At 42.6% G+C, this 70,910-nt stretch overlaps 3 protein-coding genes and 1 long non-coding RNA gene across 5 annotated transcripts in view; 1 reads left to right on the forward strand and 3 right to left on the reverse strand.

The window, feature by feature from the left end:
• Positions 1-596: 596 nt before the first annotated feature.
• Positions 597-25,207, reverse strand: LOC103184504 (probable E3 ubiquitin-protein ligase HERC3). Its single transcript, XM_007902536.2, has 23 exons — positions 24,954-25,207; positions 22,357-22,513; positions 20,933-21,009; positions 19,654-19,875; positions 19,206-19,297; positions 18,762-18,892; positions 17,358-17,512; positions 16,851-16,927; positions 16,123-16,247; positions 15,187-15,246; positions 14,640-14,745; positions 13,366-13,558; positions 12,001-12,158; positions 11,149-11,235; positions 9,651-9,731; positions 9,343-9,471; positions 7,812-7,952; positions 6,538-6,704; positions 5,373-5,439; positions 4,576-4,661; positions 3,574-3,757; positions 2,873-2,972; positions 597-1,582 (listed from the first exon to the last, which is right to left on the reverse strand). The coding sequence occupies exons 1-23, from the start codon at positions 25,156-25,158 to the stop codon at positions 1,368-1,370; spliced, it is 3,015 nt and encodes a 1,004-aa protein (XP_007900727.1). The 5' UTR covers positions 25,159-25,207; the 3' UTR covers positions 597-1,367.
• Positions 25,208-26,916: 1,709 nt separating this feature from the next.
• LOC103184503 (probable E3 ubiquitin-protein ligase HERC3) lies at positions 26,917-48,021 on the reverse strand. Of its 2 annotated transcripts, none has more exons than XM_007902535.2 (24): positions 47,768-48,021; positions 45,831-45,984; positions 44,830-44,906; positions 43,946-44,167; positions 43,346-43,437; positions 42,622-42,752; positions 41,772-41,926; positions 41,413-41,489; positions 40,632-40,747; positions 39,819-39,878; positions 38,648-38,753; positions 37,681-37,876; positions 36,941-37,089; positions 35,867-35,947; positions 35,022-35,084; positions 34,743-34,832; positions 34,133-34,252; positions 32,697-32,834; positions 32,183-32,349; positions 31,070-31,136; positions 30,363-30,448; positions 29,806-29,989; positions 28,779-28,878; positions 26,917-28,046 (listed from the first exon to the last, which is right to left on the reverse strand). In XM_007902535.2, the coding sequence occupies exons 1-24, from the start codon at positions 47,970-47,972 to the stop codon at positions 27,826-27,828; spliced, it is 3,057 nt and encodes a 1,018-aa protein (XP_007900726.2). In that variant the 5' UTR covers positions 47,973-48,021; the 3' UTR covers positions 26,917-27,825. The 2 variants fall into 2 exon arrangements, with proteins under 2 accessions (XP_007900726.2, XP_042192342.1); XM_042336408.1 differs by having other exon boundaries at positions 41,401-41,489.
• Positions 48,022-53,901: 5,880 nt separating this feature from the next.
• The window catches only part of LOC103184502 (probable E3 ubiquitin-protein ligase HERC4), a 23,554-nt gene continuing 6,545 nt past the window's right edge, over positions 53,902-70,910 (reverse strand). The window contains exons 6-23 of the mRNA XM_042336403.1: positions 70,639-70,766; positions 69,809-69,954; positions 68,572-68,645; positions 67,480-67,595; positions 66,628-66,693; positions 65,272-65,377; positions 64,808-64,997; positions 64,138-64,292; positions 63,917-64,030; positions 63,200-63,313; positions 61,065-61,226; positions 60,200-60,343; positions 59,114-59,280; positions 57,958-58,021; positions 57,037-57,107; positions 56,329-56,512; positions 55,806-55,908; positions 53,902-54,334 (exon numbers count right to left, since the gene is read on the reverse strand). Coding sequence (XP_042192337.1) covers positions 54,123-54,334; positions 55,806-55,908; positions 56,329-56,512; positions 57,037-57,107; positions 57,958-58,021; positions 59,114-59,280; positions 60,200-60,343; positions 61,065-61,226; positions 63,200-63,313; positions 63,917-64,030; positions 64,138-64,292; positions 64,808-64,997; positions 65,272-65,377; positions 66,628-66,693; positions 67,480-67,595; positions 68,572-68,645; positions 69,809-69,954; positions 70,639-70,766 — 2,316 coding nt within the window. The 3' untranslated portion in view covers positions 53,902-54,122. The remainder of the gene's footprint in view (positions 54,335-55,805; positions 55,909-56,328; positions 56,513-57,036; positions 57,108-57,957; positions 58,022-59,113; positions 59,281-60,199; positions 60,344-61,064; positions 61,227-63,199; positions 63,314-63,916; positions 64,031-64,137; positions 64,293-64,807; positions 64,998-65,271; positions 65,378-66,627; positions 66,694-67,479; positions 67,596-68,571; positions 68,646-69,808; positions 69,955-70,638; positions 70,767-70,910) is intronic.
• LOC121849412 lies at positions 66,002-69,815 on the forward strand. Its single transcript, XR_006085216.1, has 3 exons — positions 66,002-66,169; positions 66,639-66,718; positions 69,484-69,815. It is a non-coding gene; the product is annotated as an uncharacterized LOC121849412 (long non-coding RNA).

Genomic DNA, 70,910 nt, shown 5'->3' on the forward strand with positions numbered 1-70,910 from the left:
ATACGAGACCTATCTTCTGGACGTCTGAACATCTAAATACAGCTAAACGCTTGAATACAATTAAGTACTTCTGAATACAATTATCAGCAGTCTTGAGTATGACTTCAGGTACTGTTCTTGGTTCCAATGTCCCCTTCTAATGTCTTCGACCGTGTCGTTAACCCCACAAGTCAAAGCCCTGAGGGGTAGAGTGATCCTAGCTGGACAAACAGTGATATCAATGGCAAGCTGTGTGGTTTTAGCTGGTCAGACTCCAGCAGTTACCCCAACGCACACTCTGGAGTCCCCAAGCCTTGAGTCTTGCCTAATGCTTTCAGGAATTAGGTCAGCAGGATGCGTCCCTCCGGGGAGAGAGAGAGGGGGCTCATTGCATTCCGACAATCTATCTCTGCAATTTCCATGTGTAGGTGGGAGGCCTGGAAGTCTCAGCTTGGCTTGGATACCCTTAAGCACGGTGATGGGTTTCCGCATGTGTCAGACACCCGGCTGTCGATTTTTTTTTTTTACAGGATCTACCATGTAATCCTCAATATTTCATTGCGTAATCTCCAATATGCGGTTTATTTCTATTGGAAGATATTACAATCTAACACAGGTTTACCAATTAACTGCAAATAAGTTTATTTACAGACAGAAAAGTAATATAATAATCAGGCACACAGGGCCACATTCTCAACACCTCCTGTGCAAACGTCCTTTTTAGATTTATTACTAACTAATCCGGTATTTATGGAGTCAGCGGTGAGCAATCCAGTACCATAACCTTGCACAATTTCCAAAAGTAAAACAAAAAAAGGTGGCTCATGTGTAGCCATTGAGCACATTGCACTTATCCCACTCGGCTTTATGCTTCAAAGCAGAGGGTTCAGAAAAATACAGCAATTGTCAGGAATCATTACGGCATTACTATAGAGACTAGAAGAATACAAATTACTACCACAGTCATCAGCCCACACAAGTAAGATAGAAGAAAAACAGCAGTTTTTGTCCATTGACCAGGTGCCTCCCGACATGAAAGGCGTTATACAAATGTAATTTTGTTGGTGATGGTGGTGTTGTTGTTGTTGCAGAATTAACAAGAGGTGAGTAGGAAGAGTCCTGTGCATAAGTCATATGTCTTTATATCAATTCCCATTTATGCTTTGCAGTAGTGTGGGCAATTGATCACAAAATTCACTCTGCCTTAGCCAAGTGTGTTAGCATTGAAAATTGATAACTAACTGAGAATCATTCCTTTGTAAATGTATATACAACAGTTTGTGTGCTAAAAAGAAATGAGGCTTGTGCCGGCTCCTCTACATAATATTTCGATTGCAAATTCTTCGAATGGTTTAAATGTTTGAAGAAACAATCTCCGGTTACAGGTATTACTGAATACCAAATACTTCGTATGACTCAATTGCACGAAGGAACCTTTTTCTTAGTTTCCGAATATTGCTGTATCTGGGCAGATCCAAGGTCTTGTTGCAGGTGTGGCCAATAGGATAGTATAAATCCGGGTTAAATATTCTTAACTCGTTAATGACGATTTTGAGGGTTCCCATTCCTCCTACTGGAATCCTATCGCATCCCGTCAGGAAGGCTAAGGATGAGAAAGAGACATAGACATTAATAATCCAAGATATGAATGTATCCAAGGTAAAGTATTGTTCGGTTATGCATCTATTCACTATTCTTTTTTCTTGGCGTAATTCCCCCCCGTTTTCCTTCCCCCCCACTGACTGTGTTGATAGTTACCAGGCTGTAGTTCCATTGACACAAACAGCCTTTGCTGACAGTGGGAGAGAGGGGCTATCAAATTCCATTTTGCTTCTTAAATAATTATTTCTGTACAACTAGATTCCACAGTACAAAGACGTCGCGCAAAGACTGCATTGCTTATTGATTGACGTATAAGGTCCCAGCGAATGTTGCCAAGCTATTTGACCGTAAAGTGGGACTGTATAATTCTGTCCCCGCCCAACAGTCACACTCAGAAACTTACATTTCTATGGCTTGCATTTCCTTCATATGAAAGGAACATCTCGCAGTACTTTCCAAAATGTGATTGATTTGAAATAGAGCGAGTGCTGTAATTGAGGCAAACGCTACAGTTCAGCGATCAGTCTCGAGAGAAGATGACTCAAAGGGGGAACCTCATAAAAGTGCATCAAATTTCAAATGGGATTAAAAGAGTAAACCCATATCAATACTTTAGGATGTATCAAGACAGGAGAATAAGTGAACATGGGTTTAGAGATGTAAAAGGGAATTTCAGGACGGACACAGGATGTTTTTCTTTATGAATAAGGGTAAGCAACAACTGGAACTCATTTCTTGGAAAGGTGGTAGAGACCAGACCACTGGACTCATTTCAAAAGCAGCTTGACACAGTGATGGGGATTGTGAGGATAAGGCTTCTGAGGGATGAGATCAGTTGGGCCAAACAGCCTTCGAAGAACAAAATGTGTAGCTGATTCATTTGATTGCGGTGAGTTTAGATTGGGACTGAATGTAAAACTGAACAACCGGGTGAAGGACTCCACATTTCTTTCAAATAGCAGCAGGACATCCCTTAAGGTGCACCTGATTTACAAGGCAGACAGCACCAAAATTACTGATGCAAACAAAATAAAATCCTGATAAACTTGTGTTCATGGCTATATTTATCTGTGTGGTGATTCTACATAGGTGAACGTTAAGTAAAAAATTCCACAAAAATATACTTTACGGAGCATCAGAAATTTCACTCAAATATTTATTTTTTTTGTTGACAACACAGCTGTATTCCTGCCACTTTCAAATGAAATATGCATCTGAGAATAAACAGCTCTCCATGAAAGCACTACATACATATCAGCTCTACATAGTTCAAAAATGTAAGACAACTTACCAAGAAAATTCTTCTTCTTTTTCTTTGGCAGCTGATGAAACATGGTCCAAAAATCCACGATGTATTGGTCACTTTTTGTGTACCCTGTGTAACTTGCTTGCTGTTAGCAAACAATAATTTATAATTGACATGAAATACAAATGTCTTATGTTGAAATATCTCAGTTTTAAAATTAAAACAAATGTTGTCAAAACAAATCTAAACCAGATTTGAGGACTAACTACGGTATGTGTGTTTTGGGATCCTCGTTAAGCCACACTTGAAGTGTGCTGTGTTTTGTCCTTACAGCTTCTTACTCTCAGAGTTTAGTCTCTGGATCCAACTCACTTTCACCAATTTAGCTTTTATGATGAGTGGCTGCTTCCCATTTGCAGTGACTCCAATTATAACATGGCAGTTTGGTGTCTATAGAACCCCAACCAGGGTTATAACGGATGCGAGTCAACATTTGTACGCAGAAAGACAGAATGTGAAAATGGTCAACTTCTGGTTCATCAGGTTGCCACTGTCATTGACGTAATGGTTCAGAAATTAGCCACTTTGCTATCACCGCACCAACATATTATGGAAAGATTGCCAAGGTTGGTAAATCAGTGTCTCAGAAAACCCACTGCGTGCAATTACTGTGTATACAACAAAGCAATAGTCAAAAACATGAACACCAGTAATTATGGAGAACCACAAGAAACAGAGTGACTCACCTGTTCCAATAATTCCCACTCATATTTGGTGTTTCCATGGACAACGGCCATGAGTTCTTCAGGTAGGAATACGTCTAAAATGGGTTTTGGAAAACTACTCCGAAATCCTTCTGCGAAAGCTTTGAAATGTTTCTCGACAGACGTGTTAAAGATATAATCCACATAGGCATCGACAAACTGTTTTCTGAAACAGACATCAACCAAACTGGATATTCTCATGACCGTTCTGCAAATGCCTGAGCTTCCAAAATGTCAAGCCTCAAGATCATGTCCGATAGAGTTCAACGTGGAGATTGTGGGATCACCTGGGGCCAGGTGTATTTAAAATGATAAATTGGAATGGATTATTATGCTTAGCTTTCCATTTCCTAACACAGCAAGTGGCTAAAATATTGCCATGACTTAATCAGGTGACGTACCATAATTTGTGAGAGTGGGAATTAGTATTAGCACTAGAGAAATGGCTGTGGAAGATGGAAATGTGACGTTGGTGCAGTAAAGTGTGTTACATCCAGCTAAATTGTACAATAGCACGAAGTAAGAAAAGAAAACTCATCTAGATCAATTGCGCATTTTGCATTTGGAATCAGTTCAAGAAATCCTGGAATTGATTCCTCTGCTTGCATTTTGTACATCAAGCGTGCCTTGCTTTGATGTTCCCTTCACCGCATGAGTTAGATTTTGAGGAGGATAGATTCACGTGCTGGAGATCACAGCGAGCACCATGAGTGGACACTGTTTGTGCTTGTACAGCATTGTACTTGCCTGTTGTGTCCAGCATTTTTAGAAAAGGAGAGAAATAGTGAGAATTTGGGGGGAAGAAGACGGTATGTAAACCTAAACAGACCCGACACCTTCTCAAGGAGTTTTATCCCGAGGTCATTTTCAGACTAAAAGCTCCACTTCTCTCACAATCACACAACTTAAGGTGGAGTGCAATGCAAGACAAATGACCAGTCTGGGGATATTATTTTTTTTTACATAAAATAACCTTGAAATTACCTGTTGTGCTTTTCCACTGGGATATTTTGACCATTTGGAATAAGTTCATGCTGAATTTTGAAATGATCATCTGTTTCTTTGCATATCTTGAATAAGGTAAAGAATGGCAATAAAGCAATAGTCAGTATACCTCTGATTAAAACAACGAGTACGCTATATTACAAAGGTGCTTGGGTGGCAATATTGTGGAAGAATTTGACAGTAAATAGCGATGACCCAAACTGTATTGGTTTCCGAATTTATTATTTGCATTTCCCAATGCCCTTCTCTTTTCAAACAACACCATGGGGATTTTTAACATCCACCTGAACAAGCAGGTGATGGGCTCTCGGTTTAATTTCTCATCTGAAGGACGGCACCTCCAACAATGCACCACACTCCTCGCACTGCATTGGAGCTTCAGCCTAGAGCCCGAGACTCATATGAGTTTCAAGTCCAGGTATGATGAGACTTGAACCCACAACCTTCTGACTCAGAAGTGAGAGGGCTATTAGTTGGGTGTCATCTTTACACGTTGGAAATGTGCCTGAGGACGATATATCACCAAGTTGGAGCGTGTAGATGGTGGAAAGGAGAGGGCAAAGGATGGAGCAGGAGAAACATTGCATGTGATTGTGTGGGTATGGAACGAGAAGCCATTACAGATTTTCTCTCTTCTGTTAGGCAGAAAATGTGGTAATCGGTGAAATGAATTGCAGCGAGGAGAAAATATTACAGTAGATATGAGGAAAGGAAGCAAGTGGCAATGCGATTTTGAAAACAAGTGAATAATAGGATCGTTACATAGGTAAACATACTACGAAATATTGACCGTAGACTTCTTCGACATTACTGGACTCATCATGTAAAAGGTCATCGAGATTCCTGGAACAAAATGAGAAGATTATGAAATTATGAAAATGTGTCCAGAATATTTTTGTTTAAAAAGTTGCATTTAACTGCATGCTTTTGAAAGCGCAAACAATGCAAATACCAGTGATTTATTATTATTTGTTGATTAGAATAAGAATAAAATGGTAATGGCTTGACAAAATACCTGATGAACAAAATAAAAACCTCCTGCAAAATGTAGCTATTTTAGGAAGCTCAAACATACTAAATAACATCCATTCATTCATATGTAACTTGGCAGTGTTATTGGTCTGACTGACCCATCACTGAAAGCCACTTAGAAATTACCTTTACAGAGTGATTTAAACTGTAATAACCTAATAATAATCATAATAATAATAATCCTTGCCTTTCAAATTGAGAGCATGTCTCAAAGTGCTTCACAGGGTTTTATTGTAAAGTGTATTTTATGGCAATTGTAAATACTGGGGTCAAATGTGTGGTGCGTGTGTTGTTTAGTGAACAGAAAACTCAAAAAGAGAGTATTCCATTATTTAGTTATAATAATCCTTGCATTTGATATAACGCCTTATTTCGTCTTCGAGACGTCTCAAAGCGCTTCACAGAATATACTGTAAAGCGAATTGACTGTATATTTTGTGGGCAAAATGAAGCAGCCAATTACGCACAGCAGCGTCCCACAAACAGTCACGGATTGAGCGACAAAATTATTATCGCTATTACATTTTAAAGGGTTTGTTAGCCCCCAGAAAAGCGATCCGTCAATCGGCTTACAGCCTGGTTTCTAGTTACTGTTGGGTAAACACAGGAGTGTGGTGTAAGGAAACATTCTGCCCTGCCGGTAATCAAACCCAGGTCCTCTCACTTGCGAGGCGAGTGCTCTAACCACTGAGCTACAGGACTCCAGTATTGACATCGGATGAGGACCGATTGGATTTTTCAAAGAGCTTGGCAGCATTCAGTTTCACACGTGGATAATGACTTTGCGATATACTGAAAGGGACTCAGCACCTGCGGAACTATACCCTAACAGAGGGAAAATTGAGAGGGGGAATTTATGTGAAAGACTAGTTCTGTTTTGTTCTTTCTTTTGTTTTTATTTCCACTCACCTCCCTTCTGTTTTGGACAATTCCTTCAGGTCTTTTATTGTTGGTTGCACATTGAGTAGTTTTTTGTACAGGGCCAATGGGAAGTGAAAGTTTGCCACAAAACCGTGGTGCAGAGCGATTCCGCAGAGAATTCCCACCAGGCGAAACACTCCTGGTAACTTGGGCTCCTGTTTTAAAACAGAGAGTGTAAATCCTCCTCCACAAAATCTCAGCAGAAATTTGTACAGCGCTTTCCTTTCATTATATCTTGATGATGAGGTTTCCCAGTGTTAGCGACTGGCACACACCTCCTCGACATCCCCCCTCTCCCTTGCTTGGCAAACAACCGCATCCCTGTAAAGCGATGCGAGTTATCCTCTGTGAAGTGCACTATATAAGTACAAGTACAATGTGACACATTGCAATGGCCTCGTTCACATGAATCTATGACGTGTGGTGGTTTATATGTGCTGGCACACGGTGTTTATGTTTTTCTCCAATCAAATGGCAACAAGTCATTCATGAATAAGTGAGAAACAAGGGCAGAAACACTACGAGGGTTGAGCCAAATACAAGAGGACTCTTGCAATTAGCAACTTGGGCAATACTGTAGGAGCTACATAGAATGTATACAGCGCAGGAGGAATGCCATTCAGCCCGTCGTGTCTGTGCTGAGGCTAGCTCCTGCACCAGAACACTTGTCTCTAAGTTAGAAAGCTTTGGTTATGAGTGAAGCCCAATTTCAAGACTTGATCTTATTGCCTCGGCTGGCTTTGGGTCACAGGTGGATTGTTGGAGGTTCTATTGTGCGGATGAGACATTAAAATCAAAGTCTGCATATTCAGATGGACAGTGAGAATAAATACCGTGACACTGTAGAAAGAGACATAAATTGTTCATAATGTGCCGGTAACAATCCTCCAGATTAATTGTTCATTCGCTCTTCATTGTTTGTGTCTACTCCAACAACAGCTTATATTTATGAAGCAACCTTCACACAGGCTCACATCTCGGAGCGCTTAACAACGGTGTACTTTGATTTTGAGCTGGGGAGAAACAAGAGGTGACCCTAGGCAAGGTTGAAGAGGAAAATCTTCATATTAAATCTGAAGATAGGCTTCCAAGGCAGAAGGACAGAGATTCGGTGCATAGTGGCTGAAAGCACAGCAGCTGATGGTGGAGCAGATGGGATCAAGGAATAATAATAATCCTTGCATTTGATATAGCGCCTCATCACATCATTGAGACGTCACACAGGTGAGAGACAATGTTGTGCTCCTCTCATCTTCACCTACCCACTCAGGGAACCAAATTAGCCTGGAGTCTTCATAGTGCTTGAATATGTTCTGATGGACACAAAGTTCCTTGGTAATGACAGAGAAAAATTCCTGGGAAACCCCACCATAATCCTCGGCAAATTCACCTTCAAATATGACCTGAAACAACAGCAATGAATAGATCAGGATCAGAAGTCCAATCTTTTATATGTGCTTATTTATTTCCTGTTAAACCCTTCGATCACTCATTGAAAGTGAAGAAGTCAGATTGAAGTGTATGTTGCTGATTTTATATATGAGATGATTGTGTGTGTTTGTTGGGGGGATGGGGAGAGCTGAGTGAATTGGGACCTTACTACTGATGAGTATTCCTCTCTTTAATAATAATGATAATAATCCTTGCACTTGATATAGCACCTTATCAAGTTGTTCAAACGTCTCAAAGCGCTTCACAGTAAAGTGGATTAGACTGTGTGTTTTGTGGGCCAAACGTGGCAGCCAATTGCACACAGCAGTGCCCCAAAACAGTTGTGGATTGAGTAACCAAAATGTTTGTGAGGGGAGGGATTATTACCCCCAGAAAGCCAATCTGCCAATCTAACAACTGGGTTCTTACTTACTGCTAAGTAATCAAAGGCATAAGAAAACTTGCCTAGGTTTTACCCAGCCGGGAATTAAAAGCACATCTTCTCACTTGCAAGGCTTGTATATATATATAAAAAAAATATACTAGCTGTACCCATTGCAGCTTTGCTTCAACCAAAGGATTCAATATGGAATGGAGATTGACAAGCAGACACACATTTTATCCTTATCTATATTCATCTGGGGGGACTCCTGTGGGAGGACTCCTTTTGCGAGGATTCATTGGGAGGACTCGGCACTTTAAAAATGTAATTTTGATACTGTTGCCGTGGTTTAACTTCGTCTGTGTTCTTTAGTTTGTTCCCGCCGCCGCTTGGCTGCGTGCGTGCTCTGTGACACAAGATGCCACAGCGCCACAGTTATCACTTTCTGATGTTCTTGTGGGTCCACGTCTCAAACTTACAAATCTGTGCACAACCTTGGGGTCCATTTTGATTCACTGGTCTCCTTCCTACCACACATTCGGTCCCTGACCAGGACCGCTTTCCTCCACCTCTGCCACATTGCCCACCTCTGATCCTACCTCACCCCAAATATGTTTTCCCACAAAAACACAGTTCCTGCACTTTACAATATGTTCTGTGAAGTGTTTTTGAGACATCCTCCTGACATGAAAGGTGTTTGATCAAATGCAAGAATCATTATTATGTAAATGAATCATCTTTTTGAAGGTTTAAGACAACTATCTTCTCAATCTTCAAAGTTGCAACAAATGGAAAAACCAACAAACACACTAACTATCAATCTAAGTCCATCAGTTAATATGGAAATCAATACAGATTCAGTGCAACTCAAAATAATTGTAAATTCAAACAATTATTTTGAGCGTTCAAGTAATGCAGCATTCTTATTTTTATGAACCGACTGCAAATCTGCATACACAGGCAAAGGAATAGCTTTCTACCTGAAGTTGCTGTTGAAGTGTTGTTTTATCAAACATCATTAATTGTTTCAAAGTGTCTTGAATAATCATCGACCTTCTAACCACCAACAAGCATTGATTAGGCTCGTTCTCAGGCAAATTCCTTATGAACTGGAATAAATATTGCAATAGTGTTAGACAATAAGATCATATAATAATAACAATAATGATGATAACAATGATACTACATATTACTAATAATAATAATATGTGGGAAGAGAGTAGTTCTTCCAACTATCATCATGCGGCAAATCAGTGCTGATCAAATTCATTTATTGAGCGATACTTACCGCGCAGAGATTGTTGAAAGTTTCAACTTTCGTTTCCATGTTAATGATGCAAGGATACTTAATTAAATCCAGAACTGAGTCCTGAGGACACAAAAGATATTTTAAAATTCTAATGGGCAGTCGTTGATTGGCATCTTTGATTTTCAGTCTCACTAAAATGATCACATGAAAAACTCCCATGAAAATAGTCCAATCCATATTAATACAGTAGAGCAAATCTGCTGTACATCAGGACACCAGATTGCCACATGCGTTTCTTCCACAAAATATGCAGTCAATTCACTTTATAGTATATTCCGTGAAGCGCTTTGAGAAATCTCGAAGACGTGATAAGCCGCTATATCAAATGGTAGGATTATTATTTATACATTACTATATGCAAGTTTACCTGCACCTGAGCTGAAATCACAGAATAAAAACAGTGCTGAAATGTCAGAGAAAATCTTTAATTGTGGTTGTATCTTAACCCTTGGCATGATTTTCCCCGAGTGCGCTTTTAGACCAGCAGCCCAAGGTAGAGAGATCTGATGAAAGTACAGGGTAGAGGGAAAGAAAGGTGGAGAGACACCATCTGAGAAAGAGAGGCACAGAAAGAGAGAAAAAATTTCAGCGAGAGAGAGAGAGAGAGAGAGACCCAAGGCTTCTGCTCTGAAATATTGTAAATCAAGACTGGGAAAAGTGGGAATTTCACATTTCTTTGCTGAATAAGCTGCCATAAGGTAATTATAAAACTGAAACTTTGAAGATTTAAAGCAGATCTAATGGCTGCAATTCAAACAACTAAATCTATTGCCTCGATCAAACGTAAAGAAAGAGGCTGATCGGAAAAGCAAAGAGGCGTGAGAAAACAGTTCTGGAGGTGGGACGGTTGTTCGGCCTCACAGACGCACGTACAATTGCAAACTTTGCCCTTGTTCTCGGTGTCACCAGCGATGTGCTTAACCAGAGATAGTTATCACTGTCGCAAGTTGCCCACTCTTAGTACAAAATGAGTACATTACAATTTTAAGCGCAGAAAATGCACTTGGATGTGCGTGCTGCCAAACACCCACTCTCTCTGTCACCATCCTCACTGTCAACGTTCATGAACTCAGGCCCTTAGAGTGGGACTGCTGCATGTCAGATCATCAACCTTCCTCTGTTGGATGGAAAAGATGGCACCTCTGACAACGCAGCACTCTCGGAGTCCTGCCCTCGAGTGTCAACCCAGTCGAGCAGCTGAATTCCTGATGTGGGGCTTGAACCCACAACCTGCCAGAGGCCAGAGCCCTACCAACTGAGCTAAACTGACACCTTAATAAGCGTATAGATACGTTAATTTTTTTCCCAGTTTTAATTGACACGAATTTAGGCGCGACATCAAATGCAAGGATCGTTATTATTGTTATTAAAATCAACTCTCGCCTCAGTCTAGCTCCAGTTATGGGATGACACAGTAATGAATTTCAAAGGAAATAGTATAACCCTAAAACTAAGAATCGTATCAGAATTTTCTTACAATGTGAAGAGTTGAGATTCCGAAGACTTCTGCGAGAGCAATGTAGAAATTGCTCTCTGCAACTTTAAGATCAGCAAAACAATTCACCTGTGGACAGAATTTATAAATGTTTCACCATGCTGTTTGTTAAATCAATGTCTAAAAATAAAGTAGGTTAATGTTTCAGGGTTAGCTATTTATCAAAGGATTCGACATGTGCCTTTTGCCTTTTTGTATAGGGATGAGCCTATGTATAACATTGGCCACTCGCAACAGGGCTGTTTGTGGAACATTACTGTGTGTAAATTGGCTGCTGCGTTCGCCTACAAATGAGCCTCAGTGAAATCTGTAGTACGCAGTAAGAATGAGCAGATTGGTCCAGTACAGGTGCCAGTCACTTTGTGAACTGCAAAGATGCTGTTTAAAGGGACGTTGCATTCCCCTGAAAACTGAGGAGGGAAAGTTTGTGAACACTACTTTGACAATACTTTGCATTGCCAAAGAATCTTCAGTCACATGAATGAATCATTTCATTCTTAAAGAATACAAACGCTGGTGTCTTCCCATTGCAACGTTAAGCTATTTTTTTTTAAAACAACCCTTAAAGCATCCTGACTTCAACTTCCCATTAATGTATTCTAGCTCTGTCTGCTTTGGCCCACAAAATACGCAGTCTATTCACTTTACAATATATTCTGTAAAGCGCTTTGAGACACTTCAACGACTTGATAAGGCGCTATATTAAATGCAAGGATTATTTTTATTATTATTGTTTTCCTTCAACATAAATACATTTCTGGTGTATGTCCTATAATTGCTCTTCGCAAAACGTTTCGGCTTTCTGTCCTCAAGAGGTGTTTATTCCGAACCTACCTCATAGAGTTTCTGCAGAATCCTTAAACAATTGTGCAGATCTTCAGAAAATTTTGTTTGCTTCTGAAATGTCTTTTGGAGCAAGTGTTGACACACAGTTTTGAACAACATCACGAGTTTCTTGAAGAAATAATTATTGAGGTTATTCCACAGAGATTCTGAAGAACAGATAGTGAAGGAGAGATTGGAATAGGTGAATAGACGTGTTTAGATCCACCTGGCTAACACAAAATATTTTCCAAACTTCTGAGGGTTTCATTTATCATTTGGTTGAAGTTTTTCGTGAACGCTGAGGTGAATGAAGTAGATATGGCAGCCAATAACCTACAGTAAGACTCACATAAGTCATATCAGTTCGGACCAGAAGATTTAATATGACTTACGCAAAGTATACGTTAAGGCAAACTTGCATAAATCGTATCATATTAAAAGTCAGATTTTAGTTTGTATTCAGTACTGTATACTGGTTGGTGATATCAAGGCAAGGTTTCTGTGCCATGTTTAACCCATGCATATTAAAGTAACGGTAACTCATTCTTTTTTCCATATACCAGTACCTCACAATCAAATTCAGAGGCAATAACCCTTCTTTTCCATTTCAGGATATGCCTTGCAAAATTGGAGGATCTGGTGATAGGCCCTTGTCACTAATTTGTGTTTATTTGGGGTGATCTGCATTGCCTGATGGCATGATGGCTGCTCAAAACCTCATCTTCCCCAGCTGTTTAGTGTTCTGTCCTGCACGTGTGGTCCTTCAGCATCGCAACAGTAATCGGGTACCGCCGTGATGGGTCAGGACTTAGGTTCCCGTGATTATCTCACATGCAAGTGCAAGTACTGCAAGTGCTACTTCAAGGCCAGTAAGTGCGCGTGCAGTGATGGGTCCCCTTAACTTCTCCTTGAGATCAGGCATCCCCGACCCCTCGCTCACCACATGATCAAGTCACGCTCTTTTCTCTCTCTATGCCCCCCCCCACCACCCCACATCCCCCTCTCCACTACCACCCACGGTCGGTGATGTTGATGTCACATTCCCAGGAGGGAGGACGCAGAAAGCATTGGGGGTGCAGATGTCCTGTGATCCGTTTGAAGCTGGGGTGGGAATCAAAGTTTTGACCCAGCAGCCGTTAGGAAGCGTGAAAGCTATATACGCGTTTTTGCCTCAGTCATACACGAGGTAAACAAAGATCACAAGTGACATTAGGTTCCTCTGTTCTCAGGTTCCCGACTTTACATTTTGGCATTTAACTTTGGTAAAGGCAAAGTTGCAGAAATCCAAACTAACACGAGTTCTGACCCCTGCTCAGAGTAGAATGATCAGGACTATGGATGGAGTTAGCGTCTTGAAATATCTACAAATCTTACCAAGGATTTTCAGTTTGCTTTTCTCGAGTGACAGAATAGTTCTGCTCAGAAGGCTTGTCAGTTTCACAACATCCTTCTGCTCTTTCACCACCTCTATGAGCTCTGGCAGAATAAGGTAGACTCGGAGAGTTTCCACACAAACATGGGACTCAAGTAATGAAGGCATCAGGTTTTTCTTTACTGTATCAGTGACCTGAAAAGTAAAATTACAAACAAAAAAGCGGAATTAAGTGTAGATCCGATTTATAACGCAAATAACCATCAGAACAAAATCAACGAGCAATCTGGAAATACATGTAATCTCAGAATCTAATGGCAGAAAGTGAAGCTCCCAAGCATTTACTATAGTTTGAGTTCCCAATCTCAAGCAGGCTGACTGGTGAGTTACACAGCAGAGGGGAAACACTTGCGCAGAGAGAAGAGCAAATCAAGATCAGTGGCCAGAGTCAACATCATGTTGTGAACCTATTATTGCCTGTTGCAAAACACAGAGGCTCATTCACCTTCTTGATCAAACAGGGCAGAGTAGATTGGATGGGGGGGTGATGGGGACGGGCGGGGGGATGACTAAAAAAGAGGAAGTGACTTACACAATGGTGTGTGTTTGGGTGGGTGGGAATCTAATACAATTATAAGATGGTGTATAAAGCAGGTCTATCAAATGCCAACCAATATTACAACAGGGTATGATCATTCCTCAACACTTACACATTCACTCTCATGCGCACAGAAAGCCAAAACATCAGTTCGTGCAGGAAGCCAAAATGTCTGACTTCCAGGGCGTTAAATTCATGCCCAGCCTGCGGGAAGTGATGTCAGCAGCAACAACCAAATCACTGGCAAACATGGCCCATCAATGTCCCACAAACAGCTATCAAATAAATGAGCGATTTTATGAGGTGGTATTTGGCCAGGACACCGGGAGAAACTCCGTGCACCTTTCAAACCGTGCCTTGGGATCTCAGTTTAATATCTCATCCGAAGGACAACAACTCCAGAGATACAGCGTTCCCCAGAACCGCACTGGAGTTGTGGGGCTTACCAGCTGGCCGGTGAGGGTCCATGGGTCGATGTGTCAGGGCGTCATTTCCCGTGCTTCGGTGTGGTAAGTGTGGGAGGCTAGTCGAGTGGCGTTAAGAGTTAGGAGGTGATTAATATGTACAAAGAAATCCTAAGTTTGATTGGAAAGTGATTGAGACTCGGGTGAATGTATGACTTAAGTAATTATATGATCTATAAAGATAAGAGTTATGCCAGATTCACTGTATGGTCACCTCTTGTAACACCGTGACGTTTCTCTGCAACTTCTCAAACCACAGATGCATGGCAGACATATCCACTCCTGACACTTCATTGCTCGTTTTGAAATGGTTGTCTTTTCTGTTTTAAAAGTGAAACATTTTCAAAAAAAAAAAAGTTAGCGTCCACAATAAACCTTCCTGGCTCCAGTTTATGTTTGTCAAGCACCTGGTACTAACACTGCTCTCACCGTAGGTAAACAGCAGGGTCAACACCATAGGTAAACAGCGTCAATCGCTAAACTTCTAGTGTAATGCAAATAACAACACCATTCAGGCAATCTAAGACTGTTAGGTTAGTGCTGAGTTGTTGGGATTTTTTGTGCTGTGTACTTGTGATCATGAGGAACTGGGTTGAGATTGCTTCATATCCTTATAGCCAGCAGACAGGTCATTTACATTTCATCATCCCAGATTTGGACCCAAACCCAAGAGGCAAAAGGATGCTATTTCAACCAAAGTCACCACACACTCTCCTCCACCATTCCCAATGCAACATCATCAGTATTGGGCTTGGGCTTACGTGGTTTCCAAGAAGCTTCCATTGAGAGATGCAGCAGAAGAGAAAACGTGATTGATTTCCCTGTAAATAATACAAGTGCAAGCCGTTAAACATCATCGTTGTTATTCTTCCGAAATAATTATGGATTTTGATTCACTTTGTTGCTTTAATTAAACGCAATAGTATTTCAAAATGCAAAACGCAAATTAAAAATCGGATTCAAATTTCTTCCTCAGGAATGGAATTCTTTATTCTCCAATGACAAAACCATGAGAAAAACTTCATCCAAATCAGTAATATACCTTCTGTGGTTTAAGGATCAATTTGGGGCAGTATTGGTTTGGGCTATTAAAAGCCAGAAGGAATTATTATTTCTGAGAGTGATGCTGATTCTAATCAAATAGAACAAAATAAATCCTCCATCATCTTCAGAGAACATGTTCTCTCCGCAAGATGTTAATAATCCTTAATAATCCTAGCATTTGATAAAGCGCCATATCACTTCTACGAGACGTCTCAAAGTGCTTCACAGGATATACTGTAAAGTGTAGTGACTATATTTTGTGGGCGAAATGCGGCAGCCAATTGCACACAGCAGTGTCCCACAAATAGTCGTAGATTGGGTGACCAAATTTTTTTTAATATATATATAGATACATATATATATATATATATACACAGGGAATACCAATACAGAAGACAACCATGTGTGCTTTTGGTCATCTAGGATTTCCCTTTTAGTTGGTTCACCTTAAACCACAGAAGGTTGATTTCTGATTTGGATGGTGTTTGGGGATTTTTTAATGTTTAGGTCAGGGGAGCCCCTGAAAGCCAATCGGAAACTGGAACATTGGCAGAAGCAGAAGCAGAATGTCCCGTGACGTGACCATTATTTCCAGTGATAAATATCACATCACACGCTCCATGTGTACCCCTATTGTTAATAGGCACACTTACGTTTTTATGCTTTTACACAGTTTCCCATCATCTATTCCACTCCATTTTTCCAAAAGCAAATCGTCAACTGTGGCAATTCCTTTCATGGATATAAATGAAGAGTGGTGTTTTAGAGCAATATCATCCTACAGTAAAAAAAGAGGTGTGAGAATACGACATACTACAAGATGACACCTGCTATATTTGGAATTATATTTAATAATCATATTAATCATTATTCTTGCAAATATACCACAAGCTATAGCCTTTGCTTTTCCGTGATTGTTACAAAAAGTACGATCAAAACAAGTGATATAAAGAAAATAATTGCTTTTCTCCATTTATATAAACGATCTAGACCAGTATAACGGGCCCAATTTCTAAGTTTGCAGACAACACATTAATTGTGTAGGCAGTTAGTACTTCCTATTATTCCACTTCCTCCAATTGTGAAGAAGACTGTAAGCAACTTTAGGGGACGTGAACAGACGAGAAGACATAAGACTCCACAGGGACATTGACCTTAGGTTGACGTTGGAACGGTAAGATGATAAGGTTGGCTAACTGGGTCAAAGTTTGTCTTTCATCCAAACCTCTTGTGATCTTGTGCGTTCTGTTTGTCAGTCAGTTACAGAAGGATACTGACTGAGTCCTGTGCAGAGGTACCTCCCTGTACCTCTACACTGGGCATTGGCTCATGGCATCCTGCACACTAAATGCATTCCTCAGTCTATAAACTAAAACCTTACCCTTTCCGCAAAGCATTCCGCAAAGCTTTGGTTCACTCCTGCAAATATTTTGCTAACGACCGGCTGGATTGTACAGCCTGTGAAAACAAATGACATTAATACACAATCAGGGATCAATGGCACAGAGCATCAGGAATATAGGTGTTCTGTAGTTCGTATGAGCAATAGTGGAAAGCTCCATAGTGCTTCAAAAACACAGAGTAATACTTTGCATTTTTCCCCAGTGAATTTCTTTGTGTATACCAAAGCAAGTTTCCTTTGCTGGGGGAAGGAATCCTTTTTCTGTTAAACAGCACCCAGAGTCAGCAATAAACACTCTTAGGAGCTTCATGCCTCAAACTGGAGAGCTTTCCTACGTCATCTCAGACAAACGTGATTTGGGGCGCAGAGAAAAAATAAAGAAAACATACTGATCAGTCAGTAAAATCTTATTTAAGCAGTTTTTAGGTGTATAGGAACAGTTTCTACCCAACGCACATCTATAGCAGATAATCTTGCGCTGCTTACCATTAGCAGGTCCTGTGTCAGACGTGTGTGATGCTAATTTAACAGGAAGAGGCACGAGCTGGTCACTGGTCTGTCCACTTCCCAGCTGCCCTTTCTCTCCTTGACCAAACGCATAGACCTTGCCAGATGATGGAACGAACACAAGCGTGTGATAACTGTGAAAAACACAATTTCACTTAAAGTTAACGATTACAATTCTGCAAGATGAAACTTTCTGTTTGCCGATTATGACTCCACATCTCGGCCCACCCCACCACACACACACACACATACACAACACACACCAACACACGCACACACACTGAATCTCATTTTAAAAATCAAGTGTTTTTCGGCTGGGTTTCTAGCACAGGGTGGGAATAGCTCTGGGCCCCCAGGGTTGGCTTCACTTCTGCAATGAACCAAAAGACGTCTGAACCAACAGATTCTGAGCTTGCGTGTCTGTTGTATTCAGTCAGCTCCTAATTGAAATGAGAAGGGCCGCAAACCAGGTTTGGCAGTTACAGCAATGAGGATTAGGGCAATCGTACTGCAATAGAAACAGAAATTTACAGCACAGGAAAAGATTGTTCGGTTAAGTCTGTCTCAATCAAACATAGTCATGGCTATTGACCCTCACTCAGACTAATCCCTGGCACTGGTCATCACTTAAGTTCACACCTGATCCTCAGCTCTACATTGTTTGCAAGGTGAGGGATAGGGCACACTGGTTTTGGCATCGATCATATTTATCAAAGATGGTTAATTAGTTCCAGTGACAATTAACATATCACACCACTCAATTTTCATTCCATGGTTTTGAACTCATTTCACCCAGGCCCTAGAACAACAACAACAAAATGACATTCACAGAACGCCTTTCATGTCAGGAGGACGTCCCAAAGCGCTGAGCAGTCAGGTGTCGGGGCCCGAGCCTGGGGGAGGGGTGTGTAGAGGTAAGGGAAGGCAGAGAAGTGGGAGGAAGACCAAAGCCATGGTCGAAGAGAAGGGTCTTGAGACCGGCCTTGAAGGAGGCGAGGGAGTAAGCGAGGCGAAGGGACCATGAGATGGAGTTCCAGAGTGTGGGGGCAGAGAGGTTGAAAGCCCGACCACTGATGGTAGGGTGGGTCGGTCGGGAGACATGGAGCAGCCCGGAGCCCGCTGAATGGAGGGAGCGGGCAGGTTGGTAGGGAGTCAGCAGGTCAGAGTGGTAGGAGGGGGCAAGGCCATGGATGGCTTTAAAGAGCCACACAACCATGGAAATTTATGGCACAGAACAAGGCTATTTGGCCCATTATGGGTGTGCAGGCTTCCTCAAGAGCCATCCTTCCAGTTCCATTTTCCTGCCCTTTCCCCATATCCTATTTGCTCTTCAAAAAAAAAACTTTCATTCAGCGACATTAGTTTGGCTCTGTGCCACCTCACCTCCCGCAAGCTATCTGAGAAACTTTGGCACCAAACAACTCAGCGACCAGGCGAGGTTTGATCTCATCCCTTGTCGTGTTGTGTCCAAGTTGCCCTAAACTCCCGGCTCCAAAGGTAAAAACTGATCCATCCTGGAATATAGTGAGAAACACAACAAAGTCACATATCCAATGGGAATTTACTGTGCCAAATTGTCTTCAACATTTAATAATAATAGTAATAATCCTTGCATTTGATACAGCGCCTTATCACGTCTTTGAGATATCGCAAAGCGCTTCACAGAATATACTGTAACGTGCAGTGACTGTATATTTTGTGGGCAAAACGCGACAGCCAATTGCGCACAACAGTGTCCCACAAACAGTCGTGGATTGAGTGATAAGATTATATTTGCCCACAAAATACATAAGCCAGAATTAGATTTAAAATATCCTGAGGACAGACCTTTGTCAGAGTAGCAGTGTGCTCCTCTCCACAAGAGATGTAGACAATCTTCTTGTGTTCTAATTGTTTTACATAGGTAGGAGAGTGTCGATCTTGAGGAGAGAGAGAGAGAGAGTGTGAGAATTATCCCATTACCAATGTGCTTTGCATAGGAATGTCTGTATATCAAGAGTCTGTTTGGGGAACCCTCCTGGTGCAAACTGGTGCTACATTTACGTACAAAAACAATCACTGCTCTTGGCAGAAATTGCTTGTGATCCATTTCAATGTGATAATATGCTATAGAAATACAAGCTCTTTTTCAATGGAACAAGTGTGAGTTGGGTGACAATGTTTCCTGAGCTGCTGAGTGAGACATGTGGAGTTGGACCTTGTACTGGAAGCAGAGTCAGCATGAAGCAAATGGAAAGAAGAGGATAAATAAAACAAAACACATTTATGTTCTTACCCTCTGTGTCACCGAGCCCCAGCTGTCCACGGTCATTCCTTCCCCAGCCAAACACAGCCCCCGAGACAGAGAGCGCAAAGCTGTGTGCTCCTCTTGCCGTGATTTGAGCTATTGGGATCCCAGCCATAGACTTCAAACACTGGGAGCTGGTGTGAGAGGCATCTTTTGTACCAAGACCCAACTGGCCATGAGCGTTCTGCCCCCAAGCGATAAGTCGACCATCTTGTAATCATCAAAGGAAATCAGTCCATCAAATAGAAAACTGAAGATACGTTAAACATTCATTCCGATTATTGAAGTCAATTGTAATGGGCTCTGTCACTAAGATCAAAGTAGCTCGGCACAGAGCAGCAAGCAAAGCTGCGTTCCTTTTGGCTCCGAACCACACATCTAAACCAGGCAAACAGGAAGCTGGGCTATATTGCTAAATCAGTTGAGTTTAGATCCCCAGATGATATAATCAGGCTGCGCTGTGTCCTCATAATAATAATAATAATAATAATAATCCTTGCATTTGATATAGCGCTTTTCACGTCGGGAGGACGTCCCAAAGCGCTTCACAGAACACACTGTAAAGTGAATTGACTGTATATTTGTGGGCGAACGCGGCAGCCAATTGCGCACAGCAATGTCCCACAAACAGTCGTGGATTGAAAATGACCAATTTATTATTGTTTTTTGGTTTTGGAGGGATTATTATTAGGCTCTGTGTGGAGTAAGGAAACTTGCCCAAGGTTTCGCCCTGCCTGGAATTGAACTCAGGTCTCTCGCTTGCAAAGCGAGTGCTCAACCACTGAGCTACAGGACTCCATCTGACCACACCGTCAATATCGCATACAATTGGTTCACTGCGACATAAGGGGACTGTCCAGGCCTAAGAGGTAGTGGAGAGGAGAGCAATGAGGATGATCCCCAGTGTTGGAAGAATGAGGTATGAGCATTGACTTGACAAACAAGGACTCATCAGTCTTGAGAGAAAATGACTTAGATGTATCCTAGACAGTAGAAGAGGAGGACATAGGTTTAGCGTCATAAAAGGCATTCAAGGCATTGTAAAAGGCAGATACCAGAATGCTTTTCTTTATACAGAGGGTAATCAACTACTGGAAAGCTGTTTAAAAAGCAGCTTGATACAGTGCTTGTGGGGAATGATAAGGGTGGGTTTTCTGGAGGGATGAGGTTGAATAGGTTGAAAGGCGGTCTTCATCCAAACTAATCTTGCGACCTTGTGAACCAGTGAATTTATCTCTCAAGCCATATATTAGATATTTTGTTTTACCTTTGAATAGAGCCATGGAATGATTCCTTCCACAGGCAACTTGAACTACGCACTTCCCACTCAGGTGCTTTAACAATCTGTAGTTGCACAAATACCAATAATTAACACAAAGTCTTTATAGTAATAAAAACTTTTGATATATTATGCATTTCATCACATCAATATCACGTCGTAACACTTGCATTTTGACATAGCATCTCATTACATCATCGAGACAAGACACACTGTAAAGTGGTGTGACTGTATTTTGCAGGTAAAGCAGCAACCAATTTGCACACAGCAGGGTCCCACAAACAACCACAAAGTGAATGGTAAATGCTATTGTTAGACAGGACACAAGGATAGACGTTCTTCTCTTCTCGAATAGTGCCATGAGATCTTTAACGTCCACTTGGAAAAGCAGACGGGACCTCCAGTGTTGCATTGGAGTGTCAGCTTAGACTGCATGAGTCCCAAGTCCTGATGTGGAGCTTTATTCTTTTGCATAGGTGGCACACAGATAGAACTCCCAATGCGGTTAGGATGCTCTTAACTATTGCGATGGGTATTATTCCACTGAACCCTGCACCCCAGATTTCAGAACTATACAAACATGACTGATCATCACCTGTAAAATAGTATAACTCTTACCGTGGCAAGCTTCTGACTCAGAGGCAAGAGTAGCTTCCAGCTGAGCAGGCTGACACACATATTTGAAAAGCATAATAATATATCCATCGCAAATAGTGCAGTGAACAGAACAAATTCTCGACAACCATCAAAATACACCTTTATCTCAATGTAAAGACCTTTAACATGTAAAGTCATAGTCCTCTAATTACAAGTACACAATCATTATATTTTGCGCTCCTGTGAAGCACTTTGAGACGTCTAGAAGACGTGAAAAGCGCTATACCAAATGCAGGGATTGTTATTATTATTATTTTATCAAATGCAAGGATGGTTATTTACATGTAGAGGAAGCTGTGGTGTTTTTGGTGGTACCCAACCCAAAGAGGCACGAAATCAGGAAGAAGAAAGATCCGATTTTCTACGAGAATGGGATCTTGTACCAAAATTATTTTAGACAATTTAGATGATTGAGAAATTCATCAATTGTATGACGGTGAGACATGCAATGTATGAGGATCCCAGGTCCGTGCTGTTAGTCGGTGACAGCTGCCCTGCCTGAGATCAGCTAACTCCACTCAAACCAGAGATGTGCACCCCATTCCTGATACCGGAAAATGTCTATGCATAGGTTGCCTGCAGAGATGGCCAGAACTCTGAATGTGGTTAAGATGCGCTTAAGAGTGGCGATGGGTTTCCGCGTGTGTTGGAAACCCGAGTGACCAAGTGTATGGTCGTTACTCAACCCTGCACCCCGGATTTCAGAACTATGCAAACATGACTAACCATCACCTGTAAAATAATATAATTCTTACTGTGGCTTAATTTCGGAGTACGTCTTCGAAGTCAGCCCAGGTTGCGTGCTTTGCAATTTGAAGGAGAACACACTTCCTTCTTCCAAAACAAACAAGATGTGCGAGGCTCCACTGTCCACAAAGCAAACCCTTTCTGCACTGAATTCATCAAGCCGTGCTATACGGTGGCAAAAACACAACATTATCAGAATCAAATTCATGTCATTGGAAATATCATGATAAACTACCTGCTGTTTGCAAACAACCTTTTGTGTTAGACCAACATGGTACATGGATAACAAATTGGATTCATTTAAAATAATAATAACCTTTGCATTTGGTATACTATCATTTCCTATTATATCCAAACGAGTTTTATTTAAAGTGTAGTAAATGTTTATTTGTAGGCGAATGCAACAGTTAAAGTCACACCCAACTTTTCGAAAATTGAGTACCATGGAATCCTTAATGTCCACTTGACCAGGGAGACAGGACCTCACTTCAACATCTCACCCAAAGGACGGCAGCTTTGACAATGCAGTACACTCCCAGCACCAGTTAAGAAAGCCTTTTCTTGAGTTCCCCGCATTTCAGTCTAAGACTAGAATGATTTTATAAAAAGTTCCATAAAAATTGAGAGCCTTGGTTCGATTCCTGGCAGGGCGAAATGTTGGACAAGTTTCCTTACTCCACACGCCTCTGTTTACCTAACAGTAAGTAGGAACCCGGTTGTTAGTCAATTGGCGGATCGCTTTACTGGAGGTAATATTTCCTTAAAAAAAAAAAAAAATTGGTCACTCAATCCACGGCTGTTTGTGGGGACGCTGCTGTGCGCAATCGGCTGCCGCGTTTCGCCCACAAATATACAGTCAATTCACTTTACGGTATATTCTGTGAAACGGTTGAGACGTCTCGAAGACGTGATGAGGCGCTATATCAAATGCAGGGATTATTATTTTTATATTCTTATGATTCACAGGAGAAACATGGTGAAATAATTATGCAAGATCAGTGTTTTTTTTGATGACTCCATCTGATGATGGTTCCATTTCTCTCTCACATGTATGACCGGGCTGAGCGATAGACTTAACGTCAACCTCAGGTCAATGGGCAGATAGAGACTAGACCAGAGGGTAAATAATAACAATAAATAGATATTCGCTACTAACGTCATAATATCTAGGCTCAGAATAATTTTGAACTTTCGATATTTCATTTGAAAAATAGAAGACCAAGCGGTTACAAAATAATTCTGGACTCACAAACTGCCTATTGAGTACAATACAAAACAAAGAGATCTCAGTCTCTCAACTGTGCGATGATTCTCCTCTCCCAGAACAGAACTTCCAGAACTTCCACATTGCTAAACTACACATTGATGACTCAATGCAAATGCATAGCAGTCAAATTAGGAGAATCCAAAACTGAATTGAATACTGCCTTCCAACACTGTGTTTAATTTACACATAAAACAAAACTGAGCGCTGTGGCTCTCGAGATAGTGCTTCAGGTAATCACTGAACTTGTAAAGGATTTACGTGGAGACCTGAAGTTTGATCAGGAAGGTATAGGCTACATTCTGTTTTTTGTGCTGAATGTGTGGGGTGGGTTTATGAGACTGTGGAAGTCCATAAGGCTCAGGGAACGCTCACCTTCATTTTGCGTTCATCAATATCTGCCAAAAGTACTTCTGTTTGCAGAAGATCATATGCTGTTGGCGAACGTAACTGGTGATTTCATACGCTGCATTCACCATCTTGAACACTGGGTCATTGATGGTGGAATTATGAGGGACCTCAAAGGTATTGATTGGAAGATACTAGGGGCATCAGTCCCACTTGTTGATTCTTATTGGTACCTGACACCAACTTCAGCCTGGACTCAGTCCTGCCAACCCGTGCTCAGAAGGGAGAAGGGAACTCTGGCTGTTCAGGTTCTAGGACGGCAAGCTTGCCTGACAGAGCCTTCAATGGCAGTTTATGTGGTTTTAGCTGGTTAATCTCCAGCAGTATCCTTACGCATACTCTGGGATGCCTGAGCTTTGGCTAACTCTAATTATTGAGCAGTGAGAGTACTTTCTTATCAAAAATCTTTGTTTTGAATGAATCTAAATGTTATTCTCAACGGCCGAGCATTGTTTTGACTCCCATTATTCATTTGCCGGGCTCTCTATAACATATTTCACTCTTGTAATCCTTGATGCCAATTAATACTTTATTCAATCTCCCCAGACAGACGAAATATTAAATTCTCTCAAGGAATTACAAGAAAAAATAAGCAAAAAATACAGTTATAAAAAACGTCTAGGTTCTGACAGGATTTCTATCTTCAATTCACTAATCACACTAAATGTAAATAAAGCCTATTGTTAAATGCAGTTTGTGTGTTTGCTTCAGTCAGGAAGCCAGACATTTTATACAAATTCACGCTTTCTTGCCGTATCTGACTTGCAGGTTTTTTTTTGGTCAGCCGGGTGTCTGAAACCCATCACCGTGCCTCAGGGTATCCCAAACAAGCTGAGAATTTCATGCTTCCCACCTCCACACGGAAATTGCAGAGAGAGATTGTAGAAATAGAACAGTTCCAACAATTGGAGGCGCGAAGTGTCATTTACTTACCAGGTTTCCTCTGCTTCTGGCCGTTCATTGTATAGAGAACCTTCCCATCCTCAAGCACGAACACAGTGAATCCGTCTCCGCAGCAAATGTGCCGAACCCTCCCGTGTTTGAGAAGCCTGTCGCTGTGAGTGGCTTCTGAACTCACCCCGTCCTGCCCAGGGGTTAGACCCAGCTGTTTGCAGCCCACCTGCCCCCAGCACAACATGCTGCCCTCTCCCTCTGTCTGCCTGGGTCCCTCTCCCTCCCTCTCTCTGTGTCTCTCCCTGTGTCTCTGTCCCTTTCTCTGTGTGTATCTCTGTCTCTCTCCCTTTCTCTGTGTCTGTGTCTCAGCTGATCTCTGTCTCCTGCTCTGTGCTGCTCCACTACTGAAGACTCTGATTGAAGCAGCCCAGACACATCAGTGCTCTGCTGAGCTGCCAACTCTCCTCCTCCTTCAAAACCAAGTGACGTGTAAGCTTGTGACTCATGCCTCCCCTCTATCTGGCCATCGTGTCAACACCGGCTCGCGTGGAGGAGGAAACAGAAACTGAAACTGTGGTAACCAGTTTCAAAGCTACTGCAGTATGTGATCAGGAAACAGAAACCACAACATGAATGAGACTGTCATTAACTCCACCTGCAGCTGATCCCTGAAACTAAAGAGCTGGGCCTGACTGTTACCTATGCACTTTCGGTACATAGAGCAAAGTGATAAAAGGGTGTCATGTACCTGACGGAATGTAAAATCGGGTTTATGAATCATTCAGACTTGTCATCCTTCCTAACAGTTCACTTTGTGACGGTTTTATTATGAAACACTATTAACCCTTGTGCTTGAAGCATCTCCTATCACGTCTCAAAGCGCTTCACAGGATTTATTGCGGAATGCTGTGACTGTATTTGTAGATGGATGCGGCGGCCAATCTGGGCACAGAAGTGTCCCACAAACAGCCACAAACAAATGGAGCGATTCACTAATTTTTTTCTGGAGGACTGTTGGCCAGGACATCGCGAGGAACTCCCTTCTCTTTCTAAATAGTGCCATGGGATCTTTAACGGCCACTTGAACCAGCACAGACGAGACCTCGGTTTAACATCTCTTCTGAAGGGCAGTACCTCTGACAATGCAACATACTCCCAGCGTTGGAGTGTCAGCCTTGACTGCAAGATTAAAGTCCAGGCTTGAGCCTACACCTTAAACAAAAACCGAGAGAGCTGGGAAAACTCAGGCAGCATCTATGGACGGTTGCCCCAGGTCTGACGAAGGGTCGTGGACCCGAAATGTTGACTCACTTTTCTTTCTCCGTAGATGCTGCCTGACCTGCTGAGGGTTCCCAGCTCTCTCTGTTTTTGTTTCAGATTTCCAGCATCTGCAGTATTTTGTGCTTTGAGTCTACACCTCTTTTGAATCAAGAGACAAATGCTGCCGAATGAGCCAGACCGACATTAAAGTGCAAATTTTATATCTGATTTACACGTTCATTAATTTGCATGATTACATAATTAGAAACAGTTTCATGCTGCAAGGGAGGGGGGTTAATTAACTCATCGTGTCAAAATCGTGTGAGATAGTTCAACAATAACAAATTGCATTTACACAGTAAACCTCACATAAGTGGTATCAGTTGGGACAATAAATTTAATACGACTTATGCAAAGTATGAGTTATGTGAAACTCTCATAAGTGGTATCATTTAAATAATAATCCTTGCGTTTGATATAGTGCCTTATTATGTCTTCGAGACATCTCACAGAATATATTGTAAAGTGGATTAACTCTGTATGATTTATGAAAAGTTATGTATAAGTCAGATTTTATATATACTGTACTGGCTGGTGATATTAAGGTAAGGTTTCTGTACCATGTTTAACCCATGCACAATAAAACTGTGGTCGCTCATTATTTCCGTATACAGTGCTGAACAATGCTATACCTCATGTGCAAAAAACATGTCCTGTACAATGAATGACACAACCAAATAGATTTCAAAACAGAACTGTTTTAATAGAATATAAACTGTTCGACGTCTCAAAGCGCTTCACAGAACATATTGTACAGTGAGTTGACTGTATACTTGTGGGCGAAACGCGCATTTTTTGGGGCGATCTGCATCGCCTGATGCCATGATGGCTGGTCAAAACCTCATCTTCCGTAGCTGTTGTGTGTTCTTACTGCGCGTATGGTCTTTCGGCATTGCAGGCAGTAAGTGGGCACGATGGGTCTGGACTTGGGTTCCCGGGAGTGTCTCACATAGAGCACTGCCTGTGCGGCTTCAAGGCTGACAACTGTGAAGGGTCCGTTCCACACTCCACAGGATCAGGTAACCTCTCGAAAAACACCATATCAAATCCAAGGATTTTAAATTTTTTTGCTGTAAACATTACCGCAATTTTTTTTTTTTTTACTTTTATTTTTATACAAAGAGGCAGGTGGCCATTATTTTTAATTTAATACATAATTATTACTTCATTGCAGGCATTCTTCATGTCTTTTTTTTAAGCAAACAAAGAAAATCAATATAAATCAGGTAAATATAAAGTTCAATTCTCCACCATCTCCCAGGATGCCAAATCAGCTTGAAATCACCAAGTGAAATGTTTGTCCCTCAATACGCCTCTTCATTGTCACTGCTAAATGGACAAATTTGGCATGAGCTCTGAAGCCCGACCTACTTGAGAAGAAATCACGGGAGCAGACCAGGCACGAATGCTTGTACTAAAACTCCACGAAAATTGGTATGTATTTTTTAAAAAATTATCTCAATCATTAATGCTTTCCCCAAATTCCATTATTTTCATATTATTTTGTCAATAAGGAATTGAATGGCAAATCAAGTTCAAGTCTTGGGCATTTCTCTGGTGAGTAGAGGAAGTGGTTTTGTGACTGCAGACATTAAGGTGGTATTGCATTGAACTCTTTGCCGAATTTGATTGCATGGAGAACCTTCTGTTTTAAAATTGACAGGCTGCTGTAGTTGGGAAGATCAAGAGTGTTGGTGCACGTGTAAGCACGGGGATAATGCAAATCCGGTTCATTACAAGTGGCACGAAGTATCCTAATCCTGAGAGCTCCAATTCCTTCCACTGGAATTCTGTCACTTCCCGTCAGAAAGGCTAAAGTTGGGAAAAGAGGAAACAGTAAAAGAAACATTAGCAATGAAGCCTTTTTTTAAAGATTATTTTCCACAATACCTAAATTGTTCCTGATTATTTTACGTGATACATTGTCAAATCAAACCCCAGGGGGTCTTACTCAAGCCACACTGGGATATTGGGTACAGTGTTGGTTGCTGTGGAAGAACAAGGACATGTAAGAAATAGCCTGATGCCATAATGGGGCTATACGGTTTCTATTCTGGAAGCAAGAAATAAATGGGCCTAGGGACCTTCTTTACCTGAACCTCTGTATCTGGGTATTTCTGTTACCATTCAACGTGGAGGAGATCAACAACGGAATTGTAAACCACGTCAACTTGCATTTGTATTGCATTTTTCATGCAGAAATTTGTCTCAAAGAGCTTCATAGAGAGTAGTGGGAGCCTTTGCAGGGTAGGCTCTCGTGGGTAAGATGAGAAGTGGAGACAAATCTCGCTGAAGAAAGTTTTCCTGGTGTTTTATTGTCAGTTTTGCTGACAGTAGCTTAGGCTGAGCTTCATTATTTGTACCTATGTATTCAGTGCATGCCACAGAATAAGCTTGGGAGGAGCGAAGCCAGGTACAGCTGAAAGTTGTCGCAACTGAGAATGGGCTCCTGAGAAGTCATTGGATAAACATAGGCTAAACAATTGTGAATTCCTGACAAACTTATACCAAACCATCCATTTATAATGCAGAAGGAATATTTACCAAGAAAGTTCTTCTTCTCCTCCTCTGGTAGCTGGTTAAAGACTGTCCAGAAATTTTTGATGGTCTGGTCATTGGGTTTATATTTGTTGTAGGTTGCTTTCTGTAAGCAAGTGCGGATGTAAAACATACATTGAAGGTGTCAAGACAACAGAACAAAAGCCAAAGTAACAATGCATTAAAGATTACTCATAGGTTACTCAGCCAGTGACAAATGTCGAGAGATCTTGGTGGCAAAATTGTCAGGACACATTGTCAGCAAAACTTATCGGCACTCCTCTAACGTAAAGGTATTCAGAACCACAAATCCAGACAAGAAATAACTGCGGTGGAGTGGAGGAAGGTTTGGAAATGGAAAGAAACGTAGAGTACCAAAAGCACATTTACGTTTATAGGTAAAGGAAACAAAGGAGGTGTGTGAGGCAATAAGCAAATAGCACAGGTTAATTTAGAACAGACATCAATCAATATTCCTTTACACATACATTTATTAACAGTTGGAATAATAGGTGATCAGAAATGGTGATAGAGGGCGGGATATTGAGACTCATTTAAGAAACCGCTTGATGCTGTCGTGACAGATGGATGAAAGGGTAAAATCAAATGGGTCAAAAGGTCACCTTCATCCGATTTACGGAAAGAAGTTCCACTGGAGTCTAGAGATTTACTCAATGCTGAATTTTTACAGAGTTTGGCAAAGTCTTAGACACAACTTTAATTCTGAAGCCCGTTTCCAGTAAGTTTATTTCAAGAACTACAGAAAACTTACTCCGAATTTACGTCAGAATTTAACAATTTGTCAATTTTTGGTTATTCTAAAATGCTACACAAATAAATGTGTTAATATAAGGAACAAAATTAATATTTTAAAAGCTGGACTTTCTCCCAAATACCACCTTATATATCACTGTACATTTCTCCTATGAGATGTCTCTTTCAAAGCCCCGTTTCTCTACTCGTTCTCATAACTCATGCCTCTAATACTGAACTAATAGTAAATGTGGAAGTCAACAGAACCAGTGTGACTTACCTCCTCCAGCATTTTCCACTCATACTCAGTGTTTCCATGGACAATGGCTCTAAGTTCAACCGGTTGGAATACATTTACAACATTCAGTGGAAAGCTGCTCCGAAATCCTGTTGCAAAAGCTGTGAAATGTTTCTGGACAGATGTGTTAAACACATAATCCACATAGGCATCGACAAACTGTTTTCTGTCCAAAACAAGACAAAAAGCAGATTTAGAAACTGCATAAATGACAACTGAAAACATCTGGGCGGGAGTGGATGGGGGTGGGAAGAATTTGCGGCATTGTATACGATAATTATCTCTGTACTTTATCATCGGGAAAATGGTTTCTCACAACAGCTCGTTCAAAGCAGTGACTTCCTTCTTGAAATTTACAGGGTTTTTGCATTATAATCATAATCCTTACATTTGGTCAGGAGTATGCTCGAAAGCACTTCACAGGATTTGCTGTAAAGTGCAGTGACTGTTTGTGTTAAAGGTCATTCTCTGGTCATTCTATCAGTGGAGTGAAGTCAGGCAAAATAAAATGAATGTTTTATTCAATATAAAAATATTACCTGTTATGCTTTTGAACAGGTGTCTCTTTGCCCTTAGGGATAAGTTCATGCAAAACTGGGGTTCCATCATTCATTTCCATCATTACCTGTAAAAACAAAACATAGGTGCTTTAGTTTTCAGGTTAGATTTCTACATATAGTAACTCCTTCCACATTCCTTGACTGCAGCTCCCTTTTCATATACAAATCAAAGATTTTCAGCCAAACAAGCCTTGGGACCTTGGGATGGAGTTCCAGAGGGTGGGGGCAGAGGGGCTGAAGCCCACCTGCCAATGGTGGGGCAGACGAGGTGGGGGACGTGAAGCAGGCCGGAGCTTACTGAGGTTGGTAGGGGGATAGGAGGTCGCAGAGATAGGGGGGGAGCAAGGCTTTGGGGAGTTTTAAAGGTGAGGACCAGGGTCTTGAACTGTATCCTCTGAGTGATGGGGAGCCAGTGGAGTCGGTTGTGGATGGGGGTCATAGGGTTGTGGATTGAATTAGGTCAAATATCAGGTCAAAGTCCCAAAATGGGGCTGGAACCAGCAATTGTCTGACACAGAGGCAAGAGAACTATCAATCCAGGTTGGTTTGGAGCTATTTTAGTATTATAAAAAAAAGTAATTTTTAATTTTTCCCCTTGTGACTATCCGCAATTATTAGCATATTCAGTTGATAATAATCTGAGGTAACAACAGGTGGTCAGTGATATGATACAAAATTGAACTTACCGTGAAATCCAGACAAAATACATCTTCTACATCATCATACTTATAGTCCAGGAGTTTCTGAAGAGAACTATAACGTTAAGAAAGAAAACAAAGTGAATACTTGTTAATAAAATTAGCAATATCTCAGAGATGTAAAAGCCATCAGTTTTGAATTTTTTTTTAAGTTGGTTTTCAAGATAAGCCGATACATTTCTGCTGTCAGAAATGTTAATTGAAACCATGTTAACTTAAATCAAGTTATTTTTGAAACTATATATTTCTGCTGAATTTTGTTTATGTTCTCAACCAACATTGTGTAGAACACACTTTTATTTCAGCTCACCAGTTACAAAATCAAACAGTCCAACTAAAAAATAACACCCTGTACTCAGTTCGTCCTGCTTGCTGCTTTTCTACCTCCTAATGCCCTTCCATTGGTCCTACTCAATTGGTCCTTATTTGCTTAATGAGTATCCAACATATTCGGTTGCAACCTTTAACACTGTGTTTAAAAGAGGAAACAATTTTCTTATTCTAATTTTTCAAAAGTGTTTTCAAAATGGAGTTACTTGCCCCAAAAAAGCGGGGATTAATGAATAATAATCCTAATATTTGGAATAACGCCCTTCACTTTGGCAGGACATCTCAAAGTGGTTCACAGGACGTACCATAAAATGGCAGGACTGTTTGCTTCTTGGACAAAGGCAGCAGCCAATTTGTGCCCAGTAGTGTCCCATAAACAGCCATGAAGTGAATGACCGATTTTATTAGGATTATTGTGAGGACACTGAGAGAAACTCCCTTCTTGTTTCGTACAGTGCCACGGGATCTTTAACATCCACCTGAACCGGCAGATGGAGCCTCGGTTTAATGTCTTCATCCAAAGTAAGGCAGCTCCAACTCTGCGGCACTCCCCCAGCACTGCATTGGAGCATCAATTTAGAATGATTCGATTGATGATCGCAATCATTTATCAGATAAAAGGAAACAACAGGGCTATTACACTGCTGGAAAGGAGTACAGTTGTAACGGGTCGTTAATTATACTTAATTACTCTTATGCATTTGACCATAGCTAATCCACGTGCCATGAGTCCAACCAAGGTTTACAGACCCCTAGAAGTCTTCCACTCACCTCCCTACAACTGGGAATAACTCCTTCAGATCGTCCAGTGTTGGCTGCACTTGGAGCAGCTTCTTATACAGGGCCAACGGGAAGCGAAAATTTGCTAGGAAATGTTTCTGTAGAGCGAGTCCGACGAGAATTCCCACGAGGCGAAACACGTCATCAAATTCCGGCTCCTGTTTAAAAACCGAGCGCGGTAAATTTGCTTGCATTTGATATAGCTCGCTATCATTGTTGAGACGTCTCAAAGCGCTTTGCAGAATATACTGTAAAGTGAGGCGACCATGTGCATTTGGTGGGCAAACAGCCCTGAGTGAGTAGTATTTGAGAAATCGTTGGCCAGCAATATTCAGATAGTTTTGTGAGATCTTCCTCTATGAGGTGCATTTTGAAGAGTATTTGGGTTCATGTTATATTTGCACAGCGGTATAATAATAATAATAATAATAATAATCCTTGCATTCGATATCTACATTACTTGAATATCTAAAAGGTTTGAAACCACCTTATAATTCAGCCGTACCTGATTAGGGAACCAAAGCAGCCCAGAATTAGGATTCCGCGTAAATATCCCTTTGCTCTCATAGAGCGCTCGTGTGAAGAGAGAGAAGAATTCTTGTGACACCCCATGCCCATAACAACTTTCATCTGTAAATTGCACCTGAAATTATAATATAGGAAACAATGAAAAGGAATACAAGGATCAAAACCCATCTTCTTCAATGCATCTTTCCTGAAAGCTGACACTCTCATTCCCAAGGGAGAAAATGTTCCACTTCTACAGGCACAAGTGGAGTGAATGTGTATTTTGTAGACGGACAATGACTTCTAATTTGCACACCATACTGTCCCATTGAGAGCCAATTTTATCTCAGGAATTGTTAGCTAGAATATCTGGAGAAAATCTCTTCTCTTTCAAATAGTGTCGTGTTAACTTTCACCTGAACAGGCAGATGGGATCTCACTTCATGTCTCATACAAAGCATTGCACCTCTAACAACGGAGTGTTCCTGCAGCACAGTACTAGAACGTCAGCCTACGCTGTGAGCTCAAAGTCCCAACATGGTGCTTGAAGCCATAACCTTCTGGCGTCGGGGAGGGCGCATTCAGGTTTCTCGCTGTATCCGTTCCGGCTATTTCTTACGGAATTATGGCGTTTGTATTTGCAGACAATGTTGTGCTGCTCGCAGACTTTTGGGGGGATCTTACGCACTGCATGTGAACACCGGGACATTTAAAGGGACATCAAGTCGGGGGCCAAGTGTGGATTCGAGGCTCTGCGCGGTATAAGAGAGGACATCAGCTGTACTGATTAAAGATACCAGGGGCATCATTCCTAATTTTTGATTCTTAAACAGTATTCTGGGGTTGTGGTGGATACCACGTTTTGCTTGGACACTGGTCCTACAGGACTGCGCTGAGAAGAGGGGAAGGGAACACTGGTCAAGCTCATCTCTCTTCAAGGACAGCAAGATCCCAACACAGGTTAAGGTTTGCGGCATATCATACTTGTGTGTAAACAATTCTCCTCTATGGTTCTGAGCTCTGGGACTTGCAGTGAAGAGGCTGGGACCCCCTAAGCGGAGGGAGCGGAAAGATCAATGCGGGGTTAACAGCTCACGGAGGTCGGGAAGCACAGGCTGACAGAGCTAAGGCTTGAGGACACCAGAGTGTGCGTTGGGGGTACCGCTGGAGTCTAACCAACTATAACCACATATCTTGCCTTTAAATGCACCGGTTGGCCTGCTTTCCTGCTGCTTGTTGACCATCCTACCCATTAAAGCTTTGGCTTGTAGGGTTAACGGAAGCTGAGTGGGAAAAATACCTGCCCCCAGTGACCATATCAGAATAAATGACACCTGAAAATCATTCATGCGCTGATTGATGCTATTTGACGATCAGGACTGAAAACTAATTTAGTCTACTTTTCATCTGCACGAGTAGAGAAGAGTTTTGTACCCAGAATCCAGACCGAAAATGAGACACATTGGAGAATCTTAGACATTCCAGAGTGCTCTGAAGAACCCGATTCCTTGCAACCTGTAATACTGGTATCATGTTCTGATGCTGCAAAGCTTCCTGAAATGAATCAGAATGATTTTTTTTTACACACATGGAAACTATATTTTTTTTTGGGGGGGGGGGTCGGGCGGGTGTCCGACACGTGCGGAATCCCACCTCACCCACGCTTAAGAGTATCCAAACCAAACTGAGATTTCCATGCATCGCACCCACACATGGAAACACCAGGGATAGATGGTTGGAACCGAGTGCGCACTCTCTCCCTGGAGGGGACGCCTTCTGCTTAACCTAATCCTTCAGTGGCTTAGTGCAGCAATCTGAAAATGTACACAACCATCTCGCCAGCAGCGTTCATACAGATTATCAGGCAGTCCAATGGCATGATCAAAACCCCTATATGTACTGCACACTGATGCATTGTATGGCAATTATTATATAAGCGCTATTATGATTTAAGCTCTCTGGGACACTAGTCTGCGTGAGAAGCGCTATATAAATGCAAGTTGTTGCTATATACTGTTTGAAGTTGAGACGCTGAACTACATACCGCTTGGAATACTGCGTTTTCCGTTTGCAACAGAAAAACCTTTGCGTCCAAATCAAAGATGCAAGGATAACGCATTAATGCAGTTGCCATCTGTGAAGGAAGAAATTGCATAAATGCATATCGTTTTCATTACACGTGAGGTACACTTCTCTTTCAAATGTGATTCCCATTTTCTTCATGTGCCAATCTGTCCAGAATTTTATGTTTCTAGCACGCTCATTCCCATACGATTCAGCTACCGAGATAAAATAAACCGAGCCACCTGCAGGAGAACATTACCTGATATAATTGAGTGTTGTATTGACAATATTGTAATATTCTTTCGAGAACATTCATCTGTGGCTGTGAAGAAAATGATACCGCGTTAGTAAACGCCGAGTTTAAAGCTGCCTATTTTGTCCCCTACATGGGTACAAATTGAACCCCTTCTCCGGCAGGAGTCTCACAGTCGGCTCCTGTGAAGGATTCCATCCGGATTCCCAATCAAGAACCGAGCAAGCTTAGACACACAGAGCAAACAGGAGCTCAGAAATCAGTCACGGCACGATCTGAACTCATGAGCTGCTAGTCACCATGTTAATCATTGAGCAGACACGAGCTCAGGGTTTAAACCTTTGACACAAATGATTTATTTATTTATTTATTTATTTGCTTATTTGCTTGATTGTTTGTTTGTTTGTTTATGTGTTGAGTTTAGTTATTTATCTATAGATTCTTTGAATAAACACTAGGGGGTGTGAGGTCTCATGTTGTCAGCCTTATCGCTTGCCTTAAAACGTAATTTCGGACGGTGCAAAATTTAAAACAAATTCTTCGATTGAATCTAGCTTTCACACCAGTTTTTAGCAGGGTTTGAAAAGAGCTGGCTTCAAAATTAGACCTGACAATTTTCCAAACGTTTACATAATTTTAGGTTTTAAGGCAATGGTCCAAAGAGTAATTATCAGAAATGCTGGGTCTCAAATCATACTTTATTTTCTGCACTATATATATATATATGATTAGGTGTATATACTCAAAGTGCCAGAGCTGAAATTACATTCATTGGTGCTAGCAATGTATATTTAAATGCTAACATTGTTTTATATGAATATCGTAAGTAGAGTTCATCATTAAGCTCTTACCATTACATTCTGTTTAATGATTTGCACTAGAGGAATGTGAAAATCATTCTCGGGAATCATGTGATCGCGACTGCCATTTACCTGCAGGTAAATTATTTAATAAATGTTAATATAATAATCATTGCATTTCATATAGCACTTATACCGTTGAAACGTCTCAAAAAGTGCTTCGCAGATATTCCTGTCAAGTGTAGCGACTGTGCGTTTGTGGGCAGACGTGGCAGCCAGTTCGCACACAGCAATATCTGTATCAATGTACAAGCGCCTCGTCTTGTGATCATACGTCTGCCCCTCACACCGTCCACTTAATTGATCCAGATCCCTCTGAATCACCTCAGTCTTTGCTACCTCCGTCACCTCATCAACATAGGGTGGTGTCATCAACAGGTGGGCGTTATCAATGATGGTCTCCTTCAAATTGTTTGTGAGCACTGCTGACCCCTGGTCTCCAAACAGAACGTGTGTCATTTACGGAAGAAGGTGCTTGAGGGAGGTCAGATGAGATCAGGCAGAATTTACAGCGGTTTTGTTTTTGTCTTGTACTCAGTGAGCAATCTGGGGGTTGAGCACCCCTTCAACTTCTGGAGTAACGGTTTCATCCTCAGCCTGATTCACAAGCCCACAGAGTCAGCTCGGAGGAAGAAGGCCCTTCAGCGCATGTGATCTCGTCTGTCCACAACACCTACCCTTCCAGCCCCCGCATCTAGCTGTCAGGTTAGCCACCCTAATGGTCTGGCGAGCCAGAATTTTCGACCCAAGTGTAATTTCGAAAACGCTGCTAAATATCGTCACCAGGGGTGTAATTGCTTGAATCCCGTGTGTGGAAGGTCGTGACTAAGCTATTTTCCGCGGCAAGTTTCAAACAATCTGAGTCAAAGTCAATTTCCCTGACCTCTGTGAAGGCCGGCAAGGATGGTAAGGTTGTTAGGAGAGTTGGGCTGGCGGCGTCTACATGTGGTCCATGGAAATACTTGATCCGCGGAATATATTTCATTTTTTTTTGTTTTTTTTCTGGCCCAGGTTCAGAGTCCAGTAAGCAGGGTGGGGGGTTACTGTACTTAAATTTTCACTTACCTTGTAAAGTGCTTGTAAAATGGTTAAGCAATCGAACAGATCAGCATTCCCCACTGGAAGGTTCACCTCAACCAAGTGTTTTGATGAGCTCCTATATAGCTCCACGAGCTTTCTGAAGTAATGCACAGACAGTGTGCGCCACAAGGATTCTAGTAAAGAGATTACACGGAACGTTTGATGGAAAATAAAACATAACCAATCCCTACTGGTTACCACAATGACCCGAACTCCACCGACCCAAATGGTAAGGAGCAAAGTTTACATACAAACGTAGAAATCTACAGCACAGAGTCCCTACCTGCTCAGAGATCAATTGAATCCCACCACCCCGCCTTATCCCCATACTCCTTCAAGCCCCCCTCTTTCATATGTCTGTCTACTTCCCTCTCAAAAGCAACAATGGCCACCACCCTACACGGTATTGACTATTCTGCTTTTTAGTTCAGGCTTTTTTCTCTCCCACACATTGACTTTTGGTGATGAACAAACGTCAGAAGAACTCATCCTAGAAAAGAAGCTAAAGTCGAACTTTAACTCAGCTTTCGGAAATATGGCAACTATCTTGAATTAAAATATATACAATCTGTATATATAATCCTTAATTGCACCTTGTCACTTTGCCTGGACGTTTCAAAGTGCTTCGCAAGATTTAAGGTAAAGTGCAGAGACTGTAAGGAACATAACACAATATACAGTCGATTCACTTTACACTATATTCCATAAACCTGAAGAAAACATACCAAGTATTTCAAATGAGTCTTTCTTAAGCAGCAGTATTGATCGGCTCAGAAGTCCCAGGAGTTTCGCGATTTTGTATGGGCTCTCTTCCAATACACTCACGAGTTCTGGCAGAATAAGGTACACTCGGAGAGCTTCCACTCCAGCAAGAGAGTCGGGTAGAGAAGGGATCAAGCAATTCTCTACTGTATTAATTGCCTGAAAAATAGAGAAAGTCATTCCCGTGAGAGCCCATCCCTTAAATAGTATTAGCCTGGCTCAGTTGATGGCACCCCCGCTCTGAGTAAGAAAATTGTGGGTTCAAATCTCACACTGGTACTTGGAACTCATACAGTCTAAACTGACACTCCAGTGCAGTGCTGTCCTTCAGATGAGACGTTAAACCAAGGCTCCATCTATCTGTTGGACATTTCTGTGCGCAAATTGGCTGTTGTGTTTGCCCACAAAGCATACACAGTGACGGTACTTTACAGTATCTGCTATGAAGTGCTTTGCAATGACCTTCTGACATGAAAGACTCTATATCAAAGGGTTATTAGTCTTAGGACCCCAGAGTGTGCACTGGGGTACTGCTAAAGCCGAATAGTTTGCCATTGAGTGCACTGCCTTGCAAGCCTCCTTCTGCTTGTCCAGATAAGAACACGCGGTTCATTCGGGCTTGGGCTAGCAGGGTTCACAGGAGCTGAGTAGGTCAAATCCCTGCCCCAAGTGACTGGTCTGCCCTGCCACGTCCCACTGATGAGCCAGTCATCAGCAGTGCCCTGGAATATTGCAGACCTGCCTGGCTTCAGGGACCGGATTACTGTATAAATGTATAAAGGCCAATTAATCAACACAGACGTGATAATGACTGGCCCAGTCATGTAAACAGCAGAATCTAAAAATAAATGCATTCAGTGCTTATAAAGGTGTGAATTATAATAGCCTTTGAGACGTGAGAGGTAAAGAGTACAACTGGACTAACTTTACCTGCTTCAAGATTGCAGGGTTTTCTGCCAGTTTCTTGAAATTCGAACGTACAGCGGACATGTCCAGTCCTGACTCCTCTCTCCCGGTTTTGAAGTGTTTATCTTTGCTGTTCCCCCCAAAAAATTGGTTAGTTAGTGTACTGAGTAGGCAATATTAACAAATAAAAACAATCCTTACTTTGGTATAATAATAATTATAACAATAATCCTTAAATTTGATATAGCGACTTATCACGTCATTGAGACGTCTCAAAGCGGTTCACAGGATGTACTTTAAAGTGGATTCACGGTGTATTTTACGGGTGAAACGCCGGCCAGTTGGCGCACAGCAATGTCCCACAAACAGCCAATGGAGTGAATGTGACCAATCTTATTTGGGGGATTTGTTGGTCAGGACGCTGGCAGAAAGCCCCGTCTTTCAAATAGTGCCATGGAATCTTTACGACCACCTGAACAGGCAGACGGGACCTCGGGTTTGAACATTGCGTATCAAGGACAGCACCTCTGACAATACAAGAAATTCCCAGCCCTGAATTGGCGTGTCAGCTGAGACTATGTGATTCCAAGTCCCGACGTGGGACTTGAACCCACAACCTTCTGACTTGGAGGCAAGAATGCTACCACTGCGCCCTGAGGACGTATAGCCACCCCTCGTGTCAGAACGATATCTCAAAACCCTTCGCAGGATTTACCGTGTAGTGACTGTGCATTCTGTAGGTGAGCAATGTGATCACGTACTGAACCATTATTGAACCTACTTCAAGGGCTGACTATGGGTCAGTACGGAAAAGTGCCAATGTTGCTTTGAAATCGGAAACTCTGGGTTTCCACTGCGTTACGTCTCTCAGTTATGTGTCTATGAGAAGGGCAGAACATCTCCCTCGATGGGGCCTGAAGAAAGGAGGGGAAGTGGCAGGAGGGGACTGAATACTAATTTATCACATGGGGAGCTGCTTGTGGTCACTCTAGCAGCAGGACTGGAGGAATCCTGCCCAGTAATTTAGTCACATGAAAAAGCAAGCTTGGAATTGGATGGCGGAAGTGTTGGCCCCAATTCCACATTAAATCAGGCAACCTTGCTTATCACAACAGCGCGCAGATTACAGCCACCGCCTTCTGCTTGAACACAGACTTGGGAGAATTTTGTCATGCTCGCATGGTATTCAACCTACCTCGAATCCAAAAAGCTTCCGTTCAGAGATTGAGCAGATGAAAACAAGTGTTGAATTACCCTGTGAATGTAACGCGGAGAGACACAAAATTCAAAATGCTGTAAATGGAATGCAATTCAATGTTTTTTAAGGCTCCTTCAACAAAACAAAACCTTTTGTGTAAAAAAATAAACACCCTGATTTTGTTCACAGACGTCGTGCAAATTTTTAGTCGCTGTTCAAATTTTTCTCCACAAAAGCCACCTAATTAACACTCCTACTCTCCACCTCGCTCCCCATAGCCTTTAACATTCCTCTTCTTCAAGAGGTTAAATAAAATGTTAGAACTGCCTGATGGTTCAGTTTCTAAACGCACTGCTTACTGTTAAAGCCACTACTTTACTTACGTAAAACTACACCATACAGACAGACCCAGAAGGTCTTGAGTTCAATCCCGGGTCTGTGCTGATCTCAGTTGGAGAGCAGCTGCAGAAAGCTGCATTGGAACAAAGTATTCCTGGTCTGGAAGGCGAAATCAGTCAGCGACCCACTTTTGATCATTATTTATTATCCCATTGCTGGAAAGTCCACTGGTGTGGATATTGGGTGAGTAATAGTTGTGTTGCTCTCGCCAGCCACCAAGCATCTCTGACACTCACTGTCTAGACTCACACATGAAGAACGACTGCTTTGGATGAGGTACTTGAGGGTTACCAGAGTCAATTCCTTCAGCACAGATGGCGTGCGTGAGGGAAATTGGAGTGTGTATTTCAAACAAAAGCATCCTCAAATAAAAGTTAACGGTAACCTGACGCTGTTAGGTGAGACACTTACTTATTTTTCTTCAGTCTCTTATAATCCGTTTGCAATTGTTCTGAAAGGAAATGATCTACTGTTGCAATTTTCTTCAAATTAGTAACTGAGGCTTCAGTTGCAAGGTTGACTGGTTTCTGAACAAATAATACAAACAATAAGACGGCACATAAACGGACACTGATAGAAGATACATTGCAACCCATTATCATAATAATAATCCTTGCGTTTGATACAGCTCCTTATCATGTCTTCGAGACATCTCAAAGCGATTCACAGAATACACTGCAAAGTGAACTGACTGTACATGTTGTGGGCGAAACGTGGCAGCCAATTGCGCACAGCAGCGTCCCACAAACCGAAGGACACAGCTAGATGATGAAGGGCAGAGCTAGAGGATGAACAACATTCATTCTTAAGATGCCAATGGGTTGAGCAAAACACCAAAACACGATGGTTGCTGTTGCACTTCAACGCAGTTACGTCTTTCAGAATACGTGTGAATGGTACAAGGCCCAGACAGTACGGAAAGGAAGCATTTGGCAAACAAAAACTAAAACCAAAGCTACAACGTGCCTGGTTATGAATGCAACACGTGAGCGATTTGTTCTCTTGAGTATCGTGTACGTATTCTGTTATGCTTTGCAAAACATGCTAACGTAATATAAAAATGCTGGCTGTCCATAGGGGTGGAGCAAATGACTCCCCCGTGCCATTACTCCTGATTGAAGCAGGCCACAACAATCTAGACATCTTCAGTACAGATAATATCACCTATTTAAATACGTACTGATTTCTGTACCTCTTTCTCAAAGCAATCCACAAAGGATTGGTTCTCTCCTGCAAATATTCTTCTGATGGTTGGCTGAATTTCACAGTCTGTGAAAGCAAATTCCCACGAATAGGTTACATGAGTAATATGGAGAAAAATTCTCAATGTCTCTTTTTTTTAAAAAAAAGCCATTGTTTTTATTTCAATTTTAACCCGTTTTAAAAAAAAAAGTTTAACTTGGAGCAAAATTACGTTTCCTTACAGTAGCCAACGATTAGTTTTACCACAAGGATAACAGCTGAAGAAACGATGAATTCAGGTGAACACTAAGCATCACTCTTTTTTGTAATATTTCCCGTAAATCACAACTGCATCAAATAACTGCTTACCGCTTGCAGGTCCTGTGTCAGACGTGTGTGATGCTAACTTAACAGGAAGAGGCACGAGCTGGTCACCGGTGTGTCCACTTCCCAGCTGCCCTTTCTTTCCTTGACCAAAAGCATAGACCTTGTCAGATGATGGAACGAGCACAAGCGTGTGATAACTGTGAAAAACACATCCACATTTAGATTAAACGTAGAAAAATTATAATCTGTGCATTTGGTGTAGCGTCTTTCACGTCAGGAGGAGTTACCAAAGTGCTTGATAGGTTATTACTGTACAATGGAGTGACTGTGTTCTGCGGGCGAACGTAAAGATTAGCCCAGGTTTGTGCTGTTGCTTTGCCCCAACGAACAGCTTTTAGCACTGCACTAATCAATTTATCAGCTGTTATTGTCTCAGAGGGGTTAAAATTAGATACTGCATATGTAAACTGGAGATCACTGCTCTAACAGCAGCTATTTGCTTTCGAGATGTTTCTCAGTCGAGTAAAAAAACAAAGCAATTAGCAGATTAAAAATAAAATCACTCAACTGAAAATAACCTAAACTGCTGTAGAGAATATATTTTATTCTTGCAAATTTCTCCCTGTCCTGAAGGTGTGTTGCTGTGTGTAAAAAAAAATAATTCCAGCCCAAACAAGCAGGGAATATGAATTATTAGAAGATTTACTCAAGTGGCACTGGAGTTAATATGCAACGCAATTCTAAATCATGAGGGATGTTGGACAATGGAAAAGGCCATGTGTAAAATATTATTCTCTGAAGAGTTACAAGAAATGAGACATGGTTCTGATTTAATCTGCAGTGAACAACACATACTCTTCTGGTACATTGATTGCCTATGTTGCTACCTTACCTCCCGCAAGCTATCTGAGAGACTTTGGCTGCAAATAACTCAGCGACCAGGCGAGGTTTGATCTCATCCCTTCTCTTGTTGTGTCCAAGTTGCCCAAAGCTCCCGGCTCCAAAGGTAAAAACCGATCCATCCTGGAAGAGTGACATATGTGTCTTATTTCTTATCAATGCCAAACTGTAATACAAGATGGCTAAGAGAACTGAGCCGTTCTTTCCCTCACATCTGAATAATTGTTGACTATCCTTTTCGCTACCATTAAATGTATACATTCCCAAACATAACAGTCTAATCCACAAGAAACATCAGTGTAAATCATCAACATCAAATAAATCGAATTTCTAGAACAATAATAGCAATCCTTGCATTTGATATAGCGCCTACAATGTCTCAATATGTTTGACAATAATGACTCTTAAGTGTAGTGACTAATTATAGGCAATCACGGCAGCCGGTTTGCATTAAGCAATGTCCTGCAAGCAGCAATGAAGTGAATGATCCATTTATCTGGAGAATTCTCAGGGAAACACCTTGAGAAATTTGCTGAGTGTCCTGTTCAACAATCCCCCGGTAAAATTGATCCTTCACTTCATGGTAGCTTGTGGGATTTTGCCATGCACAAGTTGACCGCTGCTTTCTCCAACTGAGCCAGACTGACAGCTAAGATGTACCAATAAGATAAAGATCTAAACAAATGAATGTCTTAAAAACTAAATTCAGTACAAACCTTTGTCAGAACGGCAGTGTGCTCCTCTCCACAGGAGATGTGGATTGTCTTTTTACCTTCTAATGGCTTTACGTATGTAGGCTTGTGTCTGTCTGTGAGAAGAAACAATTAACAGGTTAATTCAGTATTCCATCATTTCCAATAGCAAGACTGCTTTCAAAATTCAATACAGAGAATATAGCTTAAAGAAGGTATCCAGTCAGTTCATGTACAAAGATGCCAGGGCAAAGCTTTTAGAATATTTCAGATAATGAGACGAACGGCCCTCATATACTGTATAACGTCAATAATCTTAATAATGATCCTTGCATTTGATACAGCGCCTTATCACATCATTGAGACGTCTCAAAGCGCTTCACAGAATATACCGTGAAGTGGTTTGACTGTGTGTATTGATGACACCTGGATGCATGAAACCGACTTTCAAAAAAGACCACTTAAGATTTGGGGACTGAGTGGGTTCAGGACGCTGACCTTTGTCAACCTGAGGTTTTGAAGCTCAAAAACATCAGCAACGAGCGATCGCCCCACTTCCTGGATTGTGTTTGAAAAAATGGCAATAGAAAGAAAAAGTCACAATTATTTTTGGGATGTTCTTACCCTCTGTGTCACCGAGCCCCAGCTGTCCACGGTCATTCCTTCCCCAGCCAAACACAGCCCCCGAGACAGAGAGCGCAAAGCTGTGTGCTCCTCCTGCCGCGATTTGAGCTATTGGGATCCCAGCCATAGACTTCAAACACTGGGGGCTGGTGTGAGAGGCATCTTTTGTACCAAGACCCAACTGGCCATGAGCGTTCTGCCCCCAAGCGATAAGTTGACCGTCTGGTAACAGATAAAAACGAGACACGTTTCTCTTTTCTAAGCAGTGCGCGTTCTACATTTCACATCATTTCCTCTAATTCTTTGGAAACAACAAAACAAAGTTTCTGTAACTTTTCCAAATAATTCTAGAACTGCGGCAATCTTGTTTTTTACACACACCCTCTTGTCCAGAGTGGAATGTCTAGGCCGCAAGTGTAATAATAATAATCCTTGCGTTTGATATAATAATAATAATAATCCTTGCATTTGATACAGCGCCTTATCTCATCTTCGAGACGTCTCAAAGCGCATCACAGAATATACCGTAAAGTGAATTGATTGTATATTTTGTGGGCGAATCAGTGACTGTACGTGGTTTGTGGGTGAAAAGCGGGAGTCAATTTGCGCACGGCAATGACCCACAAACAGCCATGAAGTGAATGACCAATTTTGTTTGGGGGTTTCTTGGTCAGGACACCGGGAGAAACTTCCTAACTTGGCTTCTTTTATACCTAATTAATTGCAGCTGCTATGAACTTACATCATTTAATATGACATGACAATAATAATCATCAATTAGCATGTGGAGAGGTCCACTCCCGGACTGGTTTGTATTTAATTCTTCATTTTAATTTAACATCTAATTAAGTTTCTGAAAGCAGATTTTAGATTTGCTTGTTTACCTTTGCACAAAGCCAGTGAATGATCCTTTCCGCAGGCCACTTGAATAACACGTGTTTGACACAAAGTCTTCAGTAACCTACACATGAATAAAAAAAAGTAAGGTTTTTAAGCATAAAATCTGAAGAAGTTTGGAATAAAAAAATCCAGAGCTGTCCTGAACTCATAGAATGGTGTGAATCTCTCTCTACCCTCTTTCAAGTCCCGCCTGAAAACTTTCCTGTTCGACCGTGCTCACGGCCACCTCCCCAATCCCCACCGGCTCTGAGTGCTCTGAGACGCTGCCCTGCATGGAGGGCGCTATATAACTGCAAGTTGTTGTTGTTGTTGTTGAATCAGACTTGATGGACTGAATGGCCTCTCCTGTGTTCTTAGAAATTCTCATGTATTGATATCTGTTTATTGTACTCTTTCAGTTCCAATTCATGATCTGCGGCGATGCGCAAACCCCCAGAGACTCCTTTCCTTTCTGCCAATATTATGGAGTAGAAGATTGGGGGTTCAAGCCTCATTTTAGGATGAGATTGACACTCCATTGCAGTGCTGGGCGTAGCTGTATTGTCGGGAGAAGTGACCTCCTAATGAAATGTTAACCAAGGTCCAGTCTTCCTGTTCTGGTAGACACTAAACATCAAGTGGTACTTTTCAAAAGGACAAGTTTTTTTCCCGATCTCCTGGCCAACGAACCTCCAGATAAATTGATGGTGGCTGTTTGTGGGGATATTGCATGTATGCAAATTGGCTGCTGCATTTGTCTACAATTAGTGACTACACTTTCCAGTAAATCCTGCAAAGCAGTTTGAGATGTTTTAATATCATAATAATAATAATAATAACAATAATGCATTAATATAGTACCTTAGCACGTCGTCGAGACATCTTGAAGTGCATATACTGCAAAATCGTGTGACTGGGTATATTTTATCCTAGAACACAGCAGCCAATTTGCACACAGCAAGTCATTTTATCATGTAATATTCCAAGGGATTATTAAAACTCTTACTCTGGCTTTGTCAGGCGCAATTCTTTTGAAGTCACTCCTCGATTCTCTTTAAGTGTCCAAGAAAAGATATTTCCTCCTTCAGTGATAAACACGACACGGGATGCTTCGCTGTCCACAAAGTGAATCCTCTCCTTCTTGAATTCATTAATGTACCCTACACGTAAAGAAAATAATTAAAGCATTGGTATACAAGAATGAATAGAGTCTAAGCAACCTACATCCGCAGAGATAACGCGCTCTTACTAAGGTTAATGTACTTGGCATTGTTTTATAGAATGCTGTTACCAAGTTGGGAAAGGTAAACAAGTAGACTCGATTTCTGGAATAATTACAGGGATCAATTCACTCTCAGCTGAATTTTTCATTCTCCTTCCCCTCTCTCCAACCCTCCCTGATACAGTAAATCTGGCCAGACCTGACTTCAGCAGATTTTAATATCAGAATTCACAAATGGCCTAGTGGGCAAAGGAACCATTCAATCCAGCAGTGGACTGGGAAGGCACAGAACCAGAGTCTGTGCTGAGTTGGCTGATCTCCGGTGAGACAGACTTTGAGGAGCTGCAATTGCCCTCAACAGCCAAAGGGTTACGCAGGAGCCACTAACGCACACTATCGGTTACACATGAGTTAACAATATACGGTAACACAGAAATTCACAATGTACACTAACAGTAACACAGGAGTTAACAATACACTAACAGTAACACAGCGGTTAACAATACACTAACAGCAACACTGGCGTTAACAATGTACACTAACATCGGGGCTAACCATGCAAATTTGTTTTTGAACCAAGCCTTGATCATTCTGCTTGCTATCTGCTATTTTGTATGTATTGAGGGCTGGACTCAGTAATTGAGCGAGCTGTGCTGTTCAGTATCTATCGCTGTGAAACCAAACAACAGTTGTAAGAGCGCCTTTCATGTCGAGAGGACGTCCCAAGGTGCTGGGCAATCAATGTTTTGGACCCGAGCTAGGGGTCGGGATCGGGGAGGGTGGAGGGCAGGGGGGGAAGGAGGGTGACCGAAGCGGGTCTTGAAGGAGGCTAGGGAGGGAGCGAGGCAGAGGGACTGCGGGATGGAGTTCCAGAGGATGGGGGCAGAGTGGCTGAAGGCCTGCCCGTCAGTGGTGGGACGGGCGAGGCGGGGGATGTGAAGCAGACCGGAGCCGGCTGAGCGGAGGAGCGGGCGGGTTGGTAAGGGATTAGGAGGTCAGAGAGGTAGGGGGGAGCAAGGCCATGGACGGCTTTGAAGGTGAGGACCAGGATCTTGAACTGTATCCTCTGTGTGATGGGAAGCCGGTGGAGTCGGGCGAGGGTGGGGGTGATAGGGTCGCGGGGTCTGGTGCGGGAGAAAGCAATGTAAAAAAAAGAGAGGAAGTAGTGAAATCAAAGTGAACTTTATCCCTATTTAAACGGGTAGTACAGTATTGTCGGAGCAAGAGCCCAATGTCAAGTACAGGATTAGTCAAATTAAAAATATCCAGAGTTCAAATCCATGTAATATGTTTCTTTTAATTCACTTTTCTGTCTACACAATGTAGCGGGAAATATCAAGAGATTTCCCAGACAACTATAATTTAGACATTTAACTTATTGACTGTCCAGAAATAAGTTATTAAACATACCTGTACGATTTGGTTATTTTTTTATTCATATACTATTGATAAATATACTAAGAGAAAGCTACCAACAAATTCCTGAGGGAAATCAGCCTTTTCTATTCACGTCCCAAAACTATTCGTAATAAATATTTGTAAAAGAGATGTGCAGATGCCTCTGCAAGACTTAGATATTTTATTCACTGTCTGTAGATCAATAAATCAATCAATCAATAAATCAATAAATAAATCAAAGAACAAAATGTTTGACCACCAAGACATGAAGTCGAAGTTTCTTACCGTCCCCTGACTTGCAGGTCTGGATGTCATTTACTTACCAAGTTTCCTCTGCTTCTGGCCGCTCATTGTATAGAGAACCTTCCTATCCACGAACACGAACACAGTGATTCCGTCTCCGCAGCAAATGTGCCGAACCCTCCCGTGTTTGAGAAGCCTATCGCTGTGAGTGGCTTCTGAACTCACCCCGTACTGCCCAGGGGTTAGACCCAGCTGTTTGCAGCCCACCTGCCCCCAGCACAACATGCTGCCCTCTCCCTCTGTCTGCCTGGGTCCCTCTCCCTCCCTCTCTCTGTGTCTCTCCCTGTGTCTCTGTCCCTTTCTCTGTGTGTATCTCTGTGTCTCTCACTTTCTCTGTGTCTGTGTCTCAGCTGATCTCTGTCTCCTGCTCTGTGCTGCTCCACTACTGAAGACTCTGATTGAAGCAGCCCAGACACATCAGTGCTCTGCTGAGCTGCCAACTCTCCTCCTCCTTCAAAACCAAGTGACGTGTAGACCAGGGACTCCTCCCAACCTGTCCCCTTTTTACCAGGTTCTGTGTGCGCGTGCGAGCGGTAGGATTGGCTGAAGTACAGGAGGACAAAACAGAAACTCAGGCAGATATCAAAATAAAAAAAAAACAGATTCAAAGCTACTGCAGTATGAGATCAGGAAACTGAAACCACAACCTCAGTCATTCGCATGAGTCAGACTTGTCAGCAAGCCAGCTGACCACGCTCCTGCTCTGCTCCAGCCTTACTTCACCTCCCACTCAGCTCCTGTTAACCCTGGAAGCCAAAGCCCTAACTGGGGAGGGTGGTCCTGACTGGACAAGCAGCGGGAAAGCTTGGCCAGACAGCGATACCAATGGCCAAGCTATGTGTGGTTTTAACTGGTCAGACTCCAGCAGTTACCCCCAACGCACACTCCGGGCTTCCCCCCCACTCCCCCAAGCCTTGGCTCCCGTCCAAAGCTGCGCCTAATACTTTCCGAGATTAGGTGAGCCGGATGCAACCCATACCATTCCAACGATCTATCTCTGGGATTTCCACGTGTCGGAGGGAGGCATGGAATTCCCAAATAAAAGCAGGAGTCGCTGGGGACACGCAGCAGGTCAAGTGGCAGGTATGGAAAGAGGAAAATGAGTTGACGTTTCAGGTCGATCACCTTTCGTCAGGTTACCGACCTGAGACGTGAACTCATTTTCCTCTCTCCATAGACCCCGCTTGACCTGCTGCGTGTTCCCAGCGGCTGCTGATCTTTATTTCGGATTGGCAGCCGTCTGCAGTGCTTTGCCTTTTGTTTAATGGAATTCTCAGCTTGGTTTGGAGACTCTTAAGCGCGGTGATGGGTTTTACTGCACGTGACCCCCAAAAATCTGGGGTCAAGTGTTGACAAGCAACTGCGCTCAAGCAACTGCTTTGACAATGAGACAGAGATTTTGCAGAGCTTGCTGCAGAGTTTCCATGTTAAACAGGAATTTCCCTAACTCTGACCCCGCCTTGGGGTTTGCTGATATTGAAGCCCAAGCAAGCAATAAAACACGAACGGCTAGAACGGGAGGAATATTCCCTGAAGATGTCACCCCACTGATTCGCCACCAGGATTTAAGTAGTTTTAGATAACAGCTGAAGGTGTGTTTTTCACGGGAAACGATTCCGATTGAAAGGCTCGAAGAGAGTTTCATTTTCTCAGTTATTGATCAGGAATTACAGCAGTTTCAATTTCCAGTGCAGTGTAGCCAGCTGGCCAGCCTTGTTTCAATGATAATAATAATTTTTACAACTCATGTAGCTTCAAGTCAGGAGGATGCCTCAAAGCACTTTACAGCATATACCGTTAAGTGCAGCAATTTTTTTTCTGTGGTGGGTGGTGGGGTGGTGGGGGTGGGTGGGGGGTTGGGGGGGTTGCAAACGTCAATTTATGCAAAGCAATATCCCACAACCGCGGAGTGAGTGACCAATTTTATTTTATTTAACCAATTTTATTTGGCCAGGACACAAAGAGAAACTCTCTTCTCTTTTTGAGCGGTGCCATGGGATCTTTAACATCCATCTGAAGGGGCAGACGGAATGTGGGTTTAGAGTCTCATCCGAAGTCTACCACCTCCAACACCGCATTGGAGAGTCAGCTTTACACCAGTGGTGGTTGACCTTCTTTGGTCAGCCCGCCAAATCCATTTTCCTTTGGGATTTTTTTCTTCGTTGATGGCCATTGGTATCGCGGTATTGATTGGCCTGGACTAATGCGAGTGTTCGACCGGCCAGTTCTTTGATGCCCCTGAATTAGAGTTTAGCTGGCAGGGCTGGTTGGACACTTTATTCCAATATATTATTGGGAGTTTATTATTATTAATGGGCAGCGATATGTGGTTTAAGTTCAGAAATTCCTTACACGTGGATCAGGACTGACCCGAGATGTCAGAGGGAGGAGGGTTGCTGTTTCCGCCACGATGCTGCATTGTCAGAGGTGCCATGAGTCGGATGAGACGTTAAACCATGGTCCTGTCTACCTGTTCGTGCGCATGTTAGAGATCCCAAGGCACTATTGGAAAAGAGAAGGGAGTTTCTCTCTCCCACTGTCCTGGCCAACAATCCCTCAAATAAAATTGGTCATTCACTTCATAACCATTTGTGGGATATTGCTGTGTGCAGATTGGGTACCGTATTCACCCACAAAGCACTTTGAGACGTTCACTCAATGTGAAAGGCGCTATACCAAATGTAAGGATTATTATTATACGGCAAGTTCCTTTTTAATACTTGAAACCACTCCTTAGACCCTAATGTGGTTTCTTTTTATCTATAGGACACTTTTGGAAAAATCAACTTCACTGTTTGGTAAAGGGGGAAGTTCTGACTAATACAAAACAATACCATGTGTAAGAAAAGCTGCAATGTTACACGGTTCATACTTTTCATTTATAAACACTGCAGGGCCTGTATTGTGTTTACTCTGCTCATGTCTGACGCAATCAACTACTGCAGCAAAGTACTGTACGTTTGAAATGTTATATCAAGTAAGTCAGTTTGAAATTCAGTTCTTTGTTTTAGTTTCGGTTTCCTTTCCTCACTCTGACAGCTCTCTGGCAGCAGTGCACTTGGCAGTATCAATATAAACAGGAAGGACTAGACCACAGCCCTTCCTTATCAGCTTTCATGCAGGATTGCTATAGAGAGAGGAAATGATGAATTTGAGGCTGTTGACAAAGGGTTGATCAAATAGATGAGCTTTTAAGTGGGACAGATAAACAAGACCTTTGGATTAAACAAGAAATCCTTCACAATCAGGGTGTCGCTGCTTTCTGACCCAAGTGTACAGTGCCTCGGGACGTCCTCCCGACGTGAAAGGCGCTCTATAAATGGAATCTTGTTGTTGTTGTTGTTTCTGGCTATCAGGATGACTTGAGAATACAAACAGTGACAACAGCAAATAAGACATGTATTCATTTACATTTACAAAATTTACGCCTTTCACATTAGGAGAAAATCCCAAGGAGCACATGAGTCAGCTCCCGAGCTGTGTATGGGGGTCTGTGGGTGGGGGGGGGGGGGGGGTGGAAGATGACAAGAAGGCGAAATCGAAGAGGAAGGTTTTGAGGCGGGTGATGGAAGAGGTGAATCATAGGGACTGCAGGATGGAGTTCCAGAGAGCAACAACAAATTACATTTATGGAGCACCTTTCATATCGGGTGGACATCCCAAAGCGCTGGACAGTCGGGTGTTGGGGCCCGAGCATGGGGGAGGGGTGGGGTAGGGGTGAGGGAAGGCAGAGAGGTGGGAGGGTGACCGAAGGCACGATCAAAGAGAAGTAGGTCTTGAGACCGGCCTTGAAGGAGGCGAGGGGGGAAGCGAGGCAGGGGCAGATAGGTTGATGCCGCTGATGTTGGGGCGCGGTGTGTGAAGCAGACCAGTGCCTACTGAACAGAGAGAGAGAGAGAAGCTGGGTTTGATGGTATGAGAAGGTCACTGAGCTACAGTAGACCAGGTGTCTAACACATGCGGAAACCCAGCCTGAAGGGATTTAAAGGTAAGGACAAGGATCTTGAACTTGATCTGCTGGGGATAGGGAAACAGTGGAACCGACTGAGGGCAGGATTGATACAAAGCTTAGTGCAGGAAAGGAAAAAAACAAGCTGTATAGTTCTAGATAGTCTGCAGCTTGTGAAGGGAAGACTTGGGTGGTCTGGCGAGCAGAGAGTGGGCATAGTAAAGCCAACTGTCTTGTTGTCCCTCCACACCTTCAAACCTGTCTCTCAATCCTCTATCGCCCCCACTATAACCTGCACGAAACCGACCACCTGCTCCCTCAACCCATCCCTGCCCCTCTCCTCACCTCCCAGCTGCACCTCCTTGCCCGTCTACTCACAGCATCATAAACCTCTCCCTATCGACTGGCACCATTCCCACCCCATTAAAAATGGCTCCTTTAAATATTCTTAAAAAAAAACCCTGGACCCATTCCTGATCTCAAACTACCGCCCCATCTCCAAACTCCCTTTCCTCTCCAAGGTCCTGGAACGAGTTGTTGCTTCCCATCTACCTCTCACACCGTCTCCACTTCATCTCCACAAACGGTTTCTCCTCTAGCCCCCGCACCGTCTCATGCAGTGTTCCTCAGGGGTCTGTCCTTGGTCCCCTCCTCTTCAATACCTATATGCTCCGTCTTGGTGACATCATCCGCAGACACAGGGTCAACTTCCACATGTATGCGGATGACACCCAACTCTATCTCTCTGCCTCCACCCTTGACGTCATGTGGAAACTCATCACCACGATTAAGAATTTCCAAATCGGAGAATTCCATGCAATCTCACTCACCTACACATGGAAATTCCCATGGATTGAAACCACAGATATCGACAGCACAAAAGAAACCCACTGTGTCTATGCTGGCTCTTTTTTAAAGAGCAATCCTTTATCTAGTTCCCTTTTGAAAGCTAATAGGGATTCTGGCTCAACCATCGCTTCCTGCAGGGCATGCCACGCTGTGCACGAAAACCAATTTCCTCGGCTCCCATTTTCTTGATCGCTTGAATCCCTACCACGACTTGCCTTTACAGAGCACCTTCCATCACGGATCGCGGAGCAGTGAGGTGTGAGGGCGTTGACCAAAGGCAACGTTCAAAGCAAAGTTTTTAAGTGGGAAGAGCAAGCAAGGCTTTTGGAATTAACAAGATGCTTCATATAAAGGGTGTTGCTGGTTAATCGCTGCTTTCTGTACATGAGGAAACTCGTCTTTCTTAATAATTTCCCGGAATAGCTCTTGTTTTCCTGGGAGCACTCTCGCTTCTGAATCAGAGGATTGTAGGTTCAAGCCCCATGTTGAACTCATATAGGCTGACACTCCATTGCAGTACCGGGGGTGGGGGGGGGGGGTAGTGCTGTATTGGGGGAGCTGTCATCCTTCAGATGAGACAAACCAAGGGCCCGTTTGCCTGTTCAGGTAGAAGATAAAAATTCAACGGCACTATTTGAAAAGAGAAGGGAAGTTCTACTGGTATCCTGGTGCACACACCCACCCCCCTCAAAAACTAAATTGGGTGTCATTGCTGTGCACAAATTGCTGTGCTGCCTTCTGTATTCGCTGACAAAATACAGTCATTACACCTTAAAGTATACTCTTGTGAAGTGCTTGGCGACATCCTCCCGTTGTGATATGCAAAATGGAGGGACTGTTAAGCATTGCTATCGTCTTTCCCTGGTTCAGTGTTGAGTACATATACCTTGCTCTTCCCTCCCCTTGTCTACCACTTGCGTTTCACTGATGATAATAAGGATATTGTCTCATTTTTCACCCTATTATCACTCAAAGGTCAAATTTTCAACATTTCATCTCGAATTCAATACGGCACATAAAATCCGTAATCAAACGGTGAAATTTCAGTCGATAACTTCCAACCGGCTTTGGGACAACCATTTGCTCTTTATTGAAAAAAAAGCTTTTCGGAGGCTTTGATCAGCTCTTTGGGACGCTTTTCTAAACTGTTATCAACTTTGAAGCTGCTCTTTGAAGAATACTTTATTTTTAGATCATTAAAATCCACAGATAGTTGGACCTGAAGTTTACAGCGCCTTGGGACGTCCTCCCGACGTGAAAGACTCTATACAAATGTAATTTTGTTGCTGTAGAATTTACAACTCAACGGTCATGGGTGTGTGTTTGTGTGTTTGCACTACAGTACATTTCAAACACTCACACTGCAAGAATTGTTTTATTTTTCTTCAAGGAAATTTGCCAAAATTCTTAACAAAACCGAACAGATCGAACAAAAGTAGTCATTCATTACGAATATATTTCATTAAAAACCTCTCCCGTGATATTAAGTAACTCATAATTGGTTTCAGCCAAGTTGAAGTTCAGTCAAATACGTTTAGCCACAAGAAAATGCGATTCCAATTTAATTGTTTTCTTTATCATGTTAAGCCAAAACCACGGGTACATTTAATAGCTATCACCAGTTTCTCTCTGAGAGATTTGACACTGGTGTACGCGGGAAGGAAGAGGGTAAGAAAGCACGTGTTTGCCACTGGAAAGTGATTTTCAGTCATTGACCACAACGAGCTGATGGATATTTTCAAGCTGCTCATCCCGGACACAGGAATGCGATCGGTTCCGACGAGAAACCCTGGAAAGCACAATGCGTTACACTGCGCGGGATTGTAGTTGAAATCACACCTAAAGATGTTACATACAGTATTGAGAAGAGGGGAGGAAACACAACTGGTCCAGTAAGCTACCGTGCAAAGTGATGCTTCCTTGGCAGCCGGTAGCCCGCTGCTTGAGTTTCTATTTGACATTTGCCCTTGCTGGTGGCTTTGGTCGGCTCAGTCAACGGGGAAGAGAAGTGGAAGAAAACGGGGAAATGTCCTTTAATATATGGCAGAGTGAAACGTTTGGCAAGTCTCCTTACTCCACGCGCCACTGTTTACCTGGCGGTAAGCAGGAACCCGGGGGTCAGTCGATTGACGGACGCTTTTCCAGGGGTAATAATCTCGTGTAAAAAAAAATACTAATGCGGTCACTCAATCCACAGCTGTTTGTGGGACGCTGCTGTGCGCAATTGGCTGCCGCATTTCGCTCACACAATGCACAGTCATTTCAGTTTACAGTATATTCTGTGGAGCCCTTTGAGATGTCTCAAAGACGTGATAGGGCGCTATATCAAGTGCAAGGATTATTAATAGTATTTTTTTGTGGGGAGAGGGTGGGCCGGGTGTCTGATATATGCGTAAACCCATCACCATGCTTAAGAAGATAAGACAGTTGACCAACAAAGTGGGAGAAATAAAAGCAAAAAAAGCAAACAATATAAATAGATGAAATTAACTGCTTATCTAGTGCGACCACCTTGCTCGCTCTCGCCTGAGTCAGAAGATTGTGGGTTCCGAGTTGGGACAGTAAGAGGGAAAATTCACTAAACATTTGCTCTAGGATTTTGTAATGGAATTATCTTTTTATGCCTTAATCTTCCAATAATAATAATAATCCTCGCATTTGATATAGTGCTTTATCACATCGTTGAGACGTCTTAACGTGCTTCCCAGAATAGGTTGCGAAGTGGATTGACTGTATTTTGTGGACGAAACGCAGCAACTAATTGTGCACAGCAGTGTCCCACAAACAGTCGTGGATTGAGTGACAATTTTTTTGGGATGGGTTATTACCCTTGAAAAGCAACCTGCCAATTGACTGACAACTGGGATCCTACTTACTGCTTGGTAAACAGAGGGGTGTAGTAAGGAAACTTTAATAATAATAATAATCCTTGCATTTGTTATAGCACTTTTCAAGTCTTCGAGCCGTCTCAAAGCGCTTCACAGAATATGCTGTAAAGTGAATTGACTGTCTATTTGTTAGTGAAACACAGCAGCCAATTGCGCACAGCAGTGTCCCACAAACAGTCACAGATTGAAGCGACCAATTTCTTATGTTTTTTATTCTTGAGATATAATTATCAGACGTGTGGAGTAAGGAAACTTGCCCAAGGTTTTGCTTCACCGGGGAATCGAACCCAGGTCTTCTCGCTTGCGAGACAAGACTGCTAACCACTGAGCTATGGGACTCCACAAATAATTCTGGACTAGTGAAATACTTACGGAGAAATAATTTCTTTTCCTCCAAAGGCAGCTTGTGGAACACCTCCCAGAACATTTCAATGGTTGGGTGTGATCTGTTGTAGATACCTTTATACGTTGTGACCTATTGCATAAAATGCAAATTCGCTTATTATAAAGACACAGAATAGAGTCAAAGAGGAAGTTATCAGAGATGGGCTTACATTTAAAACAATTGTGCAAATTATTTTTATACCTGCGCCAACTCTAATAAAATCATCTCTCGCTTTTTGAATTTGATTTTTTATTACCAATATTTATCCTTGTGTTCTCACCGAAGAGCAACCGAGGAATGTCTATACAGAGGAAATCCCAATGATAACTCTAGATCAGGTGAAAAGCCACATTGAAAGACTATGTGACAAGGTAACATGATTGACCGCTGATAAAATAAAATCGAATTTTTGACCCCTTTCTGCAGCTGCAGAGAGCCACAAAGAATACCTGGTAAACAAATATTGAAACCACACCAACTAGAATCATGACAAAACACTAGTTATCGTACATTTTCCAGGGTTTTCCAGTCGTAGTCATCAGTCCCAATCAGCAAATCCATCAACTCCTGGGGCTGGAAGAAGCGTACTATCTCCTCGGCACAAACCTTGTAGAACCCTCTTTTGAAGTTACCAAAGGGGCCTTCCACTGATTTCTTGAATATGTAATCCACGTAGGCTGCAACAAATCTCTCCCTGAGATACAATAAAACTCGCATCAAAACATTTAACATGACTTACGCAAAGTCCGAGTCGCAGGCAAACTTGTATGAATTGTAAAGAAAAACAAAAAAATCTGATGTAATCACTAATCTACAATTTAGCTGGGGGTCTGTTGGCCAGAACACCGGAAAAAACACATCTATTCGGACACAAGCAGGTAAGTCAATGTTGACCTGCTTGCTCATCAGAAGATGCAGCATATAGCATAACAATAAAAATAATAATCCTTGTGTTTGATATAACACCGTATCACATCATGAACATGTCTCAAAGCACTCCACAGAATATACTACAAAGCGTATCGACTGTGTATTTTGTGGGCGAAACACAGCAGCCAGTTTGCCCACAGCAATGTCCCACAAACAGCCATGGAGTGAGTGAACAATTCACCCGTACTTTCAGGCTCGAGGTTGCAGATAACTGAGGGGGGCAGTGGGAGAAGAAGGAAGCTGTGAATAGCAACTTTTTAAACTCCTCTTGTACATTAGAAACCTCACCTGTTTCCAACATTCACACGGGTTTCTTTACCATTTGGAATCAGTTCCACTTGCTGGTTGTCCCAATGAATCTGCATTGAAGGCAGTCGGTTACTGAATCAGATGTATACAGGATATACACCACATTGTATAAATCCAACATTGTACGAACAAATCATATTTAAAAGACCTGCATAAAACCTTATGCAAAGGGTTAAGTTTAGTTAAGGTTTGTACGGAAGATGGCTTGGGGATCACCAGTAATTCTTTAATTAGTTGGCTTGTTGAACTTGAGGCCTGCGATTGAAGGGGGGCAATCCCAAAATGTGGGTCCCCTATAATGTTTTTGTTGAAGATCTGCCTCAATAATGGTGGATCAGTGGGAGCTGTGAGAGTGAGTGCTCATAATGACAGCTCAGTGAAAGCAGAAGCTCAGAGGGAAAAAAAAACAGGGGCGAAGCTTGTTTCTGAGGCTTTAAAGACCTCGATACCCCTGCCCTCAGGTCATATAGCTTTCTGAAACAAAACCTGTATCATGTCGTTCAGACGTCCCAAAGCGCTTCACGGATTATATTGTGAAGTGGATTAACTGTATTTTGTGGCAAAATGCAGCAGTCAATTGAGCGACCAAATTATTTTTTGAGCCCCGGAAAGCGATCCGCCAATCGATTAGCATCCCGGTTGCTACTTACTGCTAAGGTAAATAGAGGCGTGTGGAGTAAACAAACTTGACTAAACTTTCACCCTGACCATTTGCCCACTGCACCTGTGTGGTTCTTTGAAAGAGCCATCCATTTGATCCCATTCTCGTGCCTTTACCACAGACCTTTTTATAGTTTGCACAGAATGTAGTTAAAATTAAAATGAATCTTTGGGATTAATTATTATATTGTACCCTTTACTCAGCAAAGTTTGCCCTAAAAGAAATTAAGTTGTACTTACAGAAAAATCAAGAAGAAGATTTTCCTCCAGGTTATATTTGTAGTCCAAAATGTATTGCAGAGACCTAGTAGCAAACGATAATGCAAATAAGATCTTGCGATGCATAATTCAGCAAAATAGGAGTGGGAAGAAGGAGGAAAGGTGAGGAGAAGAGGAAAGACGGGTTGGGAGGTGGATTTGATCATTTTTGAATGTACGCTAAACTTGCTGATGGTTAAATACAACCAACAGGTTGACTTGTGGATAAGCACACTGTATTTCCTGCTTTCCACTGACACACAGGACCTCTGCTGAACGAGCAGTGATAACCGCAACACAGAGCAAGGGAGAACCGCGATTATGAAACTTCGGAGATACCAGTGCGTCGCGGCCGATAGATTTCGGGTACGAAAATTTGAAGGACATGTTTAGTTTTCTTGTGCTTCGTTTGCCCGATTGGGTGCTAAATTTCAATAGAAATCATTGTGACTGTTATAGGAAAAGGCTCATCGCAACTGTACCAGTTCATCCGGTAATTGCTATCTGTTCAGTCTCATTTTCTTGCCTTTTCCCCCCGCGCTCGCTTTTCAAAAGTGACTGCGGATTCTGGTTCAACATTGTTTTTTTTAGTAGAGCTCCATATCCTAATAATCCTTGTACAAAACAAATTATCCACATCTCTTCCTTTGTTTCTTTGGGAATCTTAAATGTGTGTCCTCTGGTTACCGACTCACTGAACAGTGGAAAATGTCTCCCTATTCGTTTCGTCAAAAATGTTCAAAATTTGGATTAAGTCTAAATCGGGTCTCCTGTCAACCTTCTCCGATCACGTGAAAATACCTATACCCTCTGTATGACATTGGTGTCCTTCCTAAAGTAGTGAGCTCAGGACTGGAAAGTATAGGCATACCGTGGCCTAACCCGTGATTTACGCAGCTTTAGCATTATTTCTTTGCTTTGGTATTTTAGCCCCTATATATAAAACCTAGGACCCTATTAGCTTTACTTACAGCTTTGTGGCCTTGTCCTCTGCCTTTGATAAATCTCCATATATATCTAGTGCTGGGTTTCAAGTGGCTATGATCCAATGATTACCTATTGGCGTACGGTCCCTTTCATCCAACCAGGGACATGAGCTGATGGTTCGGCCCAGAATCAACCTGTCACATAAACTTACTTGTGCAAGACACGATCCACCTCAAGCAGATCCTCCAAAATGGGCTTCACGTTCAGCAACTTCTTGAACAATGCAAGTGGGAACGGGATGTAGACCACACCGAAATTATACAAAACAAGGCCGCAGACTACTCCCAGCAGGAAGTAGTTCTCCATGGGCCCTGTCACCTGCAGATGGGTAGAAATTAACAGTGAAATGGGTCACCAATTTGCAAAAGTGAGCTACAGAAACAACTTGCATTTATATAGGGCTCTTCACGTGAGTAGCGTCTCAGAGCACTTAACAGCGGTGTGGTTTGACGCTGAGCTGAAAAGGGAGGGGAGGTGACTGAAGGCATGGATTGAAGACGAAAGTCTTCAGGTGTAATTCGAAGATGGGCAAAGAGGGGCAAGATGAAGGGAGTGAGGCAAGGAATTCAAATTACTCAGTACCACACAACTGTAATCACAACTGTGAATGGTGAGCAATAACTAGTCAAGTTGTGTTACAACAATAACAACAAATTACATGTGTGTAGCGCCTTTAATTGGAAGCACAACCCAAGACACTGGACAATCAGTGTTTCGGACCCGAGCTCGGGGTCGGGGAGGGTGGAGGGCAATGGGGGAAGGAGGGTGACCGAAGGCACAGTCGAAGAGGAGGGTCTTGAGACGGGTCCTGAAGGAGGCCAGGGAGGGGACGAGGCAGAGGGACTGTGGGATGGAGTTCCAGAGAGGCAGAAGGCCCGCTCGCCAATGGTGGGGGACATTAAGCAGGCTGGAGCCCGCTGAGTGGAGGGAACGATCAGGATGATAGGGGGTTAGGAGGTCGCAGAGGTAGGGGGGAGCAAGGCCATGGAGGGCTTTGAAGGTGAGGACCAGGATCTTGAACTGTATCCTCTGCGTGATGGGAAGCCGGTGGAGTCGGGCGAGGATGGGGGTGATAGGGTTGTGGAGCCTGGCGCGGGAGAGGACACGGGCTGCAGAGTTCTGGATGATCTGCAGCCTATGGAAGGAGGAGTTGCAACAACAATGCAGTGTGGTGAATGGCTTTATACAGCAAACAGTGAAGCTGATAACATTTTCATGACCATTAAAAATCTCTCACCTGTGAAGGAAACCAGATTCCGGTAGACTGTTCGGTAGAAATAAACATTCCTGAATCTGGATGAATCAACTCTTCAAAAAGTAGAAGGAAGAATTCCCTGCTTATAGCTCCATAATCCACACCTGCTTCTCCTTTAAATTCCACCTAAGTAATTTTTTAAAAAATGTAAAAGATATGTCTGGAAAATCACTTACGCAAACGGGGGGATCAAAATACCGGTACCTTGGCACTATTGGCGCTTCCGAGGAATATTTCTGGTCAAATTCCATGAGTGTTCAGTTTCTGTGGAAATGTCTGTTTGGAGAGGCGAATAAGGGAAACCAACCAAACACTGCATTTACCAAATTCCAAGGTTACAGTTGGTTTCCAAGAGCCACAACCTGTTTGTGCCGAGCAATGGGCAAACTGTAAGTGGCTCCAAGTGGTGAACAGTTGTGAAAATGTGCAATAATGAAGCTATGCCCTATAGCTGAGGGAGAGCGTAGATGTATTAGTTCAGGAAGCAATACAAGATATGTAAATTTGTTTACACCAAACCCATGCAGTATTTATTTAGCTCCGCTACAACTCTCACAATGATGTCCCTCACTTCACGTTACTTGTCAGTGAAGTAGAAAATTTGGACAATGACGTATGTTAGTGTAGTATAAAATCAAGACTGTGCTTGGGGTAAAATGTCTAGCAAACGTGGAACTGTATCCAGGAGAGACGAAAATGAATGATAAGTGGCCAAAGAAGTTTTTCGATATTTTCAGATCTGTTGAAAGTGTTTACTGCGATTGTTTGCGGAGCTCAATAAAGATTTGAGAAAACAATGTTGCAGCTATGTCCATTGGTAATAATTTTACGAAAGGGATTTGTTCACCATTAATTTCTTCCGGAGGTCACGGTCATCCACATTTTTCAACCATTGAAATGTGTCAGCAACCAGGGTTTTGCGATCAACCTTCAGCTTCAATTCGTGGGATGTGGGTAATGTGGGAAACGAAGGATTGCCCTCTGAAAAGACAGCTTGAAAATGTGCCTCCTAAACAAAAGACATTAAAATATTAGATTACAGCAAGACATTTAATACATCAGGGTCAAAGATGCAACGTGATTAACACGGCTATCACCGTCAACAATTGCCATTTTACCAAAATGTGTGACCTTTAACTGTCGACATGTTTAATCATCACTGATGCTAACACGGGATAAAAAAGTAAACTTTTTAACCACGTGATATGTGAACATAGTGAAAATGTTCAAGCATTAGTTTGAGATATACCAGTGAAAGTAATTTGTGCCAGAAGAACAAATTGTCACATTGCTAGTTCTGTTCAGGCCCTGCTCTGCTCTAAGCCAAGGGGGAGGAAGACAACGAAACAGATTCACTGCCAAGCAGTTCCATGTTAACCTGTGTTATTTTAGCAAATCAGCCAGGTGTGTGACACATGCGGAAACCCAGGACAATTCTTCAAGAGCATCCAAACCCAACTGAGAGTTTTGCAGATGTATGCCACCTACGCATGAAAGTTCCCTGTGTCTGAAACGGAAACCACATACTCTCCCTGGAGGGATGGTCTCCGCTTACCTAAGCATCGGGTAACCATCTACCAAAGCAGTACGTTATCCTCCTTGGCAGAGGAGGTAAGCAGTGTCTCCTTGGGCTGAACCAACTCAAAGGTGACATGTTTGGCAACAGAATGCCAGAATCCACCCAGCCCTCCATGCGATATCAATAGTTCAGTTCTTTAGCCACGCAGGTCCGCAGTATTCCGGGGCATTGCTGATGACAGCACAGCCCAGCCTGGCCGATCGGCAGGACTTGGAAGGGCAGACCAGTCAATTGGGGTCCGAGAATCACCACACTCATGCTCGGGTTCACTGGGCAAGCCAAAGCCCTAACAGGTAGGGTGGTTCTAGCTGGACATGCAGTGGGAAGGCTTGCCAGACAGTGATATCAATGGCAAGCCTCGGCTTGGCTCGTTGGATTCCAGCAGCTACCCAGGAGTATTGGGATTATCTGACATCGTGTAATTCTCATTTAGTGGCGTTCCCTCAGAGAGGGAACTTGCACGACACAGAGAAGGATCTACACAGAAGCCACTTAGTACACCGTGCGCTTTGTCATAACCCGGGTATACATTTAGGGGTGAGGAGCGTTGCAATATCAACAATATATCTCTGGAATTTCCATGTGTAGTTGGGATGCATGGAATTCTCAGCGTGGCTTGGATAATCTTATAATAATAATAATCCTTGCATTTGATATAGCGCTTTTCACATCTTCTCGACGTCTCAAAGCGCTTCACAGATTAGACTGCAAAGTGAATTGACCGTATATTTGTGAGCGAAACGCGGCAGCCAATTGCGCACAGCAATGTCCCACAAACAGTCGTGGATTAAAAATGACCAATTTATTATTGTTTTGTGTTTTTTCGAGGGATTATTATTAGGCTCTGTGTGGAGTAAGGAAACTTGCCCAAGGTTTCGCCCGTGGAACTGCCTGGAATTGAACTCGGCGGAGGGATCGAGGGACAGAGTTCCAGAGTTTCGGAGAGTAATGGCTGAAGGCACGGCCACCGATGGTAGAGCGGACAGGTTGAGGGACGAACGGGGCCGGAGCCAACCGAGCGGAGGCAGCGGGTTGGGGAGTGGGGTTGGGGGGGGTAAGCAAATCGGATATGTAGGGAGGTGCGAGAACATGAAGGGATTTGAAAACGAATGAGGGGATCTTGAAATCGATCCATTCGGGAATCGGGCGCCTGGAAAGGACCGGTCGGATGGGGTTACGGAGTTTTGTGCGGGTGAGCTGAAATCACGTTGAAATATCTCAAAGCGCTTCACAACAATTACTGGTGAGTGTAGTGACTGTCTTTTTTTTTGAAGGCCTATCTTCATCCCTCCCTTTCTTGCGATGTTATGAAATGACAGGTTTTACGTAACACAAAGCGACCTCCTCAGGTGTTACCTTAATAACACTTTAAATTTGTCCTCTGTCCAAAGCAAAAGCATTACCTGTTGATTCAAAGCTGCAAAGGTGTGAAGTGCTTGAATCTTGGCTGACAAATTCAGAATAAATGGATAGTGGCAAAAGATAACCAGAAATTCCTCCTTGTTCACTTCATCGGGCTGTAATTTAAGAATACGATTGGAATCCATTTGATTTCTTCTTTGAAGAGGTTAAATCAGCTGAACTGTACAGACAAGTGTATCACGTTCCAGAAATATGTCCTATATTTCAATAGTCGTGCTTCACATTAACTCATCACAAGGCTCGAAGACACAGCCATTGGCAGAAGTTGTAAAATGCCACGTTTGTCCGCCAAACAAATAAAATCTGTTGTCGAATTTACTGACCAGTTTCCACAATATGTGTTCACATTGTGAGAAGCAGCTAATTTACCATCTGTTACAAATACAGTAGTTCTCGAATCTCACTGATTAAACTCCAGTTGAATCACTTGGTATTACAGGGGAGAAATCACACCCGGGTCTAGATTCACTCTCGTCATGTAGCATCCACAATTGCTCAAAGCATCAGCAAATTGCTTTAACTTTGAAGTGGTGTTTTTTCTGTAGTTCTTAAAGGAAACTTATAAAAACCCAACTTCAAAATGATGGCTGTATTTAAGGCTTTGCCATGTCTGGATGATCCAAATTGCAGTATAAGGAATGTACAACAACTGGACTGTAAAGGTTTTTCAGCATCAGAAAGTTTGCCAGGAATCTTACCGAGCGATTGCAGAATTTCATATTTAAAACATCCTGATGCAGGTTGACCCAACAACACAGGTTATCGATGTAGAACTTGTTCAGCGGAATAGTCTCCTGGGCCTTGACATTTGCCTAAAATGAATTTTACCATCATATACAAAAAACATATGATACATTCCAGAATTTCATAGAAAACGTGTACAAATGACATAATTATACTTAGCTCCTCTGATATTTACCTTGTATAATAGTTTCAGAACGTTCAGGACATTTTGTAAATCCTGCTGGGACTCCTTAAACTGGGCATAGTAATATAATACAAACACCACCATGCCCTTAAACTTCTGGACCAGATTGTTCAAGAATGATGCTTTCAATAAGGACCACCACTTTCCTATTAAGCAAAGAAAAATCCTTGTTACTTGCTCCGGTATACATGGGCAGCTGTGGTTTGCTCAGGGTAATGTCAATAAGGGAATCTCTCCCGGTGTCCTGGCCACATATCCTCCGATTAAATTGGTCATTCCCCACTTGGCTGTTTGTTGGAACTTGTTGTGTGCAATTGGCAGCTGCGTTCACCCACGACATACACAGTCACTATATTTTACAGAAAAATCCGTGAAGTGCTTTGAGACGCTTAGACTTGAGAGTTTCAAATGCAAGATTGGTTTATTGTTAACATGAACAGTTACATGCTATGTTTGTATTCATGATCAGCAAGGAAAATGTTTTCGCATCGAAAGCAAACCTGCTTGTGGGGACGCTGCAGTGCGCTGCTGTGCTGCCGCATTTCACCCACAAAAATCGAAGATGTGATATGGCGCTATATCAAATGCGAGGATTGCTATCATTATAACATTTGTCCTGAGTTTCCATCCCTACATCGGCCGCAATTATTGCTGCTCTTACCCAGAATTGTGGATGAAGACTGATTCAGTTTTGTTATAGCCGCTGCAAAAGGTAGAACCAGATTCCGCACGTTTCTCTCTCGCCACATTACTGGGCACTCTGACAGAATCAGGTAGACCAGCAATACTTCTTTGTTGGTACTAAGCGTCTTGAGGCTTGGAATCAGCTTTGATTGTAAGCTCAACGTTATCTGAAAAAGAGAAAAAAATAAATGAATGAGGCTGATAAGATACTCGCGACTGTAAAGGACTGCACCAAATATACTCTCTCTATCCCACGAAGCACCTTATATACACCTCAACAAGACCCTTCGAAAGGATCTCCTTAATAAGGCTGAAGGACCCTAGTTTGACGAAGGTATTCACTTTACACACTGTGATAGGTGTTCAAGCTAAACGCAGTAATCGGATGTTTTGTCAAGGATGTTTTGGCCACTCAACAGATAACTGACTGTGAATATTTACCCTTTCGGAAATCCAGGTCTTTGTGGTAAGTTTCTCAAATACGTTCCTGGCTGTTTCAACATCAACACTCAGACAGTCACTTCCAATTCTGCTATGATCGCCATTACTAAAAAGTAACAAAGGAACACATCAATATTTTCGAATTCAGCGTTAACAGAGGACAATGCGATTCCAGAAAAAAAATCACCCGCTCAATGACCTCATCCCCTTCATTTCAGTGCCCATCACATTCATCGCTGACCTGTGTTTTCTCAAACAATTCAATAATAGGGAACCTCTCATTTCCCACATCTCCAAAAATTATGATATTTGCAATGAGCTGCATTTTTCGGTAATATTATCCGGCTAAAGTGATGGCTTCCAAACCGCATTGATACAAACCTAATAGCTGCTTCCCCGATGACACGGGGTGGTGGGGGTGGGGGGGGTGGGGGGGAAGGGTGTGAAAGCACCACTTGACGTGGTATGTTTTGGGTTAGGTCACTTGGTCTGTGACGAGTTACACAGAGAAAAATGTGTCATTCGGGATTTGGGGATGGGAGAAGAAAGGAAGTAAATGATCCAAGGTTCCTGTTCCCGACCAATGTTCAGCAGTGTGCTTTGTCTTCCGCAATCGATTGCCTTCCAGCACTGACTTCCCGGGCTCACAAATGCACAAGGGTTATTTGGGTCAGAGAACTGCCAGAGCCGACGGAACTGTACCACAGCGTACGTCACTTGCTTCACGAGGGGGAGGAAATGAGACAGCAAAACGTTTACAGTGAATCAGCTTAGTATGACCGACATGCTAATCTATCAACTGATCTTTAAAGCAGGGCTCCTGGTCTTTACTGCTGGCAGAAGAGAGACAACGATGGGAAACCATTGCCGCTGGCTCGAAAATGCGGCTTCCAAACAGGTAGGGACCTGGGAAAACTCTCGGCCTGGATTGAAGTTTACGGGTTGGTTCCTGAAGCTGTTCTGGGAAGAGCAGGGGACACCCACAGTCAGTGACATTGCTGGAGCAGCCTTTAGCAGGCAGGCGGGGCGGGCGGGAGCCTTCTGTCGAAAAAATCACTTCCTTTTATTGAAAAATACACAGTATTTTCCCATGGCTGCCTTGTCTGAAATCTGCTTAACAGCCTCCTTTAATCCGCAACGAGCAGCTTCCAGGAAACTAAAGTTCAAAAACCCAAATTCTGCATGATCTCAAATTTTAAGTCGCGAGGGCCACGAGAAATTCCAGGCCCTGGTGGTTGTCTAAGCACGGGTGGAAGAGATAGCAATGCATATCGGACCAGAATATCATACGGTCTGCTGCTGTATTTTACAGTTGATTACAATTGATTTAGTATCTCAGTTTACGGTTCCACTCACCTTTGCTTCAGAAAACTTGCAATGAGACACGAGCAGGACGAAAATATTAAATCAATCTCACTCTCGCTGGAAAAACAAAAGAATATTAACCGTAAGTAAAAAATATTCCTCTTTTAAGAATGCGATATTCTGTGATACATTTTGACGATCAGTTATGATGAGAATTAAGACTCCAACATACTAAGCAATGACTGAGTGAGTGCCACTGGCTCCCCATCACCGAATGGATTGACTTCAAGATCCTCACACTCGTGTTCAAATCCCTTCACTCCCTGGCACCTCCCTCCCTCCCTCTCCGACCTCCTCACTCCCCAATTCACCACCCAGCACCTCCGCTCGACTGGCACCGGCTCCTCCTCATCCCTCACACCCTCCGCCCCACCATCGGAGGTCGCGCTTTCAGCCGCTACGCCTCAAAACTCTGGAACACTCTCCCTCAATCCCTTCGCCTTGCCCCATCTCTCTCCCCTCTTTCAAGTCCCGCCTGAAAACCTTCCTATTCGACCGAGCTTATGGTCACCATCCCCACCCCCACCCCCAGCTCAGAATCAGGCTCCTCCACTGTTAAGCGCTCTGAGACGCTACCCTGCATGGAGGGCGCTATATAAGTGCAAGTTGTTGTTGCCTGCCTGCCAGACAGACAGACACGCACATACCCACACAGAGACTGTTATCCGACATCTCACACTGAAAAAGTTTCAGCCCAAAGTACAATTGGGACGTTTTATACCTCTCTAAAACTTTTGAGCAATTTTCTTTATGGCGCGTGCTTGAAAATGTGGAAGAATATTTCTGAAACTGTGCATTAAGAATGGTAACAAACAGCAGCAATATAAATTGTAATTTACTAACCACTCGGCGTTATCTACATCATCCGCACAGAGCCATTTATCAACAACTGTCTCTTCAATTCTGGCAATCTGTCGTGTTCTGTCAGCACAGCGGAAGTCATCAGGAGGCACAGAAGGCTGAAATGCAAATAAAATAACTAGACATTACAGTAATTAATAAGTTTCCCACTGCTTCTTCAGATAGAACCACCTTACTTACACCAATGCCCTGCTTACCAGACTCCCAGCTCTTCCCCACACAAACTTCAGGCTATCCATAAATCTGAAGCCCATGTCCAGGCTCTTTGAGCCTATCCCCCCCATCCTAGCTGGGTTCCATCGGCTCGTTTATCCCCCAGCAATTCAAATTTAACGTCCTTTAGATCCCTTTGCATTCTCACACCACCCCACATCTTCAACCTCCCACAACCTCGTAAAACCCTATACTGCCCTTGCCCCTCTCTCACTACTTCACTCATGTCCCTCGTCCTGTCTTCCCCTGCCAATGGTGCGAGAGCTTTCAGACATTCTGCCCATTCTGCTCCCTGATACTCCATCACGGAGTTCTTCCGATTCCCTCACTCCTTCCCCACGTTCAAAGGCCCCATCAAGACTTTCCTCTTTGACTGCACCTTTCCACTGAATATTTGGTTCAGAGAAAAACCCAATAGAATAGAGTATAATCATAATAATCGTTGCATTTGAAATAGCGCCTTATCACGTCTTCAAGACGTGTAAAAGCGCTTCACAGAATATACTGTAAAGCGAATTGACTGTTTTGTGGGAGAAATGCGACAGCCAATTGCGCACAACAGCGTCCCACAAGCAGTATTGGATCGAGTGACCAATTTATTATTTTTTTTTTGGAAGGAATTATTACCCCCAGAAAAGTGATCCACCAATCAACGAACAACCGGGTTCCTACTTACTGATAGTAAACAGAGGCGTGTGGAGTAAGGAGACTCGCCAACTTTTCAACCTGTTGGGAATCCAAGCCAGGTCTCTCGCTTGCGAGGCGAGTGCTCTAACCACTGAGCTACAGGACTCCGATGTCTCTGACCATCGGTTAAAAGCCATTTTAAAACCCAAGGCAATACGCAGCGAAGATTATTACCTGTAATTTGGAGGTCTGAATGAAACTGGCATCTGCTCCTGCAAAAATCCTTATGACACTGGTACCTTCTGACTCTGCAACAAAAAGGCATTTAAAAAACAGGTGCAAGCCTTTGACTTAACAATTTCTCCATAATAATAATAATAACAACAATAAGCATCCTTGCATTGGGGACAGCGCCTTTCACGTCAGAATGACAACCCAAAACGGTTCACATGATTTACTGTGATTGTAGGCGAACATGCAGCCCAAATGCACATGGGACTGTCCCCGAAGCAGTCATGAAATGAATGACCAATTTTGCCTTCCAATATAGCAAAGGTTCACCTCTTTGTAACAACAGATCAATAAGCACAGCTTAAGATTGTAGGCACTAACATCCCAAATAAAAGAAGATGTACCCAATCTTGCTAACATCTACAAATCAAACCGGGGAAACATGAATCCCGTTCTTTTAATTCATTACAGATTTCAACATGAAAAAAACATTCAAAGATGGTTGGGACGTAGTGTTAAACAAAACTGTTGCATGATCTTTGAAAACTGTGGGATAACTATGAAACGTACTTTCAGAGATTTGTGTAACACAATTTTTTCTTGATCCCATCTCTCTATTATCGGAAGGCAGATACATGTCTTGTTCTCAGGCCTCAGTCAATCATACTCTATAACTAGGTTTTTTTTTAAAAAAATTGTTTTTTTGGATCCTAACTGATAATAATGACTAAATAATAATCCTTACATTTGGCATAGCGCCTTACATGTTGGGAGGATGTCCCAAAGCGCTTCACAGGATACAATGTAAAGTGCAGTGACTGTGTCTTTTGAGGGCAAATAATACTGGTTTATTTGTGATCTAAAAAAAAATGTTTTTTCAATTTTTACTGACTTTTATTGTTGTTTCAACAACAGAAATGGCTGACTTCTGTGTCGTCATGACATCTACAAGATCACAGGATTAGTTTGCATACAGAAGGCCTTTTGGCCCATCAGATCTCATCTTTCCAAAACTCCCATCCTAATGTCTTCCCATGACAGCGTCAAGCTACTTTTTAATTGAGTCCCAGTGTCCTGGCGCAACCACCTTTCCTGACAACCTGCGACAATCCTTAATTATCCCTGGAGCAAAGAAAAACAACAACAACAACAAGATTCCATTTAAAGAGCGCCTTTCAGGTCGGGAGGACGTCCCAAGGCGTCCCAAAACATCCTGGTATCTGCCCCTGAGTGTCATTACCAGTAGTAGATGGACTCCAGCGACTGTGAGGGTGTGAAAGAGGATGAATATGGTCACTTGGAGAGTTATTTTCTAATTCTCCTTGAATTCCAAAGCCAAACGATACAACACGGTCAAGGGATGGAATGTAAGCAAGGGTATGACATCTAAACAAACAGAATTCACAAAACAAGTCAGACCATTTGAATAACGTAGACCGCACGCACCCCTGCTATCTAGCAAGCACTCAGTAATGTATACAAGGAACAGGAGGGGCCACAGCATAAATTCCCGAAAACTTAACACCAACCCCTGTTTTGACCCGTCTCCCCTAATAACTATGCTTAACCTCCTTCCCTTCAGTCAATTCTTGAATCCATGTGCACGCCATGCCCTTGGAACGTATTTGTTTAATACGCTCGCTTTCTCTCCTGTTTCCTTCTCTTTTTCAAACCTCTTTGGGGCCCTTAATTTATTTGCCCGACTACCCTCTCACTGCTATGATATTGTAAGAATTTTTGGTAGCTATGTTTTGGGTTTGCCGCTACGTCCTCATGGCTCCCATATTCTTTATTTGGAACCTCGTTCTGTACTGCGTTCAGTCCCGGTGCCTTTCTCGTTGCAGGTGATATTGTTTGAGATGAGTTCTTAGTCAAATTAACCTCTAATCATAAACCTTTCACTTGATATAGCACCCATAATGTCAGAACGTCTCAAAGTGCTTCACAGGTAATTGCTCTCAAGGACCAGTGACTGTGTATTTACCGGCAATCCTTTTAATATATGTGTGTTGTGTGTTCCTGTTGGTCACAGTCTACAACCAAAGCAACCTCTAAGCCATCACTACCTACCTGCCACAGGCTATCTGGGACACCTCCCCCTGTAATCGCTCCACTCTTTGAAAAACCACTGCATTGGTTGGAGCATTATACCCCAGCTGTCCATTCTCTCCATTCCCACATGTAAACATGCTTCCATCCTGAAAGATATGAAAAAGTATAATCCTTCTCAAGATCTAGTGTGACAGTGTCGTTACTGTGTGTGTTCTGTGGGTGAACCCGGAAACGAATATGCGCACAGCAGTGTCCCACAAATAGGTCCAAAGTGAAGGACCAATTTTATT

This window comes from Callorhinchus milii, unplaced genomic scaffold (genome assembly GCF_018977255.1).
Source record: "Callorhinchus milii isolate IMCB2004 unplaced genomic scaffold, IMCB_Cmil_1.0 Scaffold1, whole genome shotgun sequence".
NCBI classification, from domain to species: domain Eukaryota; kingdom Metazoa; phylum Chordata; class Chondrichthyes; order Chimaeriformes; family Callorhinchidae; genus Callorhinchus; species Callorhinchus milii.

What these genes read in the sequence shown, in the direction of transcription:
- LOC103184503 (XM_042336408.1), bottom strand. Translation starts at nt 47,972, where the DNA reads ATGTTGTGCTGGGGGCAGGTGGGCTGCAAACAGCTGGGTCTAACCCCT. An exon ending in ACACTGCCGTTCTGACAAAG is followed by an intron (nt 42,753 to 43,345) that starts GTTTGTACTGAA and finishes TCACTCTTCCAG; the next exon opens with GATGGATCGGTTTTTACCTT. An exon ending in TGACACAGGACCTGCAAGCG is followed by an intron (nt 41,490 to 41,771) that starts GTAAGCAGTTAT and finishes TTGCTTTCACAG; the next exon opens with ACTGTGAAATTCAGCCAACC.
- LOC103184504 (XM_007902536.2), bottom strand. Translation starts at nt 25,158, where the DNA reads ATGTTGTGCTGGGGGCAGGTGGGCTGCAAACAGCTGGGTCTAACCCCT. An exon ending in ACACTGCTACTCTGACAAAG is followed by an intron (nt 18,893 to 19,205) that starts GTCTGTCCTCAG and finishes ACTATATTCCAG; the next exon opens with GATGGATCAGTTTTTACCTT. An exon ending in CTTTCAACAATCTCTGCGCG is followed by an intron (nt 9,472 to 9,650) that starts GTAAGTATCGCT and finishes TATTTATTCCAG; the next exon opens with TTCATAAGGAATTTGCCTGA.